The sequence below is a fragment of the Humulus lupulus genome, chromosome 4, assembly GCF_963169125.1.
Source record: "Humulus lupulus chromosome 4, drHumLupu1.1, whole genome shotgun sequence".
NCBI classification, from domain to species: Eukaryota; Viridiplantae; Streptophyta; class Magnoliopsida; order Rosales; family Cannabaceae; genus Humulus; species Humulus lupulus.
The window spans coordinates 245918796-245990884 of record NC_084796.1 but is presented as its reverse complement, the minus strand read 5'-3'; the positions used below and the strand labels follow the sequence as shown (position 1 = coordinate 245990884).

Genomic DNA, 72089 nt, shown 5'->3' with positions numbered 1-72089 from the left:
CGAGTTTAGAAACTTCAAAAACACTAAAAACTCGTCATAAACTTCATTTTCTCAAGTCATATCGTCTCTCGTTAACATCTAGCCACAAAATACACAACATTCATCAATAAACTCTCATAAAATATTTTATGGCCTAAAAATCAAAGACTCGTAAAACAAAGTCAGAAACACCTATAGATCAATATTATCTAAGTGAGAAAGGACAATAAATATATAACCTAAAATACCCTTATCAGTTCTATTTACTTCGTAAATTACTCAATTTATTATCATTAAATGTACAATGATTTTTTTTACCATAGCAATTTGAAAGTAATGTTAATAACATAAATTTTTGAGTTGTCTACAACACCCATAAGGACCATTCATGCATAATTAATGTTTCTTTCATATTCTTTTTAAGGCATATTTTTATTATAATGTTATTCAATGCCCAAAGTGGCATATGAAATAATCCAATAACAAATTAAAGGATTAGGAAGAAAATTTTCTATTGCACATTTTTTTATACTCTCTTTCATCAATATATAACATGATAACATTATTTTATATTATAAATCATTAATTTAAGAAAATACAAAAGAATTACATTTCACATTTCTCAACAAGCTTTTAATTTTTTTTAAAACAGATTATTGAGTTTAAAATTAATGTATGTCTGTCAAGCCACTAAATAGAAAAGTATTTATGTATATGGCTATTATTTAAAAGATGTCTTCATTCCAAACTACCAGCTAAAAAAAAAAAAAAAGGCCTTAACCATACAAACAACACAAACATTTTTTTATTATATCGAAAAATTAGGAGTTAATATTAACTTTTTCAAAAACTAATCTACCCAACCCCCGAAAATTAAAAAAGATGTATTCCCTATATATAGAAAAATATATTCTCTTGTGACCTTTTTATTATTATTCTTAAAATAATATATTTATCATAATATGACCAAATAATTAATACTCAATTTAATTAAAAAAAGAAGAAGATTAAAGGAAAACTGAAAAACGGAAGCCAATGCTTTAATAACAGCAATGGGATAATCTTTAGAAAATAAAAACTAATTGAAATTCCTCTAGATAAATTTTCTCTATAAATTACTAGATTGTAAGACTTCGTAGGCACACAAAACAATTAAGAATTATTACTATTGTCAAATTAACATTCTTTCGTTTTATCAATATGTCGTCCAAGCAAAACATTACTCTCGTCCTTCTCATGGTGTTTCTTATTTTCTCATTCGGTAACAACATTTTCTAATCATATATATACATAAATATTCATATCGACCTTCTTCAACAGAATTTCATTTTGTAATTTACTTTTAAGATTTTCATTTTATATTTCGTGGCATGTTTTCACTTAAGAAAAATATTCTCATGCAAATGACGAATCTACTTGTTATTTTATTTTCATATAATTAAGTAATTAACTATGTATATATGATTATAAAAAAGAATAATTAAGAAGAATACTGAATTAATGTATATTTATGTGTATATATATAATATTGGTATTGGTTTTTTAGGTGTTGAAAAAGCAAGAGGAACTGATTGCAAGTATATTAATCATCGATGCCAAGGGAAAAATCCCAAAAAAGAATGTGGTGCACTATGCAAGGCCCAAAATTACAGTGATTTCGCCGTTCTATGTGTCATTGACCCATCTAAAGCATCTTCTACTGATAAATATTGTTGCTGCCTTGTCGACAAACATTAATTCGTACAACATTTATTATTATTTTATATAAAATAAATGACAGTAATTTTTGTGAACCATCTAGGTCGAAAATGCTTGTCTCTTCCTTATTTTATTTGATATTATTTATAGAAAAATGAGTTTGTATATGTATCTCTTAAATGCATGCGCATGCATGCATAGAGAAAGAATTTATTATAAAGGTGATTTCAATATTGTTATTATTTTCTGTCAAGTTATATATTAATTATTCGATGTAATGAAATATTTTGAGATGTGCACTTTATTTTAATTATATTGTGTATTAATAAAGACTTTATAATCATTAATAGACCAACGTTAAATGTAATGATTTTTTTTGTTATAACTTTTATTTTGTAAACGTAGATATTTTAATATGACTGAGTGAATACGATTAATAAGAATATCTATTCTATATAATAAGTGTGTAGATAACGGAAATTCTTGGTTTTAACGTTTTTTTTATTTTTTTTAATGTTAACTTTAACAAAATATTCTTATATTTAACAGAATATTCTCATATTTAACAGTAGTTTGTAAACACTTAAACTTAATTAAAATAAAATAAATAATTAAAAAAATTAAAATATAATATTTTTGAGATATTTTACAATGATATTTATTTAAAAATAATAAATAATTAAACAAATTAAAATATGATATTTTTTTAGATATTTTACAATGATAATTATTTAAAAATAATAAAATCATACGTTTTATAACTTAAATAAAATTTAATTAAATTTAAACACACTTATTAGAATAATATCATATTAAACATATAATATAATCTACTGCGAATTAGCAACAAATTGTTTTTTTTTTAAAAAAATTAGCAAGAAACTTAAATTTAAAATCACGTATAATATTTAATATTACATTAAACATATAATATATAATCTCTTGTTGTCAGTCCCGAATTCAAAAACTAAAATAAATATAAACTTAAACAAAAATAAATAAATTATTTAATTAAAATATGATATTTATTTCAAAATTTATATAACATTAATATAAATTTAATAAAAATAATTAATAAATTCTATAAATAAAACTAAAGCAAACATGTATATTGCACGTTATTTGTATCTAGTATATATATATATATATATAATTGCTTAATAGTGTTATTCTCCGTAACGGTATATGAAAAGCAAGTTATCAAAAGGAAAAAGAACAACAATCAAGGAATAAGCCAATTCCCAATTAATCAAAGGAATGATATCCTTATCTCCTAATTATTTTTAGTGCACAAAATTTATGATAGTACAATTCATTTTGGCAAGTCTTATATTAGTTTTCAATTTATAATATCAAAATATAGTTTTGGTGAGGTCAACCTTCAAATAAAAACATCATCAAACTAATATAATATTTAAGAAAATGTATTTGAAGGATGCATTTTCAATAGTTTTTATTTTTCGAGGGGCATTTTTGCCAAGCAAAAGAATATTTGAGGGGGGGAGGGGGGGTTGGCAAGAGTCATGAGAATCATAGCATTTGTCCTAATAATATTGCAAAAATCAAAATTTAAAAGACAAAAAGAATAATTATATATTAATAATAATTAAACAATATTTTTAATGGGTTTTATATTTGTGCCATTTTAGAGTTATATATTTAAATTGACTATTGGGAAACATTAAACTTTGCATCCAATACTATCAAAGCTATGACTTTTTCCTCCTTTTAGTGTTAAAAAGCTCACCACATACGTTTATAGATTTGGGAAAAAAATAGTTTGTAGTGCTTAGGTATTTATGAAAAAGATCTGACGGTGAAACTTCTTGCTGTCATCAAAGATTTGGTGCAGTTGTAGGTTCTTGATTGTTAAGTATGACTAGGGACCTAAATGGCACTTTCTGATTAGTTTAAAAAAAATAAATGAAAAAAGTTGAATAAAATGTTTAAAAAATCTATTTTTTTAAATAAAACTTTAAAATTAAAATCAATTTATTTATTTAAATAATATATATTTTAATTTAATTAAAAAATCTTAAAATTAAACTAAAACCATAATAAATCAAATTAATTTATTAGTTTCCTTTCTAAGTACAAAACCTAATACTAAACAAACTCGCATCATAGCAATATCCTTTCTTTTCCATATAGGCACATTCTGAGGTAAATTGGGGTGATAAGAAGGCTATGGTTGATAGGTCTTGGTTGTGAACCTAACAATAAGAAGATGATGAGATGCCAACTTTTTCATATCTATAATGTGACACTGATTTAACAAATCTTTTAAACTCTCCCCAAACCTAATAGAAAGTTTAACGGTCTTTCTGGTTGAAGATAGACATTTGTCTTTTAAGACTACTATAGTGTTATGGTGTGTGAGGTATCTGTTGAAGAAAGTTGTTGTCATTTCTTCCCAAGTTGCAATAGAGCTAGGTCTTAGAAATACAACCTAATTTTAGCTGTCTTACACTACAAGAAAAAGATTCTACAGCAACGACTTTTGTCGTCGCTGTAGATCAAGAAGTCGTTGCCAAAACGACGTCGTTATAGATCCGTATGTGTAGCAACCTACAACGACGACAAAACGTAGTCATCGCACTATGAAATCCTTTTTTTCGGTTGGACTGGGATATTGCGACAACATGTTGTCACTGTAGATGGTTGCAAAATTTGAAATTTGAATTTAAAAAACTCCTGCAGCGACGACATGTGGTAGCTGTAGGTCCATTGACCGCCCCATCTACAGCGACGATATGTCGTTGCTGGAGAGTGTGTGAGTTTATATACCTTCAGCGACGCATGTCATCGTCGTACTATCACGAAATCTCAAATTTTCGTGTTCAACGAGCACCCTACGGCGACAACATGTCGTCGCTGTAGGTATATATATTTTTAAAATTAATTAATTATATTGATTAATATTTATTTAATAAAATATTAAATATTAATTAAATATATAAAACCAATTTATTTAATTAAATAATAAAACCAATTTATTAATTAAATAATAAAACCAATTTAACAATATCCAGAGTCTCCAAAATGTAAACAACAAAACATAAGTAGTATTGTCTCCAAAATAAAAAATAAACAACACAAAATATTAATAAGTTCAAAATAATAATATAATAAAACTAAATGCCATCAAAATCAATTCCAAAGTCATTATCGTCGGGCTGTTGTGGTTGCTATGGTGATGGCTATGATGGTTGCTATTGTGGTGGTTGTGGTGGTTGTGGCTGATGTGGTTGAAAGTTTTCCATCATGGACTATATCATATTAATGTCCAAGTTAACAGGCTGAAATTGTGGATCTTGGATGTTCGGATTTGTTGCTTGCAAAAGTTGTAGCATTTGCTGGAAGTTGTTATTTTGGGTCATAAAGGCTTGACTGAAGTGCTAAATCATAGATTGGAAAGCCTCAAGTGGTACCATTGGAGGGCCGACTATGGTGGACAAAAATGAAGATGCCTCTGATTGTGAAGAGGATCTGGTGGCGCTTGAGGCAAAGGTACTAGTGCCCTTCAACTTGCGTCCAATACCTCAGTTGTGGCCATGACGTTGGCCGAGTACCTTTGAGACAATTTGTGTCTCATTGACAGTGGCACTTCATGCTGAAGATTGAGATTGGGATTGGGATTGGGATTGTGTCTGGACTTCTTACTGTAAGGCATCCTGCAGTTTAGAAACAAGACAATTAATACATAAAATAATTGAATAATATACATATATACAAAACTTAGAAATTCACTTACATATGCATCCTTAGCATTCGTGTTCACCCATCCACGTGTCAGATGATTGTGCATGTCATGGAACGTATCGATAATGTTGGGCAGTTCCTTAGTCTGAAGATTCATCTTTAGAAAATAAAATATAACAAAATCTCAATTAAATATTGAAATTATTATTAAGATAACTTACAATATATCAAATCATCTATATATTTTTATTTACCTTCTTAAATAATTACATAACTTAAATAATTTTGGTAATTCATTTGAAACTATTGAAAAACAAACATTGTTAAGAAAAATCATATATTGATTAAAAAGTCTTGAAATTAAAACATACAAATATGAACATGCGTAAGAAAATATTATTCCTCATCAATGTCGATTCTTACATCATCATCTTAACTTTCTAAATCATCTTCACTAATTTTTTCATCATCATTGTCATTGATGAAATCATCATCCACATCCGGAACAGATCAAGACGTTTCCCCAATTATGCTGGTGTGACCAGGTCGATCCAAATGCATAATCTCCAACTCTCCTAATTCCACAATCAGTACAAAATTTGATGAAGTGCTATCATGCACGACATCAACCTTGTTATCATCATCGATACTTGGATGATCCCAGATCTTTCGATGATTGACTTCTTCTACTACCTTCAAATTTTTGTTTCTTGAAGGATCTTCCAAGTATAAAACTTATTTTTCTTGAGTGGCGAGAATAAATTGCTCGTTCTTGTACCATTCAGAATTAATCATGACACTAGTTATGTTATTCTCAGTCACATTTTGACTCTTGCTTGCATCAATGTTGAGCCATTTGCATCGACACAATACTACCGAGTAACCATGGGAATAGCATAACTCTACAATCTCCTCAAGTTGGCCATAGAAAGTGAAACCATCAGTTCCTGGCACCGAAACTCCACTATTTTGAGTATTACGTCTTTCATCATGACTATGTACTGAAAACTTCACATTGTTAACAATGCAAGCCGTGTAGGAGTATGCATTTTGATTGGACTCGTTTGCTAAAGCAAATAATTCATCAGTACACCATCTTCTTTCGACCGTCCCATACTATGTCAGGTCATATAATTTGTTGTATGCCTTGAACCATAAAGACGCTTCAGCCTAGGAGTCAAAGGGAAGTACCGCAACACTTTGTGGGCGACTTTTTCCCCTTTGTGTCTTTGTCAAACCATTGGCTCTCACCACATATAGAACAACTATGTTTTTGGGAATTCTCCTTCTAGAAAAAACAACAGTCGTACTTGCAAGCATGAATTGATTGATAACCTAACCCTAACTTCCTCGTTCTTTTCTTAGACTCATAGAATGAAGCTGAAATCTTATTCTCCTTTGAGAATTCAAATTTCATAAACTTCAAAATTTCATCAAAGGAACTATTTGTCCATTTATTCATAACCTTCATGTGCACCATATTCTCCAAGAAGTTCAAGGAAGATAACCAAGTACAACCAGGGTATAACTCAGCTTCGACCTCTTGAAACATGTCATGAAATTGATTCTCCGCACTATTGCCATCACCATTTGAAATTCCTTCATTTACACATTCTTCGTTAGTGTCTTGTTCACCAATAACATCATTGATGATGTTAATCCTCTCATCAGTCACTAGAGCCCCGTTGTCCACTACTGGAGGCATATCAACTTCACCGTGGTAGTTATTACTACGGCCAGTCAGGTAGTAATAACTAAACCTCTTGCCGCCTTACGGTCGAAGAACAAGCAGACAATTATCATATTCCACAGTCATACAAATATACAATTGGATACATGATTATAGCATTTAGCACGTAGCATGTATCACATAATAATCCACAATCAACAATACTAATAAGTATGTTCCAGCAATTTCAGTACTAATTAGCACACGGTTGCTGAGGATGTAATATTTCAGGGCACAGGTTTAACATGGTGTCTTATGCATACAGGTAAAGCATATATACTATATTTAAGCAGTTATACATATAACTACATAAATAGTTACCAAACCATGAGTCAAGCTTGACTTCAGTGATATGTGTACATGCCCAGCCAGTCTACAGGAACCCTAACCTTGGCATGCTCTGACACCAAGTTGTAACGCCCTGATTACCCCAGAATAGTTACGGTGAACGGTGAACCAGAAATTTAACTCGCTACCCGAGTTCTTTGGTTAAAAACGTGCTTCTAGGTATTATTAACAGGCTAAGGTGGAAAACCAATCAAAAAGGAAATGATATATTTTATTTAGAACATAAAATTGTTCCTGGGCCCATAAAAACATTTACAAGTTTTTTACAACTCAAAATGGTCATTACTGTTTCAAATTTACAAACCCACTGACCTAAGTGGAAAAATAGGGTAAACCCCCTAGTTCCTCTGAGAACTCCTTGGCCGTGGTGGTCAAGCGGCCGCATATGTACACAACACCACCTAAGCTCTCCACTCAAGGCTAGGTGAGCTTCTCTTTCCCTTTACCTGCACCACATAGCACCCATGAGCCAAAGCCCAGCAAGAAAACATAGTAAAGCATATAAATATTATCAAATGATTATTATTATAATCACACAGAGCTTATTGCTCTAAACAGATGAGTGATTCAACACTTGAGGTTCGGGTAAACCATACTGAGTGACTGACAAGCAAGTCACTAACTTAAACAGATGAGTGACTGCTGGGTAAGTCACTAGCTTAAACATATGAGTGATTGCTGGGTAAGTCACACAAGCGCTTTTGGTTTTCATCGAACTTGAGGTTGGTCTGGCATTAATGCTCTTGTTGATTAGATCTAATCTTTATTGGCTTGTGTTGAACACGTTAAGGCCATTCCTGACTCATGAGTCAGCGTTGTGTGGCCAGTGCCCAGTACCACTGCTGAACTTGACTAATAAGTCCTAGCTTCACAGTTGATACTGACACCTTTGCCAATTCTAACTAATTAGTCAGTACCATGCACAAGTGAGCAAGATTTGCTAAGCATTCAATAATCAATCCATGTCCACATTTACACATTCAACATGCCTCATGAACAACCATGCATGTCACATATGGGGTGCAGTTTTCTTACCTCTGATTCGAGTGAGAATGACTAAAAGAACGACCCTTGAGAACGATATGACTTTTAGCCCTTTAGCGGTCACCTAGTCATAACCAAATATGAGACACCATCAATAAAATGAACATCAAAGGTTCCCAAACAAAAATCTACCCTCTGAGACATCAATCCCCACTAATCCAGGTAGTAGGAACCATCCCGAGGCCTAAAACCAAGTTCCCGAGGCCAAAACACTCAAACGGGCTCAAAACCACCCGAGAGCTGTGGCCCTAGCACCTTGAGCCGCGGCCCCCAGCCACACCAGGAGCAAGGGCCGTGACACCCCATACCCAAGGTCACGGTGCCCAACAAGGCCAAAGTCTCCCCAACTGCTTCTTCGAGCTAGGGTTGCGGCCCCCAACCCAGAACCAGCCAAACCCTCCAAAAGCATACCTAAACACTTCCAAATCCAAAAATCAAAGTTCCCAAACTTCCCAATGGTCCAAAACCATCAATTCCCGAGGCTCAAACGAACCAAAAACTCAACGATTCACAAAATCCAATTCAAAACTTAGAAACTCTAAAAACTCAAAACTTAGATTACCTTTGATTGGGTTGTTTTTCATAAAATCCTTCGGTCAAGAAGCTTCTAATATTTCCTAGGAACGCTATGCATCAATTCTCGCTTGATTCCGACTCCTAGAACTCGAGATTTCTTCGAAAATGCCTTGATCGGTAAAACGAACTAACGGGAAGAGAGAAAGAGGTTTTCTAACGTACGGTACTATCTGACAAGATACTTCAAGCTTAAGTAACCTCAAATAAAACCTAAGGTTTGGGGTCCCAAAAACACCCCCGGGAACATTATAGTCAAAACTTCCAGAATTTCCTCCTGATCTCAATAACTCCCAATTTATCATCAAATAACATTCTCATTATCCAATATCCCAATAAATGACCCCATTATGACAAAACCGCTAATTTGAAATATAAGACCGTCTCATGCCGAATAGCTCGAATATATCTCCATAATAATGGGATCTCATCCATAAATTACAATATGCACCCAAAATACACAAATATGCCCTCAACGGGCCAAATTACCAAAATATCATAATAATCAAATGTGGACCCACATGCATGCATATAACATCATATTATAATATAATTCACATAAACATGCATATTATCATTTAATGGCATAATTACACAGTTATGGCCCTCCCGGCCTACTAATCCAGCCACTAAACTGCATTAGGGATTTCAGGGCATTACAACGCATGTCCTCCACTTGCCATTCAGCTTGGGAACCAGCACGGGGTTAGAGACCCAAGATGGATAAAACGCTACCCTAATGAATCTGTTCTCCTTTAGCTTCTCGACCTCTTCTTTTAACGCTTTTGATTTATCTTTGTTGAGTAGCCTCCTTTTTTGTTGTACTAGTGGAAAACTTTTATCTATGTTTAAGACATGGCTGATAACTGCTGGGTCAATCCCAACCATATCCTTATGCAACCAGAAAAACACCTCCTGGTTCTCCTTTAAAAATTCCACCAGTTTTTGCTTTGTTGTTGTCTCTAAGTTTTTACCGACTTTCACAACCCTGGTCGGATCTGCCTCATTAAGTTGGACCTCCTCCAGGTCCTCGACTGGTCCTACGTCTTCTTCAAAATCCCCAAAGCGAGGATCTAAATCTCTATCCTCACTTTAGGCAACACCCTATTTGGTGACCTGTTCACCTGATTGGGCTTGTACTTCATTGGCCAATAGCAACCCTTTCTCGGCTCTTTCTCTCGATCCACCCCTTTTCGCCTTGGTAATCGGGGAATTATAGCATTCCCGCGCTTCTCGTTGGTTTCCCAACACGCATTCTACCCCTGCGTCGGTTGGAAACTTGATAGCCACGTGCCAGACCGAGGTCACGGCTCGTAGGTCGACTAAAATAGGCCTTCCAATCACAACATTATATGCAGAAGGACAATCAACTACTATAAAAGTAGTGAGTAATGTCCTGTTCGCAGGTGCAGTTCGTGTTGTGACTAGAAACCTGATCGACCCCGTTGGCGCGAGCCCTTCGCCAAAAAAACCATAAATGGTTTGGTTACATGGCTCCAAATCCTTCACTGACAACTTCATCCTCTCCAGCAAAGACTTGTACAGAATGTTTACTAAGCTTCCTATATCCACTAACACCCGCTTAACCATCATATTGGCGATCTGGACATCCACAACTAGAGGATCTGAATGGGGAAATTGGACATGTTGGGCGTCAAGCTCAGAGAAAATTATCAGTTCTTCCTCTGTTCAAACTTTTTTGGGAGTTCTCTCCTCTACGTTCAACATTTCAATGTCCTGGTTGTCATGTAAGGTTCGGGCATGCCTTTCCTTTGCCTTCCCACTATCACCCGCCAGATGTGGGCCGCCGCAGATGGTCAGCAATGTACCAGCGACTGGAGCTGGTTGTAAAAGGGGCGAGCGTTGGCGTACAGGTTCCTGCTCGTTGCCTCCTTGAGCCTCTCATTGAGAACCTCTAGGGCCTCGTACATATCTTCTCAGGTGTCCTTGTCTGATAAGGAACTCAATCTCATCTTTAAGTTGGTTACACTCATTGGTATCATGACCATAGTCATTGTGAAAACGACAAAACTTGGTTGTATCTCTTTTGGAGATATATTTCCTGATCGATGCTGGTCGCTTGAAAGGAACAGTGGTGCTAGTATCCTGGTACACTTCTGCTCTACTTTCGACTAAGACCGTGTAATTGGTGAACCTTGGCTCATATCTATTACTTTTAGGGCGTTTGTTATCAGACGTTGACGGCTCATGTTTTTCCCTTTTCCCTCTATTTTTCTCGTTATTTTTGTTGTGGCCATTGGGCTTCCCAGACCCATTGGTGGCTTTGGTGGGATCTTCATTCGGACCCTGGTCGTCTGTGAGTGCCTTACCTTCGTTGGCAATTACCTCTTCGAGCTTGATGTACCGGTCTGCTTGGTCTAAGAATTCTTGGGTGCTCTTCACCCCATTTTTCCTTAAACTGCTCCAGATGGATGAATGGCGTCGTACAGTAAGTGACATCATCTTCCCCTCATCACCAACTGTCTTAGCCCCAGCAGTGGCTTGCATAAAACGCTGGACATACTCCTTCAAGGATTCGCCCTCCTTCTGGCGTATCTCGACCAGTTGGTTGGCTTCGGTTGGATGTACTCAACCAGTGTAAAACTGCCCGCAAAACTCTTTCACGAACATTTCCCAAGACATTATGCTAGCAAGAGGGAATTTGAAAAACGAAATATCCTGTTGAGCAGCAGGAGGTTGCTCTGGCCTCTGAGGGTTTGCTAGTGGAGGCAGAGTGTGGTGATGTTGTGGACAATTTGAATGTGGATCTTGTTGTGGTAGTACACTGGGTGGCTGATCTGGTTGAGAAGCTGGCGCGGGCTATCCTCGAGCCAACCGAATGGCTGCCTCCAGGGCGGTAGTGGCGTCCCTCTGTCGGCGATCCATGTCGGCCTGCCTCTCATTCAGTTCTTGGCGTTGCCTATCAATTTCTCTCTGCTGCAACGCCATCATTTCAGCCACATTTTCCTGATTAGCGCTCAGATTGGCTAACTTTTCCTGCAACACAATCAGTGTCGTCCTCAAGGTCTCAGAATCCATTTCCTCCTCTTCAAACTCCACTTGTTGCTCATCCTCAGCCACATTTTGTGGAGGAGGCTGAGATAGTGCAGCACCAGAGGTTTGTCTAGTCTTTCTAGCCGTTTTCGCCATTTGATCTTTTTGAAAGTCTTGAGTTCAGCTTTCAATGAAAGCACCAAAATGTTGACCCTCAAATTGGTCAACGACACGGAGTCAAGTAAAACGATAGAAAATGAGATGAAATCAAGATGAAAAGATAAATGACACAAAAGATTTATAGTTGTAACGCCCCACGTCACTATGGCTGCTTCCTGGAATGACGACTGGCCCTACAAACCAACACGAGTCTTTCCAGCGTGCTTTGTCCTCCCAGGAGGTCACCCATCTTGAGATTACTCCAGGTCAAGCACGCTTAACTTTAGAGTTCTTAAGTGATGAGCTACCGAAAAATAGATGCATCTTGTTGGCATAGGTAGTACCCATCAATTCATTTAAGCCCTCTTCAATTGTGTAGTTCCATACCTACACAGCCTTAGACTCATCACACTTGACCTTCCCCAGGTAGTGTGGGATTGCACAGCTTTACCCGGTCTTTCCCCTTACGGATCACGGGATTCTAACTGTCACAATAGTGGTTCGGCCCCAATAAAATGGTAATGACCTACGTCCACTTAGTGTTCTTATTGATATAAAATTCCAAGAATTGTGATCAATGAACCAGGGTTCACGAGTTTCAAAGCTCCTGGGTGAATACAATTATGGTGGATAAAAACACTCTATTTCTCTCTTAGAATTCTAAGTTCCAAAAAGTCCTTGTCCCTTCTCTTGAGCCATTTGATTCTTCTTTATAGGCTCAAGGAGTTTTACATGGGCCAATGAGCCTTAATTACATTTGATAAAGACGTATATAAATAATAATGGAAATTACAATCAATACGTAATTACAAAATTACATATCTGAAGAAAATAAATGAAAATATACGACCAGACTGGTCGCCCATAATTATGATGTCTGATGAGCCGATTCTCTTCTAGTCGATGATCAAACAGACCATACTTACTTAAACTGCCACGTGTAGGCAAATCATGCCACATCATCAGGTAGTCCGTTTTTGGGTAAACAAAAACTACATGTTGTTTGTGCAGATTTCCGAAGAGAGAATATAAAATGAGTTAAAAAGCCAAAGATAATAATAGGAACTAACTTGGGTCACGAACAGATGGTTTCACAGTGTAACCATGTTGTAATAACTATTAAGAGCTTCACTATCCATGAAGCTATGTAACCTGAATCTCCGGTCACACACACTACCTTTCCTTCCCTGCTCATTCTCTACATAATCACACAATCGAATCATTCTCAAACTGAATATATATACCTTTGATCAAAGTAAAAGTAACATTCATTCTGTATATATATATATATATCAAAATTATGCCTTAAATAACTCAAAAGCTTGTATAGACCGTGAGTGTGCTTTTGACATATATATGTTTGGTCAATTAAAGAAAATGGTCATATACATATACATAAAAGTTTGGTTTTACAACATATATATTATGCTGATTCATGGAGACTCTAAAGTTTGGTTCACTTTTAAGTGCTTGACAACTACAACTGTAACAATTAATACTAGTGTTAAATTATCTTATATACCTGCAGCAAAAGCAATGACAAATCCCACAGACCTGAGTGGTCGAAAGTGTTTGAGAATGAAAGCATTAACAAATAAAGGACAGTTCTTCCTAATCAAACCATTTATGAATTTTCAATATGAGAAACTCACTACCTACCCATCACGAGACATGAATTGTACTACATTAGATGATCCTTTTTTTTAGAGAGAAAAATAATATATAACAATTCACAAGACAACAATTTGTAAGATTCAAAACAAATCATTTTTCTATCTTTAGAAGAAAAAAAAGATCACATGGAGATCTCATCCCTTTCCCTTCAATTCTCGTTCACAATATGCAGAAAATAGATGATACAAAATAAAAGTTCCAAACTCTGCATAAATATATAAGCTAACACACACTTTTGTCCAATTTTTCTTTTGTTTTACATGTCAACTTGATTCAATATTTAGTCATTTGATCTTTTTTTTAACAAAAAAAAATAGTAAAATTGTAACAACCCGAATTTGCTAATAAGGCTTGGAGCTCTGATTAGTGTGCCTGGAGGGCAATAATTGTTAAACTATATTAATTTATGTGAACTTAATGAATATGTGGTTAGAATGCATGTTTAGGTAAAATAAATATGCTTGTGGGCCCATTTGGTTGGTAGGGGAAAATTGCTAATTTTAGCCCGTTGAGGGCATAAATGTAATATATGTGAAATATATGTGATGTTGTTGATAAAACATAGATATATTTGTGATGCCCGTTTCGAGATGGTCCTAGGGAGCTAAATAGTTTAAAAGTCACAACGGGGTCAAATACCCGGTTCGGGAGGAGCCTAGGGGTATTATGGGAATATTATAACTTGAGGTTGGGGATTTGTAAGTATTGGTTAATGGTATTTTAGTGGTTTGGGTAACCATTAGTAACCAGTGAGGATAACTACCCTAAGTGATAAAATGGTATATTTGTAAGGGATGTGAAATGTCTAGGATGGCCTTGAGGTTTAGTTAGAAAAGGAATTAGATGGAAGGGTAAGATGGTCTTTTGGCAAGGATTTAGATAACTTCAGCTGAGAAGAGAAGTCATTCACGTTTTAACACTTAGGTATATTATGTTTTGGCTGAAAGTTTGAGGAGAAAACTAGAAAGAAAGGAAAGGAAGAAGGGAGCTGAAATTTGAGAGACCTGGGAGGAGAATCAAGTGGTTGGAGGCAATTAAACTTGATCATAAACCAAGATCTTTCTGAGGTAAGGATCTATCTCTGTTTTGTTAAGTTTCTAAGCTTGATTTTCTTAAAGTGTTAGCATGAAAATTGAAAGTTGATGTGTGGCTGTTTGGTGGATTCTTGGGGATGAAGCTTGCTTAGATTCAGTTTGGGAATAAGAGGGATTTGCTTGGAGTTGGACTTGGAGAAGGCTCAGGGGCGAATTTATACTTGAGGTAAGGGTTTTATGCATCTCTGTTATGTATTAGCTGCTGTGAATCAAGTTTCTGGTTTGTTAGTTTAAGTTTCAAGCCAATTTGTGAATTGGGGATTTGATTGTGTGTTTGGGCTTATTGTTGATGTTTCTGAGTTGTTAGATGGTCTATGTGGGTTTTTGAATTGAATTTGGGACTTAGGTATGCTTTGGGGTGGATTTGGGAGTTTTTTGGCTTGGGGAAAATGCAAGAGAAAACCCATAATTCTGGGTTCGCGAAGGAGCGCCGCGGCGCGAGGCTGTTCTGGGAAGGGGGAGTGTCCTTTGACTTTCTAGGCACCGCGACCTTCTAGGGCAGCGCCGCGGCGCTAGGCTATTTTCAGAACATGGAATTTTGCAATTTTGAACTTTTGCTCCGGGGGTTCGGGGGATGTTTCTGATGAATTGTTTTAGGAATTTGGGGATTGCGAGAGTGCGGGATTGGTCCCGGGAGATGGTTTTGGATTGGTTAATATTAAAGAGTGTTTTATATATGTTGTGACTAGGTTTTGTTGGAGAGGCTCAGGATAGAGGACCGTGCTCGTGACTTTGGTGCTTAAGGAGCTCGGGACACAGGTAAGAAAACCATTGTTCCCACAGAGCTTGTATGCAGGGCTGAGCCCAATATGTTTGAATTGCAGGGCGTAGCCCTTTGATTGAATTTGTTAGTATTCAGTATATGCTTGTTATGTTATGAATACAATTATGTGAATGTTCGGCGAGAGTCGGGAACGGCGCAGGCCGAGGTCAGCAGGGTCCGGGAACGGCAAAGGGCCAGGAACGGCGTTCGGCACGTTGAGTGCAAGGCCGAGTATGGCAAGGGCCCAGGAACAGCGTTGAGCATGTGGAGTGCGAGTTGCCAGGGTGAGACCCTAAAGGATACCTGGGATATCTTCACGGTGTGGACCGTGAACCCAGGGCCTGGTAAAGCACTTGGGACGGCATGGTCGTATGTGTTTAGCCTATTGGTGGCCTGATTATATGATAAGTGTTTGTTATGCATGTGTTATCTGCTTGTGAGGGTTTTCTTGCTGGGCTTCGGCTCACTGGTGCTCTGTGGTGCAGGTAAGGGCAAGAGGAAAGTCAACCTACCATAAGTATGGAGAGCGTGAAGCGGCGTGTACATGTTTGGCCTGCCTGGCTGCCACGGCAAGTGGTTTTGGGAGATGGTTGTATTAAAACTTAGATTTTGTCGTCTAGTCGACTCAAACTTGTAAGTTATATGTTGTAAATATTTCTAAATAGTATCTTGGGATCCCAAGTGTCAAACACTCAACGATTTGTAGTAATTGGAATTATTTTCAAAGTTTATTTCACTGTTTATGATTTGATTACACTTTTGACCTAAAAACCTCGATTAGCGAGTTAAATGCACGTTTAAAACTCACTTAGTAATGGCTCTAAGGTAGTAGGGCGTTACAAAAACAACAAACTAAATTTTGGTAAAATTGATTAAAAAAAATCAGCTTCAAGTGAATTCGTCCTAAAAGACCACCATATGAATTGCCTCAACTGAGATTTGACCCTATTTACCTTTCAATCTAAACTACTGAAATAAACATCAAACTAACTAGGCTTGTCAATTTGTTCACTATACAATGGTAATGCTAAAACCATCTTTTGCAAGTATTGAGTATAAAATTAACCTCTACACACTAGATGACCTAATATGAAATATATATTAAGCAAAAAAAAAAGGCCCATAAATTGTCTGTTGTCAAATTTAACTAGACAATAAACAATACACTTTCTTAGTACAAGCAATCCCGGACATCTCAATGAGTGTAGAAACATAAAGTTTATGAGACTTAGTATAATCATTCTGAAGCTACACAAGCACTCTTGAAATAAAATAGTTTCAGAAAAAAAAATCATTACATTCACACTACGTACTTTGAACCATTAAATGAATTTAACTTGACCTTACTTAAATAAGATTTGTTGACCTAAAAAGATAAAAGCATTATGTGCACTATGTTGACAAGTAACGTGCAATTCCTTTTCGACATTTAGTTCTCCAAGTTGTTCACCAAATAATATATAGTGTTGACATTCAACAAAAGCATATTTTTTTGGCATTTTATCAAACAACTTGAATGCATAATAAAAAATAGCAGCACCTTTGAATTTCAAAATCAAACCATTTGGATAGAGATTAATATACATAAAATAAAGTATGAGTTGTGTATTCATATACTGTTGACGCGGTTCTTCGCCAACAGATAATTAACAGAATAAAGAGTGGGATTAGTGCTAAGAAATGAACCGTAATAGACGAATGATCTAAAAATAAAATGATGACACAAATACTTTTTTTAGGTGGTTCAAAGGTTAAAATCCTTCTAGTCCACCAGCCAATATTATTGGTATTTTTCTGATATGCTTTACAGGGTATTTTTTTACAAAAAATAAAATCCAACCCTTTGCAACTCCCAGGGTCTCCATATTTATAGGGAGAGGGCACCTGGGGTTGGAAAAGGGGGGTCATCCCGTGACCTTCTTACTCATCATGTCACTTCTGTGACATTCATGATTAATTCCTAAAACCTGACAATGAAGTGTGGTCTAATCGATAAGTAAGAGGGATAATGGGCCGCATGGCCCAACCCAGTCGTGGGTGCCTGAACACGCACGTTTATGCTGCGTGTTCGAGAATTCAGGGATATATCAGACATGTGATGTCTAATATATGCACGTTTACATTGCGTGGTTGACTTTACAAGAGGTCAGAGATGCCAACCCAAGCTCGTACCTCGAGCTTGTTGTATTCTTAGCCCGTGGTGTCCATACTTCTGACCCGACTCCTTAGTAATCTTATAAAGCCTTTGGTTACCTTGAGCTAAAGAGGTAAGACCTGGTAACAGCAGCTCCGGATACGTGGCATCCACGTGGCTGATATAATTATGCCATTTCTCAGCTCGCTAATAGCCCGTGGATAATTAGGGCATACATTTGCCCCCAAGCCCCTGCTCGTGGCACATGACATCACCTGGGGCCACAGTGGGGGCTTTTAGGCTTTTTTGTGGACTCTTCACATTCTTCCCATTACGCTGGTATCGAATACGTGGAGCATCGTGGTTGGTGACGATACGTCTTCCGAGAACCGCATTAAATGGCCTAGCCTATACTCGGCCGTCGTTCCGCCTTTCGAGTAGTGATCCTCGTATCCTACATCAAGGCGATCCAACGACCCTCCTCATTTGGCCTTTTACGTATATAAAAGGGGTGGCCACCTTTCGCATGGTCTACCCGTTCATTTGAAAATTTTCCCATTTTCTTCATCTTCTTCTTTCTTCTCAGTCTCAAAAAGCCCACTCTTTCTTCCGGTCATTGTTCCCAGCGTTCCAGAAATTCAGGCACGAGAACTCCTTCAAGACTCCGGTACCAGCAACCCCAGCAGGATTCCAACCAAGACGACCCTTTCAGCCTCACCACAGCAAAACATTATGTAAGTCCTCCGTTTGTGCATGCTTTTAAATTTTTTTCCTTCACTGTTGCTTAGGTAAATTGTTTTTGTAGTCGCATGCAATATTTTGCTGGTTTTTTGTTGGTACGAAATGCGTAGGTTTTTATCCTAGGGCATCGACCGTAGAAAAAACCATTTAGGAGCATGACTCATAGGGTACACTTTCTGGGGGAATTTTCTGGGTAGAATTCTTGTATGCCTATTTGAAATAACCAGGTTTTAGGGTGCAAAATCGGGTAGCTTAGGGGACACGCTTCACAAGCGGTTTTACACTGTTTGCCTACTGAAACTTTCCTTCCAAGGCAAACTTTTACTCTGACCCTCTTGACACATGGATTCCGAGTAATCGGGGACCCGTTGGGAGCACATGTGCGTGTTCATAAAACCGCGTGGTCTCACTCTCCACGGGCTGAGATTACCTCAGCCTGTGTAAAGGAAACACTTCGCGTTAGATTCTTTCTTATGCTTAGGTTGCCCTTTCTAAATTTTCTTCTTTTGTTCGTTAGACGCCAGATGGGACCAAAGAAAACCGCATCCAAGAAGAGTGCTGGCAGCTCGTCTTCCCAGCAAGCCAACAAAGGGAAGAAGGTGGTCATAGACTCCCCAATCCCCACCTTCAGTCCAGCCGTGGAGCAGGAGCTCGAGGTGGGGCCCGATGCGTTCTTCAAGGCCAAGAGGATCGTCTCGAAGGTCACCAGCCAGGGGAAAGTGAATAAAATATTCATTTCCCACAACATTGAGATTGGGAGGGGTGTCCTAGACACCTGACCTCCCCTTGAAGGTGAGCGAAGTTGCGCACTGCTCGATGAGGAGTACGCCGCATGGAGCGACGAGCACTTCAAGGCTGGGGCCTTCCGGACCAAGCTACAGGAGGCCGAGGCCACCAAGGCTACCCTAGCCACTGAGAAGACTGAGTTCAAAGAGGTCAGGGCTGCCCGGGCCGTACTGGATGCTGCGAAAGTTGAGGCCGAGGAGGCCAAGGCCGCCCTGGCGGCGGAGAAGGCAGCTTCCAGCTCCTCCATGGAGGCTATGCTGTACCATTGCTGGGTCTTCAACCCAGATGGTGACTTCTCCTTTCTGGGGTCGGACGCGTGGGAGTCCTTCCTGGAGAAGTTCAAAGCTCGCCTTCAGCAAGAGGTGCCCTCCGAGACCGGGGAAACTCCAGCCGTGACCGAGCAGAATAGCGAGGTGGTGTCTTCAACAGAGTGACCTAGCGGGGCCTAGGAACTTTCTCCTCTTTTTTATCCTTAGCATTTTTTTTGTAACTTTATATTATGAGGTTTTCTAACCTCGAGACAATTGATTTTATCAACTTTATTTTTAATTGATTTACATCTTTTTGCCTCTAAGAGCTTAGTTCGCGTCAATTTTTCATTAATATCTCGTGCTTTTTAAGAAAAACAACGATCAATCAATTTTAATTAACTTCTAAGTTTCAGGACCTAGTTACATCCAGGACGTTAATTTGGAAACTTATTTCACGTTAATTCTTTATTAATATCTCATGCTTTTTAAGAAAAACAACGATCAATTAATTTGAATTAATTTCTAAGTTTTAGGACCTGGTTACATCTAGGACGTTAATTTGAAAACTTAGTTCGTGTTAATTCTTTATTAATATCTCGTGCTTTTTAAGAAAAACAACGATCAATCAATTTGAATTAACTTCTAAGTTTTAGGACCTAGTTACATCCAGGACGTTAATTTGAAAACTTAGTTCGCGTTAATTCTTTATTAATATCTCGTGCTTTTTAAGAAAAACAACGATCAATCAATTTGAATTAACTTCTAAGTTTTAGGACCTGGTTATATCTAGGATACGACTTAGTTCACGTTAATCCTTTATCAATATCTCATGCTTTTTAAGAAAAACACCGATCAATCGATTTGAATTAACTTCTAAGTCTTTAAAATGACCTGGTTATATCCAGGCACCATATGCCCCCCAAGTAATTAGGAAAGGGTCTTTCGTGGTTACTTGAGATTACATCCACAAATATACACAATAATGGAAAAAGATTTCATTCTCATTACTTAATAAACAAAAGATGGCCTTTCTGATTAAGCCTTACAAAGGTATCACTGATAATATTTCTTCAAATGGATAGTGTTCCAAGTTCGCGTTTCTGCTTCTCCATTAAGCCGAGCTAACTTGTAGGTTCCTTCCTTTATGACCTCGATTATTTGATATGGCCCTTCCCAGTTCGGTCCCAATACTCTGTCTTTGGGATCTTTACTAGCTAAGAAGACTCTTCTGAGGACCAGGTCACCGATGCTAAAGGCAAACTTTCTAACCTTTGAGTTGAAATAACGAGTGATCTTTTGCTGATAATGCGCGAGCTGGAACTGTGAATCTTCTCATCTTTCATCAATCAGGTCGAGGGACGTGCAGAGCAATTCGTGATTGCGGTCCTGGTCATAGGCCTGGACTCTATGCGAGGCTACCTTTACTTCGACAAGAAGGACCGCCTCACTCCCGAAAGCTAGGGAGAAAGGAGTATGACCTGTCGGCGTTCGATGCGAGGTCCGGTATGCCCACAATACCTGGGGGAGCTATTCTGGTCAGACCCCCTTGGCTTTGTCCAGTCTTTTCTTAAGGCTCGCCTTTAGCGTCTTATTGACAGCCTTGACCTGCCCATTTGTCTAGGGATAGGCCACGGAGGAGAAGCTTTTTACAATGTCGTGCCTCTCACAGAATTCGGTGAAGAGGTCACTGTCGAACTGCGTTCCGTTATCGGATAGGATCTTCTTTGGCAGCCTGAACCGGCAGATAAAGCTTTTGACCACGAAGTCGAGGACTCTCTTTGAAGTGATTGTTGCCAAGGGTTCTGCCTCTACCCACTTGGTGAAGTAGTCGATAGCCACCACCGCGTAACAGACTCCTCCCTTTCCAGTAGGGAGGGCGCCTACCAAGTCGATTCCCCAGACCGCGAATGGCCACGGGGACGAGATCATCTTCAGCTCGACTGGGGGAGCTCGGACAACTGTGGTGAATCGCTGGCAATTGTCACATTTTTTAACGTAAGAGATCGAGTCCTTTGACAGAGTGGGCCAATAATATCCTTGCCTTAAGACCTTCAGGGCCAAACTTTGCCCCCCAGTGTGATCTCCGCAAAAACCCTCATGCATTTCTTGCAAAATGGTCATCACTTCGCCTGGCAGAACACATCGTAGGAGGGGTAGAGAGTGCCCACGCCGGTATAATATCCCATCCACCACTGTATACCTTGGAGCCTGGTAAAGTACCCACCTTGCGTCATTACGATCTTTAGGTAACTTTCCTGCTGTGAGATATTCGAGGATGGGGGTCATCCAGGTCGGTCTGGCGTCGATCATCTCGACCTCTGCCCCGACCTCTTCTATGCTTGGTTTCTCCAAGAACTCTACCAGTACTAACCCCAAAGTCTCCGTCTCCCCGGAGGTAGCGAGCTTTGTGAGGGCGTCTGTGTTGGCATTCTGCTCCCGAGGTATCTTTTAACGACCCAAATTTCATAATAAGGTTTAGGACCTTGATTAGGAGGCCGGGAGGGCCATAATTGATTATATGATTATATGCATGAGTATGTGGGTCATATTATTATATGATGATAAATGCATGCATGGGGCTATAAACTCTGCTGTGAGGGTATTTTTGGTAATTTGGCTCATTGAGAGTGTAATTGTGTACTTGTGTGTATGTTGGTAGGCTAATGTTGAGACCACATTATTATGTGGATATATCTGTGATCTGTGACTCGAGACGATCCTAGTGAGCAGATTAGCGAAAAAGTCATGGCGGGGATTTATACCCGGCTCGGGGTGAGGCTTGGGGTATAAATGGGAATTTAGTGAGTATATTGGAGTCTATTTTTAACATCGAGGAATATAATTGGAGATTAGTTAGGTATCGGGGATTAAGCGGGAAATGTTAGAGACACTTGAGGAGTTAGTGGGAATTGGGTAAAATGACTAAAATGCCCCTAAGTGGATTAAAGGGTTTAGACTTAATAGGGAGGGCATTAAGGTCATTTGGCTTGCAAGGGATAGATATGCTGAGGCTTTATGTTAGTGGGAATTGTAGAAAGTAATAGAAGGCTGAAAGAAAGGAAAGAAGGAAAAGAAAGAAAAGAGAAAAGGAAGGGAAAACAGAGTTGTATTCTCTTGGGTCGGTTTGTGGTTCTTTCATCACTTTTCTGGGGTTTTCTTGGAGCAAAGCTCAGAGGAGAGCTGGGTTAGGCTAAGCATCAAGAATCCTAAGCTAGGATTAAAGAATTGGCAGAGGTTTAGCAGGAACACCCTAACACTTGAGGTAAAGTTCTATAGTTTCTTCAGTTTCTGGTTTTGGTTTTGAACTATGGTGCATAAGCTGAGTTTGATGGGAACTTTAGGGAATTCAGGCCAAAGGGTGAGGAAGAGCAAGCTAAGGAGGTGTAGAGGCTGTCTTGAAATCGAAACTCCATTAAAGGTATGAATTCTAAGCCTCTAACTCTGATGTTTTGACTGGTTTTGCTGAGTTTCTGAGCTTAGGGACAGCTATGGTGAATTTTGGGATTAGAGATGCATGTGATTGGGTTTTGAGTTTTTGGGGTGCTTGGGATGAGTGGAGTATGTTTATAAGGTTGTTTTTGAGGTTGGCAAAGGTTTGGAGAAGTTTTGGTTGAGTTTGGTTTGAGGAAATCGCAGGAAGAGAAATTTGGAGTTGGCCTGTCTGTGACTAGCGCTACAGCGCTAGCCTTTGGGCGCCGTAGCGCTAGGCCATGCATGCTGAGGGGATTTTGTTTCTGTTTGTAGCGCCCTCCTAAGAGCGCTGTAGCGCTGCCTTGTTTTCAGAAAGGGATTTTAGGGTTATTTGCAAGGGTTTTTGACCAAGGGTTTGGGTTTGGTTCCACCACCTTGTTTGGTGGAACTAAAACTTCCCGGGGGCTCGGGATTGGTCCCGAGGCTATGTTTTGGACTTGAGGTTTGGTGATGACTTTGACCTATGATTGTGTTTAGGTGAGCGCTAGGGCTCGAGAGGGATCGTGCTCAAGGAGTCAAGTGATCAAAGCTAGCGAATCGAAAGGTAAGAAAGCTGCACCTGATTATGTGGCTAGGTTGGGACTAAGTGTTCCCTATGTTTGTATGCATTGTTATGTGAATGTGATTAACCATGTGAACACGATGGGACTAAGAGCTCCCTATACTTGTATATCATGTCATGAGATGGTATTATTATGCCATGGGACATGCGATAACCGGCCTAAGAGTGTCGGAATCAATATTTGCGCACAGGGCGCGGCTCGGCCACTGGTAGCTGAGGCAGCTTATTTATCACTGAGCTCGGTTAAGCTGGTCGGGGTCAGTGAGTATTACACTGGGGGCGGCCCAAGTAAGCCGAAGACAGTGTGTTTAATAGAGGGTGCGACTAAGGGCGCTGATCCTGAATATTATTTGATGGATGTGATAATTTTTTTATTATGAACGTGAATATTGTGTTATGGATAAGATTGGTTGACCGTCTGGGTGATAAACTATTAATCTACTGAGTGTTATCACTGATTGGATAAATGTTTTGAATTGTTGAATTCTTGGTTGTGCATTATGGAATATTTTATTAATTATGTTGGTTTTGCTATGATATCATGCTTTCTTGCTGGGCCTCGGCTCACGGGTGCTACGTGGTGCAGGTAAAGGCAACGGTAGGCTGAGTCAACCATGAGTTGGAGAGCTCTGGGGGCGAGGTGTACATTGTCAGCTGCTTGGCCGCCACGGTCGAGGAATTGTACAGGGACGGAAACCTAAAATGTATATTTTTCCATTAGAGTGGTTTGAATTATTTGTAACTCTTGGAATTTGTTGTAACTAAGACGTCTAAACCCTGTTTTGAGTTTCCATGTATTAAACTGTCATTTTTAATAAAAATAGCCTGTTTGTGACCAAAATCTTTTATTCCTAATCCGTTGATGACATTGAATTCACACTTTGTTAAAATGACTTGATTAGCAAGTCTTGCACTATTTTAAACGCACAGTGTAACGGTCTTGGTTATCCAGGGTGTTACAACTTGGTATCAGAGCCGTCTGGGTTTATGGGTTCCTGAAGATTAGCTGGACATGTACACTCACCGCTAAAGACAATCTCGACTCAAGGGTTTGTAGTGGAATACATGAAATTTTATGCTTAAGTGCTTGAATAAAATATGAGTGTATTAATTGGTATGTTTAATAGGGAGCATGTGATACTGATAGGGCCTGGCCCTTGACTGCTGTGTGATGATAGTGAGGCATGCTGATTAGCATTGCTCCTGCATGTGGATGAATACGTGGATAATGATGATATATGGATTGCGGGTTATTATATGTTTAAATTGAACTTATATGCTATAGCTGTTTATTGGCATGGAGGGCATAATAGGTATGAATGCATCTGGTGATAAAGAAATTTCATAATTTATGTATAATATTGGTGTTTGATATGCTTTATGTGTGTTTGATTGTTATGGTTATTTGGATTTGCCCTTGGAATGGCTTTGGGTATAAACATCAGGGCTAAGAAGTTTAGTCGGTGAAAACAGATTAATTCAGGGTGTATGTGCTGAGAATGGTTAATTGGACTCAGTTTTGGTTTTGATAAGGATAGAAGATGACAGTTGGGGGTTAGAATCCTTCACCTGCCCTGAGATTCGCAGCAGATGTTTGCTGATATATGAGTCAGGCTGTGGGGTCTGATAGAAGGGATTGGATAGATGAAAAAGGCAGGTTACTGAGGAGGAACAGACAAGAGTTATTGTATGGAAGTATTATCCTCTAGTTTCGAGGAAGGTTTGGGTTTATTCAGGAATCGATTAATGAATGGGTGTGGCTAATCCTGTTCTTAGTGATATGAGAAGGATAAATTGGGACAGAGTAGCCGTACTAGGCATTTGTGGCAAAATGATGTCGAAAGTGGCAAGATAGCGGTAGCATATATTGTCGAGTTTGGTGGGTTGGTCGATCCACTTTGGGTTATGGTACAAATGGATGTAGCCGGAGATGATAGGTCATTTGTGAGTTGAACTCTGAGATGGTTGTCTGTGCTTGGGCAGTAGAGAGAGGGCCTCATTATCTAAGATGAAAGGAATACAGGTGATGATATTTTTCGTTCGTGGAAATTTAGTAAGTGTGGCTACTCAGTGATCGGAAGAATGAGAACCTTTGGTGGTTTTATGGCTCCTGGTTTGGACAGGAAGGGGGTTCAGTTTATAGGTTGGCCATAAAGATGGGGAAGACTGGGATATTTTACTCATTTAGAGCCCAAGGTTAGTTTCTCAGAAGTGACCAGTGGATTGGATAGCCTTTGCTTTGGTTAGGAAAAAGAGCTGAAAGGATTTGGTGCTGTGCGTCTATTAGGAAGGATTCATATGAGTATTTGTTGAGGAAAGTTAATATGTTATATAAAGGACAACCCTGGACAGTCATGAGTATCTCTTGAAGTATATTGATTTGACTGAATGGAAATTAAATTAGTCAGTAAGGATGTAGATGAGAATGCAGCTTTCGGGCACAGTTTGGAACTTGGGTATGGAAGGATTTGGTATCAGGGACGCTATGAGGAATGATATTAGGTTGGCTTAAGGAATTATTGAGTCACCTGAAAAAGGATGCGACCTATAAGTGAATTGGGCGGAATATTGTGTCGCGGGACTAGTGGAAATTGCCTGCTAGGGATGAAGAGTTTAAATGCCTCGTTACAAGACAGGATGATGTCTTCAGGAGTTGGTCATCGATTGTGTTATTACTAGATAAGGATCAAGGAAAAAGACATCTTAGGAATTATTACTTGTACTGGGAGGGGTGTGATGTATTAACAGTAAGGATTCCTAATCGCTTGGTACTTCAATGACATGGGCAAGTCTGACAGGCAGAGAATAGAGAAATGACATAGATGGGTTGTATTCAGATTCACTGGTGATAAGGTAAACTACTCCCCAGCTAGAGGTAGAACGTGAACGACTACTATACTGATGACATCACGACTGAAGCAGCAGGATCAGAGGTAAGGTTTTAGAGGGTATCAACTTCATTCTTCAAAGGTATTCAAGGTTAAGCTACAGGAAGGGAAGAGATCAGGTACGAAGAGATTTGATCAGAAGCACATTAAGACCGATGAATATAGCAGCTACTACTTGATGTATCCTTGAAGACAGTTACAACGTAAGGACTTTGAATATGAAGAGTTGGTCAAGTGTGGGAAACAGTGATGGGTTGTAAGAAAGGAGCAGTAAATACTGAGTTTAAAAGGGGAAAATCCTTGCAGTGGTTAGCATTTATACCTAGAGTGGGAAATCTATTGCAGGGGAATGATTAGAACCTTAGCTAGTATGATGAACACTACTTGAGTTGTATCAGTGGGACAAGACAGACTGGATTAGTTTGTGGGATTCCCGATAAGTATCCAAGAAATTTGTCAAGGAGTACGTCTGCGTAAAAGATGGAATGGTGATAAGATTGGTGTCAGTGATGGAATCAGATCTAAGACACTGTTTTGAACGGTTTTAGCAAAGCTGTGAGAATTAAAGTCTCGATTGTTGAATAGGATGATATTCTTCAGGAAGGATCTTTGATCTAATTATTACCAGCTAGAGATCAGGAATAGTTAAGGGTCTTTGATCTGGTTATTACCAGATAGAGATCAGGGACAGTTAGGGATCTTTGATCTGGTTATTACCAGCTGGAGATCAGAGAAGAGGATAGGCAGGAGATTGCTATTATATTAGATAAAGGCACTGAAGATGCTGGGTCATGTGCTGAGGGTTTGGTCAATGCCAAATTGTTTTTTGTGAAATAGGTAAAAAGGGTATTCAAAGATTATCTGAATTAGATTTGTGATTATCTTGATTGACGGCATAGTGATGTATTTTGGTTGGAACTTTGTCAAGGTTAAAGAATGCCTTGGAGGTAGGAGGTTCCTTGGGCAAGCGTGGTGGTGCATATATCTGAGCCAAGTTCTGCGTCTTTTTACAAACTAGAATCAATTGCTGAGTTGTTATGACACTCCAAGACAGGAGGGAAGGGATGGTCTATGCATGATGTTGGTTAAAGGATCCGACTGAAACTAGAGTGGAGTTTCTAGTGGGCTTGATAGCCAGTTGATACTTGGAATTATTATCCCATGAAGGATCAAGAAAGACAGTTAAGGAAATCCCTGATGAAAGGAATTAAAGGCAAGTCTTAATTGAGTTAGCTAAGGATTTTACAGCGTTATGTATAAGTTTATCATGATATAAGGATCAAACCTGGACTCTGATGGGCACCGAAATTACATGGAAATTTTGGATGAATCTCGTACTACTCTCTTGGTCGTTTCATCGAGACATTAGGAAAAAGGTACCATAATTTGAAGGTTTTGTATTGGAGGCCTAGGTGGAGAGGAATATAATGAATGAGGAACAAAATTCTTAACCTGATAGCAGATCGTGATAGGCATCACAACCTTTGAGTATGTTATAATGGGAATAAGGAAATATAGTGATAGGTATCGCAAAGAGGCTGCCAAGACGGTTGGGTCATTATGGACCAGCATCTGGGGAGAACTTGCTTTTATCAGTAAGGATAATTTATACAGCTGACCAGTATTCAGAACTCTAAGCGAGATGGATAGTTAGCCTCCATGGAATTCAAGGATTAATTTCATTGAGTGAGGACTTTATTTTACTCTCAGGTCTTGGGAGGATTAAGGAAGGCGATGAGTAGATAATCGGAATCTGATGAATTTTATTATTTTCAGACTGATGGTAAATCAGAGAGAAAGAGAGTTACCCAGTTATTAGAAGAACACTTGATAAAATGGAGAATAATAAGGATTGTATATCATCCATTTGTTGGAATGAGATAAGTGAGATGTTGTATTTGGATCCAGAGGTAGTTCAGGGGATCATTGAGATTATTAAAAGGTTAGAGCATGGAAACTCACTTTTCAAAGTAAATGGAAAAGCTTTACTGAATTGGGAAACAGGAGTATGGAGTTCCAAGTGGAAGATGGTATCTTCCTTAGGATATCACCAGAGATAAAGGGGTGAAGAGCTAGTTGAACCCCAGAGTATTAAAACTGTTTGGATCCAAGAAAGGATCAGTGAGATTGTTTTTAAGTTGATCATAGTTTTGGGCACTGTTGGCCGTACGCGGTGTATTCTGTACTCTATGTTGAGGACATGGGTTGGAGAAACTCATGTGTTGATTGATAGGAATCTGCAGTTAAAGATGGAGTTATTCCATGTGGAGTGATCAGCTCAGTTATGAGATAGAAAGAATAAGGTTTTGAGGAACATGATTATACCTTGGGGTAAGGTAACGCTCCAGAAATGGTAGGGTCGAGGAATGACCGGGGTAACTGGAATCAGTTATGCGGAATTCATATTCCGGGCACTTTAGATAAAATTTCGAGGACGAAATTTCTGTAAGGAGGGGATAGTTGTAACGACCCAAATTTCCTAATAAGGTTTAGGACCTTGATTAGGAGGTCGATAGGGCCATAATTGATTATATGATTATATGCATGAGTATGTGGGTCATATTATTATATGATGACAAAGGCATGCATGGGGCTATAAACTCTGCTGTGAGGGTATTTTTGGTAATTTGTCTCATTGAGAGCGTAATTGTGTACTTGTGTGTATGTTGGTAGGCTAATGTTGAGACCACATTATTATGTGGATATATCTGTGATCTGTGACTCGAGACGATCCTAGTGAGCAGATTAGCGAAAAAGTCATGGCGGGGATTTATACCCGGCTCGGGGTGAGGCTTGGGATATAAATGGGAATTTAGTGAGTATATTGGAGTCTATTTTTAACATCGAGGAATATAATTGGATATTAGTTAGGTATCGAGAATTAAGCGGGAAATGTTAGAGACACTTGAGGAGTTAGTGGGAATTGGGTAAAATGACTAAAATGCCCCTAAGTGGATTAAAGGGTTTAGACTTAATAGGAAGGGAATTAAGGTCATTTGGCTTGCAAGGGATAGATATGCTGAGGCTTTATGTTAGTGGGAATTGTAGAAAGTAATAGAAGGCTGAAAGAAAGGAAAGAAGGAAAAGAAAGAAAAGAGAAAAGGAATGGAAAACAGAGTTGTATTCTCTTGGGTCGGTTTGTGGTTCTTTCACCACTTTTCTGGGGTTTTCTTGGAGCAAAGCTCAGAGGAGAGCTGGGTTAGGCTAAGCATCAAGAATCCTAAGCTAGGATTAAAGAATTGGCAGAGGTTTAGCAGGAACACCCTAACACTTGAGGTAAAGTTCTATAGTTTCTTCAGTTTCTGGTTTTGGTTTTGAACTATGATGCATAAGCTGAGTTTGATGGGAACTTCAGGGAATTTAGGCCAAAGGGTGAGGAAGAACAAGCTAAGGAGGTGTAGAGGCTATCTTGAAATCGAAACTCCATTAAAGGTATGAATTCTAAGCCTCTAACTCTGATGTTTTGACTGGTTTTGCTAAGTTTCTGAGCTTAGGGACAGCTATGGTGAATTTTGGGATTAGAGATGCATGTGATTGGGTTTTGAGTTTTTGGGGTGCTTGGGATGAGTGGAGTATGTTTATAAGGTTGTTTTTGAGTTTGGCAAAGGTTTGGAGAAGTTTTGGTTGAGTTTGGTTCGAGGAAATCGCAGGAAGAGAAATTTGGAGTTGGCCTGTCTGTGACTAGCGCTACAGCGCTAGCCTTTGGGCGCCGTAGCGCTAGGCCATGCATGCTGAGGGGATTTTGTTTCTGTTTGTAGCGTTGTAGCGCCCTCCTAAGAGTGCTGTAGCGCTGCCCTATTTTCAGAAAGAGATTTTAGGGTTATTTGCAAGGGTTTTTTACCAAGGGTTTGGGGTTTAGTTCCACCACCTTGTTTGGTGGAACTAGAACTTCCCAGGGGCTCGGAATTGGTCCCGAGGCTAGGTTTTGGACTTGAGGTTTGGTGATGACTTTGACCTATGATTGTGTTTAGGTGAGTGCTAGGGATCGAGAGGGATCGTGCTCAAGGAGTCAAGTGATCAAAGCTAGCGAATCGAAAGGTAAGAAAGCTGCACCTGATTATGTGGCTAGGTTGGGACTAAGTGTTCCCTATGTTTGTATGCATTGTTAAGTGAATGTGATTAACCATGTGAACACGATGGGACTAAGAGCTCCCTATACTTGTATATCATGTCATGAGATGGTATTATTATGCCATGGGACATGCGATAACCGGCCTAAGAGTGTCGGAATCAATATTTGCGCACAGGGCGCGGCTCGGCCACTGGTAGCTGAGGCAGCTTATTTATCACTGAGCTCGGTTAAGCTGGCCGGGGTCAGTGAGTATTACACTGGGGGCGGCCCAAGTGAGCCGAAGACAGTGTGTTTAATAAAGGGTGCGACTAAGGGCGCCGACCCTGAATATTATTTGATGGATGCGATAATTTTTTGATTATGAACGTGAATATTGTGTTATGGGTAAGATTGGTTGACCGTCTGGGTGATAAACTGTTAATCTACTGAGTGTTATCACTGATTGGATAAATTTTTTGAATTGTTGAATTCCTGGTTGTGCATTATGGAATATTTGATTAATTATGTTGGTTTTGCTATGATATCATGCTTTCTTGCTGGGCCTCGGCTCACGGGTACTACGTGGTGCAGGTAAAGGAAAGTGTAGGCTGAGTCAACCATGAGTTGGAGAGCTCTGGGGGCGAGGTGTACATTGTCAGCGGCTCGGCCGCCACGGTCGAGGAATTGTACAGGGACGGAAACCTAAAATGTATATTTTGCCATTAAAGTGGTTTGAATTTTTTGTAACTCTTGGAATTTGTTGTAACTAAGACGTCTAAACCTTGTTTTGAGTTTCCATGTATTAAACTGTCATTTTTAATGAAAATAGCCTGTTTGTGACCAAAATCTTTTATTCCTAATTCGTTGATGACATTGAATTCACACTTTGTTAAAATGACTTGATTAGCAAGTCTTGCACTATTTTAAACACACAGTGTAACGGTCTTGGTTATCCAGGGTGTTACATATCTGCTCGATTGAGCCCCGTTCAAATGCAGACAGCGCGACTTTTACCTTGGCCAGGTAAGCAGTCGTCTTGGTTCCCCGTGCTTGGTATTCACCGAGCACCTGGTTTACCACGAGCTGGGAATCGTTGTAACACTGAACAGAGCTGGCCTTTAGCTCCTGGGCCACCCTTAGCCCGCCAGTAAAGCTTCGTATTCCGCCTCGTTGTTAGATGCCTTGAATCTGAATCTCAACGTTGAGTGGAATCTATGTCCTTCTGGGGATATCAAAATGATTCCAGCCCCGGAGCCGTTCTTGTTAGAAGAGCCATCTACGAAGACCTTCCATGAGGCCTGGACCGAGGTAGCCTGGGGTGAATTTTCCACAGAATCTTCTCAGAATCCTGTACATTCTGTCACAAAATCATCCAGAGCCTGGCTTTTTATTGCAGTTCGCGGAGTGTACAAAGTCTCGAACTGGCTGAGCTCAATAGCCCATTTCAACAGACGTCCCGATGCTTCAGGTTTTTGCAGAACCTGCCTTAAAGGCTGATCGGTTATGACATGTATTGAGTGGGACTGGAAATACGGCTTGAGCTTTCAGGAGGCCATAATGAGACAAAAAGCCATCTTCTCCATCAACAGATATCGGGACTCAGCTCCGAGAAGCCTCTTGCTGATGTAATAGACTGGCTTCTGAACCCGGTCTTCTTCTCGGACTAACACAGCACTAGCTGCGTCCTCCGTTACGGCCAGGTAAAGGAAAAGAGGCTCTCCTGCCGTTGGTTTGGACAATACGGGCAGCTCGGCTAGATGTGCTTTCAGGTCGAGGAAGGCACGTTCGCACTCCTCGGTCCACTCGAACTTCTTATTCCCCCGGAGCAGGTTGTAGAATGGCAGGCACTTGTCGGTAGATTTAGAGATAAACCGATTAAGGGCTGCCACCCTTCTTGTCAGGCCTTGAACGTCCTTCCGCGACCGAGGTGAGGGCAGCTCGAGCAACGACCTGATCTTATCGGGGTTTGCCTCGATTCCTCTGGTATTGACAATGAAACCTAGGAATTTTCCAGATGCGACCCTGAAAGTGCACTTCTGCGGGTTAAGCCTTATGTCGTATTCTCTCAGTATCTTAAAGCATTCTCTCAGGTCGGAAACATGGTTATCGACAATTTTTGACTTGACCAGCATGTTGTCTACATACACTTCCATGTTCTTTCCGATCTGGTTGGCAAACATCCTGTTTACCAATCTCTGGTATGTAGCTTCGGCATTCTTCAGCCCGAATGGCATGACCTTGTAACAATAAACGTTAGTTGGAGTCATGAAGCTAGTGTGCTCCTGGTCCATTGGATTCATGGCGATCTAATTATAGCTTGAGTACGCATCCATAAAGGACATGAGCTCGTGCCCGGCCGTGGCGTCTACCAATTGGTCGATCCTCGGCAAGGGGAAACAGTCTTTGGGGCAAGCTTTGTTCAGATCGGAGAAGTCGATGCAAGTTCGCCATTTCCCGTTGGGCTTCGGGACCAACACGAGATTGGCGACCCAGACTAGGAACTTAGCTTCACGGATAAAGCCGCACTTTTTGAGCCGGGCTACTTCCTCTTCTAGGGCTTCAGCTCGGGTTTTTCCTAGGCACCTCTGTTTCTGGGACTTCGCAGGCACGCTCTTATCCAAATGGAGGGTGTGCATGATGACGCTCGGAATGATTCCCACCATGTCCTCATGAGACCATGCGAACACGTCCAGGCTCTCCTGCATGAACTTAATCAGCTCCGCCTTCCTCTCGCCACATAGGTTTTTCCCGAGCTTTACCATCCGTGACGGATTCTGTGGATCGATGTTTATCTCCTCAAGCTCTTCGATAGCTTGGAGCTCGGATTTATCCTCGCCTATCCTGGGGTCAATATCATCACTTAGAACGATATTTTCCCCTTTGGCACTTTGAGGTTTTTCAATCTCAGGATTAGGCAAAGGTTCCTGAGATTCCTCATTTCCATCTTGGACGGTCATCGTTAACTGCCCGGGTTTTAACTTTCCCTTCATGGAAATGCTGTAGCATTCCCTGGCAGCAAGTTGATCACCACGGACCATGCATATCCCCGTGGAAGAGGGGAATTTTAGCGCGAGGTGGCGGATGGAGGTAACGGCTTCAAACGCTATAAGTGTAGGTCAACCCAAAATGGCATTGTACGCGGTGGGACAATCGATGACCAAAAACTCGAGGAGTTTTGAGACTGCCCTAGGTCCCTCTCCCAAGGTGATCACTAGCTCGATCATTCCTATTGCCGCCGATCCTTCTCCAGAGAATCCGTAAAGCATCATGGAGGTTGCTTTCAGCTCGGTGACAGACAAACCCATCTTCTCCAGCGTGGACCAAAACAGTAGGTTTACCGAGCTCCCATTATCGACCAACACTCTCCTAACCCTCCGATTAGCGAGCTGCACTGCTACGACCAGAGGGTCGTTATGAGGGAACTGGACGTGGCTGGCATCTCCTTCAGTAAATATGATTGGTTGCCTCTCCAATCGCTGCTGCTTTGGGAGATGCTGCTCAGGTACGAACTCCACTCCGTTATGAGCCTTAAGTTCGTTGACGTACCTCTTTTGGGCACCTCTGCTCGTGCCAGCCAAATGGGGACCTCCAGAGATCGTGGAGATCTCTCCTCCTATCATGGGAGGAGGGACGTCCTGGTCTACCTGAGGTTCGGGCTGACTGACCGGGACTTCCGGAGCTGGGTGTCCTGCGGGAACTTTATTCTGCGCATACTGAGCCAAGGGTCCGACTCTAATGACAGTTTTGATATCATCCTTCAGGTGTCTACAGTCATCGGTATTGTGGCCAATCTCGTTGTGGAACCGACAAAACTTGGAAGGGTCTCGCTTACCCTTCAGGTGCTTTAGCGGCTCCGGCTTCTTCCAGGGAAGGCGAGCAGAATTTGCTAGGAAGATGTTCTCCCTAGAGTGGGTGAGCTCGGTATAAGTCGCGTATACCGGCTTAATTTTTTCTGCAGTCTTATTCTTCTTTGGGCTGTGCTGGTTGCCATCGTCGTTCCCCTTTCTCTTGCCTCCACCAAACTGGTTATTCTGTGTAATGGTCTAGGTCGCTGTCACGACCTCCGTTCCCACTCCAGCAAGTTGTTGAGGGACCTGGCTGGTTCCTTCGGCTGAGGCTTGCGCCTCCTCCAGGCTAATCCATCCCTGGGCCCTGTTTAGGAATTCGTTTACGGTGTTGACTCCCTTCCTTTGTATCTCCTTCCAGAGTCCCCCTCTGACGAGGATCCCAGTTCTCAAAGCCATGAGCTTGGAGCTGTCATCTGCGTCCCTGGCCCGAGCAGCGACATTCGCGAATCTTCTCAGGTAGGCTTTCAAAGGTTCGTCGGGTTGCTACCTTAAGTTTTCCAGGGTGTCGGCCTTGACGCGGGCAGCCTGGGAAGCTCGGAATGCTCTCTTGAAGTCAGTGGAGAAAGTTTTCCATGAGCTGATTGACTATTTCTTACTCTGTTTGAACCATTGTCTGCCCCACCCAGTCAAGGTGGATGGAAATATTAAACACCTCAGCTCGGGGCCAATGTTGTGGGCCATCATCAGGGTATTAAACATACCCAAATGATCTGACGGATCCCCGTCTCCGTTGAATTTGGACAAGTGCGGCATACGGAAACCAGGCAGATATGCCGTTGCTGCTATGCTGGGGGCGAAGAGCTCGAGTTCATCCCCTGAATCATATTCATCTTTTTCTTTTTCCGATAGGAGCTTCCTCATCAGATCCTCCATTTGAGCTAGACACTCAAGGGTTTTGTCCTGATTTCCTTGGTTATTCCGGGGCTGTTCAACAGCTCCGGATCCATTGTATGCGTTTGGCGGGTTATTGTCCCTCCTATCTTGAGATAGGTTATATGGGACGTTCCCGCTGTCGCGTACCTCGGACAGGTCTTCCCTTTGGCGAGCACGGCTGCCGCTTCCCACCGAGTTTCCCCTTTAAGAGTTTAGACGATCTCGAAGGTCGTCCCTCGGGGTGGCTTGAGGACTTTACGCCGAGCTCAAGTGTTGGTGCAGGTCTCCGCTAGAAAGGTCACTTCGACGGCTTCCGGTCCAATTGCTCCCATTTGAGAAGCTTGGAGCTCGCCTCTGGGGATGAGGATCTGGGACTTCTCTGGGCACCCTGCTACGATGGGAAGGTCCTGCGAAAGGTGGATTTCTCCTGCTGGTCCCATGAGCTGGAATATCTCGGACTGGCCGAGGAAGAGACGGGTATCTTATCGGTGAAGGAGGATGCCTGACCGGGGATTCAATTCTGGTCCCGTCAGGGCGGATCAAATTAGGTCGGGGCCGCTCGGCTCTACCAACCTCCGGGTCCTGTGCTCGGCGGTCTGAGCGGGGTGCAGGACGACTGGCCGGGGCGGGCTATCGCTGTGAGCCCTCCCCGGATCTCCTTCGCGAGCTCCCTCGAGCCCTCCTGGGCGTGCTCGAGGGCGGAAGTGAACTGGGAGTTGAGGTCCGGACTAATCGACTGTACTGTTGCTCGGCCCTAGGTGGCTCCTCAAAAGTGGTCTCCCGGTGGTGCGATGTGGGAGTTGAGTTTGACGTCGGGGGTCTGACCGACCGGCTAGGCCTGGACCGATTACCCCGGTGGGACTTATGAGCCTCGCCTTGCCTCTTTCCGACGTTAGCGTCGGTTGTAAGAGGGGGTAGTCGAGCCAACACCTCTTGAATCTGCTGGTTAGCTTTCGCCAACTGACTCCTCAGCTGTGCATTCTCCATTTCCACCGCCGTGTAGAAATCTGGGTTCGAATTGGTTGGCCGGGGAGCCGAACTTCCAGTGTCATCTTGGCCTATTGGCTGCTTGCCCGGCCGCTGCTGAACCTCAGGGTTATGATCATCGGAAATGGCGGCATGATGGGCCTCCTGCCCATCACGTGGGTCCGTCTCGTTACCGTGTCTTGAGCAAGTGATTACCATGGTTGGGTATTTGTGATAGCACCAATCTAACAGCCTCTCAATGAAAGCACCAAACTGTTGATGCAGTTCTTCGCCAACAGATAATTAAAAAAATAAAGAGTGGGATTAGTGCTAAGTAATGAACCGTAATAGACGAATGATCTTAAAATAAAATGATGACACGAATACTTTTTTTAGGTGGTTCAAAGGTTAAAATCCTTCTAGTCCACCAGCCAATATTATTGGTGTTTTTCTGATATGCTTTACAGGGTATTTTTTTACAAAAAATAGAATCCAACCCTTTGCAACTCCCAGGGTCTCCATATTTATAGGGAGAGGGCACCCGGGGGTTGGCAAGGGGGGTCATCCCGTGACCTTCTTACCCATCGTGTCACTTCTGTGACATTCATGATTAATTCCTAAAACCTAACAATGAAGTGTGGTCTAATCAATAGGTAAGGGGGATAATGGGCCGCATGGCCCAACCCAGTCGTGGGTGCCTGAACACGCACGTTTATGCTGCGTGTCCGAGAATTCAGGGATATATCAGACACGTGATGTCTGATATATGCACGTTTACATTGCGTGGTTGACTTTACAAGGGGTCAGAGATGCCAACCCAAGCTCGTACCTCGAGCTTGTTGTATTCTTAGCCCGTGGTGTCCATACTTTTGATCCGACTCCTTAGTAATCTTATAAAGCCTTTGGTTACCTCGAGCTAAAGAAGGTAGGACCTGGTAACAGCAGCTCTGGATACGTGGCATCCACGTGGCTGATATAATTATGTAATTTCTCAGCTCGCTAATAGCTCATGGATAATTAGGGCGTACATATACAAATAAATATAGTACAATGTTTCACAAGAGTTTGGAGAAACAACAACAAAAGGATTGTTTGAGTACAAAAAAAATGAGAAGAAATCTGATTTTTATGCTATCAACCATATCATTTTCAGAAGCAAAACATATATATATATATCATATTTACATACAACAACAGATAGAGATACCATGGGAGAGAGGTGAGTTATCGTGAGTGTAAGAGGGAGACAGAGAGAGATCAAACTCAGCTGTTCCCAAAGCCCTCACAACGTACGTCGATTCCCATCCCAGCCAATGAGCCTGCATCTGACACAAGGAAGACCACGAGCCCAGACCGATAATTCTTCCCCATCACCGTTGTAGCCTTGCCGTAAATTGATCGAGACTAATAGCATAGGATCCTTTCTCTCTGTGAGAGAAAACAAAGTGAGAAAGAGAAACATTTAAGATAAAACATTACAAACCCATATGCCAAAATAACATTAGAAAACATGTATCACTACCTAACTAATCACAGATTGCCCCTGAAGCTCCTTGAATCCACGGAAAACCCTTGAAAAATCCAAAGGAAAAGAATCTCGTGCCCTTCGTCGAACAAGAGGCTCGGGGTAGTCAGAATCTCGCCAGAAAGTGCAAAAGGCAAACGACTTCGGACCGTTGGTTGACAACCCTGGGCGACGCGTACAATGGTGAGCTCGCGGGGGTCGACGTTTCGAGGGCCGACAGTTTGATTGGGCTGGCACGTGTATACGGCTCCGGCGATGGGACGACGACCGTTCGGGCTTGGCAGAGGCAACATAATAGTGAGAGAGAGAGAGAGTGTGTGCTTTGGAGAAGAGAGCTTCGGGGAAGATAGAGAGAAAGAGAAAAGCTTTAGGTTTCATATTTTTCTTTTTATTTTAAACTGTTCTTATTTATTTAATTACAAAAAAAATATGATATTTAATACATAAATTCTTTTTTAGTTAACACAATTTCTTTTTTATTTAAATTAAAAACATCTTGATAATAATATACCAATGGGGTGATCAAAATTTCTTTTATTTTGAATCTCATAATTTAAAACATAAATCTTTAATTCTTGATAAATCTCATTTATCAAATTTAAAAATTTCTTATTATTTATTTCTCAATAAATAATAATACAATTTAACAAAAGTAAAACTCTTTAAATTCAATTTATTCTCCATTTCTAAATTTTAATGCCACTTATTAATTATTCCAAGGAATAATACATAATTTGGGACACAAATCCATATATTATCCCACTATATAATTAAATCAACACCAATTTAATTTTCATAATTTTCCAATTAAATCGCCTTTTTAAATAAATATTATTTTTCCTTTAAAATTCTCATGGTAGAATTTGCGGGATGTTACAGTTAGGAGAAAAAAAAAAGTCAAGTATAGGCTTGGATTGGCGGGATGGAGCTGAGCCTTTTAGCCTTCCGCGTCTTTCTTCTCTTTATTTTTTATTTCATATTGAATTTTAATTTAAGGCTATATTAAATTTTTTTTAAATAGCAATGCCGACAGCTTATAGCCATTTTAAAATGATTTGCCATATAATACAAGTCTACGGCTGCCACGTAGGTATCTAGCACTTAACGACAATGTATTTACGACTACTAAGAAATTGTAACGGAATGTATTTTATCTATAAAAAAAGTATTAAAGTGCTACAAAGTAATAAACTGAAGTATTTTCTTTGTAAATTACTAAATTTATTATCATTAAATATATAATGAATTTTTTTACCAGAACAATTTGAAATCAATGTTAATAACATATATTTTTGAATTGACTACATACATCCATAAGAACCATTCATGCATAATTAATGTTTCTTTATATTTTTTAAGGCATATTTACTTTATAATGCTATTTAATGTCCAAAATGACATGAAATAATCGAATAACAAATTAAAGGATTAGAATGAAAATTTTCTATTTTAACTTCTTTTACACTCTTTTTCATCAATATATAACATGATAACATTACTTAACTATTTTATATTATAAATTATATTAATTTCAGAAAGTACAAAGGGCTACATTTCACATTTCTCAACAAGCTTTTGATTTTTTTTTAAACAAATTATTGAGTTTAAAATTAATGGAAGTTCCAAAAATATATCAAGCCACTAAATAGAAAAGTATTTATGTATGGCTATTATTTAAAAAATAACTTCATTCCAAACTGCTAGCTAAAAATCAAGAAAAACCTTAACCATACAAACAGCACAAACATTTTTTTTTTATTTTATCGAAAAATTAGGGGTTAATTTTAACTTTTCAAAAACTAATTTACTTAACCCCGAAAACTAAAATGGATGTATTCCCTATATATAGAAACAAGAGGGAATAAAAAATAATCTCTTGTTAAAATATCACAAGACTCCAATTTTTTTTATTATTCTTAAAAGAGTATATAAAAATTATATGACCTAATAATTAATACTCTATTTAATTTAAAATTTAAAAATAGAAAATTAAAAGAAAACTGAAAAACAGAAGCCAATGCATAATAACAGCAATGGGATAATGTGTTGAAAATAAAAAATAATCGAAATTCCTCTAGATAAATTTTCTCTATAAATCAGTAGATTGTAAGACTTCATAGGCACACATAACAATTAAGAATTATTACTATTGTCAAATTAACATTCTTTCATTTTATCAACATGTCGTCCAAAAAAAACATTACTCTCGTCCTTCTCATGGTGTTTCTTATTTTCTCCTATGGTAACTACATTTTCTATTCATATATATATATAGGTGATATAAAATTATATAAAAAAAAAGAATAATTATGAACAATATTGAATTAATACATATACATGTATATATATAATATTGGTGTTGGTTTTGTAGGAGTTGAAGAAGCAAGAGGAACTGATTGCAAGTATATTGATCATCGATGCAAAGGGCTCAATCCCAAAAAAGAATGTGGTGCACTATGCAAGGCCCGAAGTTACAGTGATATCTCTGTTTTATGTGTCATTGATCCATCTAAAGCACCTTCTACGGATAAATATTGTTGTTGCCTAGTCGACAAAGCTTAATTTATACAATATTTATTTACTCATTTATTATTATTATTATTATTTTATATAAAATAAATGGCAGTGATTTTATTGAACCATATATGTCAAAAATGTTTGTATCTTCCTTATTTTATTTGATATTATTTATAGAATAATGAGTGTGTATATGTATCTCTTAAACGTATGTGCATGCATGCCCACAAAATACTTTAAAAATATATAATTAAGAGAATTTATTATGAAGTTGATCTCAATTTTTTTATATTTTCTGTCAAGTTATATATTACTTATTTGATGTTATGAAATTTCACTACAAAAAAGGGGACTTTTGCTGGCGCAAATTTGCGCCGGCAAAACCCAGTAAGTTTTTGCCAACGCAATTTTGCGCCGGCAAAGAATTGCGTCGTATCTCTGTCGCTAATTTCACTTTTTCCGACGCAAATGTAATGCGCTGACAATGGTATTTTTTGGCGACGAAAAAATACGCCGGTAAAAATAAAGATGCGCCGGTCAAAAATTTTGTCACGATGTTGTGGAAAACACTTTTAGCGGCGCAATAATGCGCCGGCAAAAGTTGACTTTTTTAGTGGCGCATTTTTGCGCCGGAAAAATGTGTATATGTGAAATTAAGATAGAAACTTTTTGCCGACGTAATTTTGCGCCGGTAAAAGTATTTTTAAAATAATAATTTTTATTAAATTACTAATATTATTTTCAATATATTAATATTAATTAATAATTTTCAATTTTAATATATTAATAATTATTTAATTTTTTAGTAATATTATTTAATTAGAAATAAAATTAAAATTTTATAAATAAATAAAAAATTACAACTATTAATATTTATTGTCTCCACCAAACATGAAAATATAAAAGTAATTTAGTAAAATAAATGTCTCATAAATTAAACTTTAAATAAATAGAAAAAAAGTTCTACAAATGAGTACTGCCCGCCTCATCATTCCCGCCCCCGTCAGCATCATCGTCCTCGTCCGAATCCTGGTCTGGTAAGTCAACAGTAAAACCAGGAGCCAATTCACCAACCTGCTTCAACAAAGCACTGAGCGGGAGATCTTGACGCCGCTGACGACTCTCAAGTTTAGTATTATGCTTTTTTAGGTTCTGATTTTCTAGCATAATGTCCTCAGTTCGCTTGAAAAGGCTATCCATTTTAGGTGGCAATTGCCCGGACATTTGAGAAGTTGACGAAGATGCTGCCCTCTTTGCGCCAATTGCCTTCAACCTAGGCAACCCCCCAAACCCTTTCTTATAACGCGAGCGGGGTCCAAGGACATCCGTGACAATATCCATATCAGGCGGGAAATGACCATTGACATTATCGCCGACACAAGAAGCAGCAGATGATACATGGGCCATACTCTGCGCCGCTCGACGCTCGGTCATCTCATTCTGCACAATAAAAAGCACGTATTTCGAATTCCAATATAACATTATTTGAAAACCTAACTTATAAATTTTTAATATAACAACATATAAAATATAACTTTATTATCTATCTGCCAACATCCTATCAATAATGACTGCAGACCAGTAATTGAAAAAGAATGCAAATAATTTTGTTCCCGTATCAGGGAGCAAGTGGGCTAAAGTAAATTTGGTCATAAAAATCCATATCTGAATCAAAATCATGAAGATGTTGTTGATATATACGGTAAGTGCAGTTAATTCCATTAATGGGGAATTTACATCTCCAAACATATACATCAACAATATTTGCATGTTTTTTATTCAGATATGGATTTTCATGACCAAATTTACTTTAGCCCGCAAGCTCCCTGATACGGGGACAACATTAGTTACCTTCTTTTTTTAACTTAGTCCACAATCATTAATCATAAAAATATTGGCACATAGATTATAAAGATTTCATTGTTAAGAATTTAATTAATAATTAATAAATAATTACTAATTGACAACAACCAATTAATAATTAATATTTATTAATTATTTACTAAACTTTTTTAAAGTTAAATGATCATAAATTAGTTAAGGTTATGCAACTTACATGTTTTGTCGCCGCTGCATCACTAATCCACTTATCCTTCTTCTTGTGGAGGTGCTCGAATGTGTCGATCATGCTCGGGAGCTGGCCAGCAGATGGATCCATCTAAAAAAGAAAATTATTTAAACATTGTGAAATTTATAATATTTTTGTAAATGTAAGGATATAGGTTATTATAATTTACGTGATCATAAGCATGGGCAACGATAGATTTGGAACCGTGTCCTCCTGGTATGGTCATTTTAGCTCAAGCTTCTTTATTTTTCTTCGATATACGCTTCAAAATGAAAACAGTACTCCTTAATCTAAATTGTAATTTTATAATTAAAAATTAATGTAAAATCTACGGCATACCTGGTGAGAATCAGAAGCCCAAAAATCACACAGAATTGCCCAATCAGAAGAAGTAATCAACACAAAAGGTTTTGACTTCGCTCTCTCATTGTCCACCTCTCCTCCAACATCTACCCAGTGTTTCTTCATCGTGTGGCGCCAATCAGTCAGATGTTTTTGTATTTGTCTTACCATGGCATCGTTGATTACTGGATTGTCTTCTGGATAAATGAATTTTTCCTAAAATCACAATTAAAATTGGAATTTGTTAAAATATTATGAAGATAGACAAAATATTTAATAATGAGTTATTAAAGGTTTAAAAAATGCTTACAGATAGTCTCTTTCGAATAACTTCGATATCAGCTGGTTTTACTTGTTCCCAAGCTAGTGTAGTTGGGGGTACGGTGCTACGCAAATAACGAGCCATGGAATTGTCGAACCATTTGTCGTACTTTTGAATAGCTTTTCCAGTTTCTTCAACAAACTCTACTTTCAAATGACTAACTTTTTTGATGGTCAGCTCCTTCTCGATATTGGCACCGTAATAAGCTCCCCTGCCTCTCTTGGAGCCACCACCTGTGTCATTACTTGTTTCGGCCATTCTACATTAAAATATTCATCAATTAAATAATTCAAATTATGTATGTCTGTTGTTTTTTGTTATAAAATTAACATTTATTCATTATGGTATTTCCAAACCTACCTTATTCCGACCTAGTGGATCCTTTGGAGATAGTAAGGAGTCATGTACTTCTCCTCATTTTTTAAAAATGTTTCTCAAACATTTTTAAAAAATGAGGAGCAGTACGTGAATACATTGGCTATCCCCAAGGCATCCACTAGGTGCATCACTATTATTTTTTGTTATAAAATTAATATTTTATTACTTATTGTCTTTCCCAGCTTACCCTATTCCGACCTAGTGGATCCCTTGGAGATAGTAAGCAGTCATGTAGTCATTCTCATTTCTTCAAGATGTTTCTCAAACATCTTGAAAAAATGAGAACCACTACATGAATACATTAATTATCCCCAAGGCATCCACTAGGTGCATCACTATTGTTTTTTGTTATTAAATTAATATTTTATTACTTATTGTCTTTCCCAACCTACCCTATTCCGACCTAGTGGATCCCTTGGAGATAGTAAGCAGACATGTGCTAATACTCATTTTTTCAAGATATTTCATCAAATATCTTGAAAAATGAGTACCAGGACATGAATACATTGACTATCCCCAAGGCATCCACTAGGTGCATCACTATTGTTTTTTGTTATTGAATTAACATTTTATTACTAATTGTCTTTCCCAACCTACCCTATTCCGACCTAGTAGATCCCTTGGAGATAGTAAGCAGACATGTGCGACTACCCATTTTTTCAATATATTTCATCAAATATATTGAAAAAATGAGTACCAGTACATAAATACATTGACTATCCCCAAAGCATCCAATAGGTGCGTGTGTACCTATATCTGATACTATCATAAATTAATGATAATAAATAAAGTTTTCATTGAATTAAATAAAAAGTTACATACACTTGTTTAAATTACATATCACTGTCCTCATCATCACTAACTACAACATCATTACGAACATCACTATCACTATCACTATCAACTAGAACATTATCGTCATCCTCATCGTCTTCATACTCGGCCAACGTGTCGTCTTCAAATTCAACTTCATCATCGACAACAAATTCATCTGAACCTTCGCCAACCAAATCATCGTCGTTGTACACTTCAGTGGCATTGACATCAACCCGATCATACTGAAGATTATCAAAAATTGGAAGTTCTACCCACAACTGAAATGAAGAAGAATTAATTTCTTGCAATATTGGTATATCATTTGTGGTCTCAGTATCATCAACATCGGAATTTAAGAAATCCCATACATTCCTTGGAATGTATTCATTAACGAGCCTCCAATCATCCTCATTTTTCACATCTCGAAGATAATACACCAACTTCGCTTGAGATGCGAGAACGAAAGGATCATCTTTATAACATTCTTCTTTCACATATACGCTCGTAAAATTGGATTCCACTTTAATTCTACTTGTATTGAACCATCTACACTTGAATAGGACAACACTGTAACCCATCAAGTAGGACAATTCAATTACTTCTTCCAAAACTCCATAGTAGTTCACTCCTTCCTCACTTGGCACCATTACACCGCAATTTTGTGTTTTAAGCTTCATATCACGACCACGAGTCACAAATTTCACACCATTCACTATCATCCCTGGATATGAATACACGGTGCCGCTTGATTTATTTGTGAGAGCATACAATTCATTATTCACTTCAGTAGGTGTTGACTCATGCAAACTGTTCACCTATCAACATTAACATTGAAAGTTAGTTTTGGATTGATTAAGTGGGGTTTCAGAAAAGAATTGACTAATATACATACTCTTTCTTTGAACCACTGAGGAAAATCAGTTTCTTGTTGAACTTCAAGATTCGAGCCCCCCCGTCTTCTTAATTCATCCATATGCTCACTACAAATGAACAACAATATTATGATTTCGGCATTTACTCGGTATATAAACCAAACATCATTATTGAAAAAATACTAGAAAACACACCTAAGGTACTCCTTAATTTCAGCACAATTGTTCAAGATATACCACTCAGCCTTTTGCTTTAACTGCGGATTGAGGAGCATACTTGATTTCTTACCAAATGGACGACCAACAGCCTTATAAATAGAATATTCCCGATTTGGTTGGGATTCAACGCGATCGTCATTCCTCTCAGGTCGATTGAATCGAGTCTCAAACCCCCGCAGGTACATTGAGCAAAAGGTTAAAGCCTCGTTTACCACGTAAGCTTCTGCGATTGAACCTTCCGGACGTGCACGATTTCTTACATACTGTTTATAAATTGCCATCGAACGTTCAATGGGATACATCCACCTAAAGTGCACGGGACCGCCAAGAATTGCCTCTTTCGGAAGATGCAAAACCAAATGCACCATAATGTCGAAAAATGCTGGAGGAAATATCATTTCCAACTTGCATAAAATGGTGATAATGTCTGTCTCCATCTTCTCAAGGTCTTTCACATTTAAAGTCTGTGCACAAAGTTTTTTGAAAAAACCGCACAACTCAATAATTGGCTTCCGAACTTCAGGAACCAAAAATGACCTAATTGCGGCAGGCAACAACTGCTGAAACAACACGTGGCAATCGTGTGATTTCAGCCCAGTTATCTTGCCATCATTGACATTGACATTCTTCGAAAGGTTTGCAGCAAAACCGTCCGGGAATTCAACTGACTTCACAAATTCACAGAAAACTCGACGCTCTAGGACATTGAGGGTGTAACTGGCGTGTGGTTTCTTCCACTTGTTTCCCTCTTTGCGGAGGTTGAGTTTTTCCCTAATTTTCATGTCTGCTAGATCAAGTCTTGCCTTGTCAGTGTCTTTAGATTTTCCCTCTAAGTTCAACAAAGTTCCCAAGACACTGTCGCAAACATTCTTCTCAATGTGCATTACGTCCAAATTATGCCTCAACAATAACTCCTTCCAATACTCAAGCTCGAAAAATATGCTCTTCTTCGACCAATTGAGTTCAATCGGAGCCCTTTTGCGTTTCACACCACCAAATTCTTTGTGTTTCCTAGGATGTCTAATCAACAAATTCTCTAATTGCTTCAACACATCATCACCAGAGTAATCTTTCGATGGCGGCCTGAGTTCCTTGTTACCGTCGAATAGTGCTCGTTTGCTCCTCCATTCATGATCCATATCAAGAAACCTCCTATGGCCAATGTATGCAATTTTACTTCTAATCCCTATAGAGGGAGTTTCTTCATTGCATGTGGGACACGCCTTGTATCCTTTTGTGCTCCACCCAAACATCATAGCATAAGTTGGGTAGTCGTTAATGGTCCACAAGATTGTTGCACGCATATTGAACAAGGTACTATTGTATGCATCTCGTGTCTCGACACCATTCACCCATAACTCCTTCAACTCGTCAACCAAAGGTCTCATATAGACATCGATATCTTTTCCAGGTGAAGAAGGACCTGAAATTAGAATAGACAACATTAATGACTGTGGTTTCATGCACTTCCACGGCGGCAAGTTGTATGGGACAAGTATCACAGGCCACATGCAGTAAGAGTTGCTCATGTTCCCAAAAGGATTGAAACCATCTGTAGCCAACCCAAGCCTAACATTTCGAGGTTCGGCTGCGAAAGATGGGTACAGCTCATCAAGGTGCTTCCACGCCTTACTGTCAGCGGGGTGCCTCATCACACCATCTTCCCTTGACCTTTTAGAATAGTGCCATCTCATATCCTCTGCAGTATATCTGGAACTGTACAGCCTTTTCAATCTCGGCGTCAACGGAAAGTACTGCATGACCTTATGGGCCACTTTCTTCCCGTTCCCACGATTATCTTGCCAGCGACACTCACCACAAACCGGACAGAATTCCAAATTCGCATTCTCCTTCCAAAACAGTGCACAGTCATGCTTGCAAGCATCGATGGACTCATACCCCAATCCAATACTCCGCAACTTTGCCTTCGCCTCATAGTTAGACTTAGGTAAAACTGTTCCGTCAGGCATAGCGTCGACTAACAATTCCAGCAAACCATCAAAGTAATGATTGCTGCACTTGTTAATAACTTTGAGATGCATCAGCTTCACCAAGAAGTTCAACGCGGAATACTTTCGGCAACCCGGGTACAGTTCACTTGACATCTCCTTAAATAAATTGTCATACTTGTCGCGATGTTGAGGATCATCTTGGGGAGGATCATTATAGTTTCCAGCGGGAACGTCATCTTCAGCGTAAACATCCTCCAGGATATCCGCTATCTCATCTCTATCATGATCTCGTACCACAGCTGGTGGCGACGGCAGCGCCTCTCCATGGTAATGTCACACTTTGTACGATTGTACGATGCCATTGTTGAATAAATGCATCGAAATTGCTTTTATAGGCTGGAACTTAACATTCCCACATTTCTTGCACGGACAGCGAACCAAACCCCGATCGTTCAACTGATTTTTGGCGATATCGAAGAACTCCTTAACACCATTTCTATACTCCAGAGACCAACGATTCCTCGCACTCATCCAACTCCTATCGCTCGCCATCTTTAAGCGAAATAATTAAGAAAATATTAATAATTGTCTTAAAATGAGGGAAATGATAGTCAAAGTATTTCATGACTGTTTGTCTCCCTAATTATCACTAACTGATAATAATATCCTATCCCTGGCAAAAATAATTATTTATAGAGATATTTGCGGCTAAATTACTCAAACTTACAACTTACTAACACTTAAATGACACGTGGCACCACATGATTGGTACACATTATTATTATTTCAAATAATTTTTCATAAAAAAATCATTTTATATTTTATATTTTTAAAAAAAAATCCAATTTATTGTTTTCCAATTTAAAGGTAACAAAAAATAATTTTTTTTTCATTTTTTACAAAAAAAAAAATCAAATTTGTTGCTTTTAATCAATTATTTAGGATTAAGTAAAAAAAATATTTAATCTTAAATTATTGCTTAGATTTTAAACAAAATTACTTAATCTTTAATTGAAAAAAAGTAGACAAAATGATAAATAGGAAGATTTTAATAATAATAATAATAATAATAATAATAATAATAATAATAAATTAACAAATTTGAGGATATTAACAATATAAAATTAAAATTAAAAAAAAATGTATTTTTCATACTTAATCTTAAGTTGAATTTTTTTTTGAATTTTTTTTAAAAAAATGTAAATTTTATTTTTTGTTAAATTAAAAATTATTTTAAGAATAATAACAATGTAGACCAATCATGTAGTGCCACGTGTCCGTTGACTAGTCTACTTTAACATTTACTTATTTATTATTTTTAATTTAAATTAATTTAATTATACATTAATTTCATTTTGTAATTTTATATTAAATTCTTCAATTTGTATTGGATTATTTACTTAATCAATAACAATTTTATTATATTTATATTTTATTAAATCATTTATATTTTTAACTTTTTCAATTACAAAACATCTAATATTAATGTTAAAATTAATTATTAATTATTATGATTGGTAATTTTATTTTATTTAAATTATAGTTAAAAATTATTTTTTTGATGAATTTTTAATTATACTTAAATTTTTATTTAATTAATTATTAAACTTTTATTAATTTTACTAACTCCAACAAAATTTGGGCAGCATAACGACTATATTTCAAACTATCCCAAAAATTGAAAAACCTACAAATTAAACACATATATAACTAGAATATTCCCAGAGCAATATACAGAACATTCTCATAACACAACATAAACTAAGATTAATAACATATATCAAATCTTTTTATATCAGTAACATCAAAACAATTTATTTAGTAAATATTTATAAACAAATAATATTTAATATAAAAAATATAATATATATTTTTTTAATATACATAATCTAATCTATTTTTAATATACATATTAAGCATTAAAATTAAAAAATATACATACTCAAATCAATTTTTTTTTAATAAATACTAAAATCATATTTTCTTTTTCATTATTAATCTCATTTTTATAAAACTACACATATTTATTTATTTTTTTAACAGAAAAATATAATTATAATACCAAATATCACACACATACATTTATATTAATCAATTTTCTAAAAAAATTTAACATTAAATAAACATATATATACACACATTTACACATATACATAAACATATATCCATACATATATTGATATGCATATATATACATATACTTGTATATATAAATATATACATATATATAAACTGATAAATATAAATTAATATATATAATCAGATATATATAAATATACATATAAAACAAAATAAATATATATATAAACCGAAATATATATATAAACATATATAAATATATATAACTAACAGTTTTGGATTTGTTTCACCGAGAGGAGCTACAACACACCTGTTTATAGGGAGAGAATAACAAAAAAAATACAATTACAAAACAAAATATAGAGAAAAAATCCAAAAATGTTAAAAAATTTCTCATTTGATTTACTAACCTTGAGAGAGAAGCTTCACTAAATGAGTTGAGCCATGGTGGTATTATGGCTCACGGTGGTCGGAGAGATTATCACAGAGGAGAGAGAGAGAAGCTTTATTTTTTCAGAAAAATAGAACTGAAATGGGGAAGAAGGCTCGCGGCTGGGTATTATCGTTATGACTTTTGCCGGCGCGTTTCGTTGCACCGACAAAAGTCTAAAAATGCACCGGCAAAAGTATTTAGTAAACCCTACTACAAAACGGTGTCGTTTTACTTTTTACGACTTTTGCCGGCATATTTTTTCACTTTTGCCGGTGCAACGAAACGTGCCGGCAAAAGTATACCCACCTACCTTCTTTGAAACGTGTGAAAATTTAAAAAACACGTTTGACTTTTGCCGGCGCGTTAGGTGAAATGAACCGGCAAAAGTTTGTGGGTTTATTTTGAAAATCTAATGGCACTTTTGCCGGAGCAATTCGGGGTTGCGCCAGAAAAAGTGCTGCCATTTTTTAAACCCAATACCTTTGCCGGCGCAACCCCGAATTGCGCTGGCAAAAGTCACCTTTGCTGGCGCAAATTTGCGCCGGTAAAGGGGTTGATTTTTGCCGGCGCAATTCCGAATTGCGCCAGAAAAGAGCTTATTTCTTGTAGTGTTTTTAGACATGACTTTATTTTGATTATATTCTGTATTAATAAAAACTTTATTATCATTAATAGACCAACATTAAATGTAATGATTTTTTTGTTATAATTTTTTATTTATTTTGTAAACGTAGATATTTTGATAAACACTTAGTAAAAATACATTAATAAGAATATTTATGATTAATAAGAATATTTATGCGTAAGAGTAATGATATGGGCACAAAAAATATGCACCCAAATATTACACACAGTAACGTGTCACTGCTTTTTAAAACAGTAGGTCTCAATTTTAATAAATGTGATTGACTAGGCCAAACTGGCACATCACTGTGTGTAATATTTGGGTGTATATTTTGGATGCACATATCATTACTCTTATGCGTAATCATCTAACTGTTGTAATAAAAGGATGGGGGGCGTGGCAAGAGCTTGCAAATGCTATAATTTCGGGGGAACCTATTTGTCCTAATAGCATTATGAAATATAAATAATTAATTAAGGAAAGAAAATAATAAATTTTAGCACATAACTATTTTTCGGTTATAGTTTTGAAAATATGTGATAAAGTAATTTAAATAATTTAATATAAAAAGTTAAAATATGTGATGAGAAATTATTATGTCTAATTTATTATTTTTTATTTTGTTTTAAATTTATTTACCTTATTTAGATGATTTTATTATTTTTTTTAAAATTTATTTACTTTATTTAGAAGAATTTAAAACTAACAGTGTTAGAAAACAATAACAAAATTGTTAAATCTAATGAAAAATAACTTTCTCTCTTAAATTTATATTTATGAATAGGGATATTTGTGGCATAAATACCTAATGTTTTACAATTGTTACAGTTAAATACCTAATTTTTTATTTTTACGACAAATATACTTAATGCTCAATATATGTTAAAGATAATTACCTAATCATTTTTTCTTTGCGACAAAAATACCTAAAATTTTTAAAACATTATTTTTTTCAATACCTCATCTGTTGGAGCTGTTAATTAATGAATTAATTAAATAACTAAAAATTAAAATTAAATAAAAATATGTATAAATTAATTTTAAAATAAAAATAATTAAAAAACATAAAAAACAACTAAAATGTATTTTTAATTTTTGATAATTTAATTATTCATTAATAAATAAAATTCAGGGGTATTTTGGTCATATTGAAAAATATTTTGACCAAAATTGAGTCTAGGGTACTCTTTTGTTCCATTTTGCAAAATACAAGGTCTAAATTATCATTTAACAAAATACAGGGTCTGATCGGTATAAATTACAAAACACATGGTCCAAAATGATATTTACCCTATTTAGAATATTTTGTTAAAATTAACAAAACAAACTGTTAAAATTAATAATTTCTGTTATCTATACACTTTTTATATATAAGAGATATAAGAATTTAGGGATATTGCAGTGATAACACCCAAATCATTTTAAAAGTTATACTTTAATATCTAAATTCACGAGTATAAAAATGTGTCACGTGAATACTTAATAGGCAATTCACGGTGAATATTAATGGCTGCACCAAAATTGTAGAATTATGTATTATTACCGCAAAAAAAAAGGTATTAAAGTGTAACTTTTGAAAATGTTTAGATATTATCGCCGCTAATATCTTAAAAATAACATTGAAAGCCACAAATTTGGTTGCATATTAAACTCCCAAAAAAACCAAATAAGATTTATAAGTTAACATGCATACTATATTTTATATACTATACTATGTAAAAATAACGTGCAATGCACATTTGCTTAGTTTTAAAGATATACAGATGCTTATTCAAACATGTATTTATTTTTATTATTTTTTAATTATCATATAAATTTTAAATAAATAAACAATATATCATAAAAATAAATAAAATATGTTTAATATAATGTATGATATAGATGCATTAAAAAATAATGGCAAAACATTGACAATAATTCTAATAAAAAGCGGTTCACTTTTTTTTTTCCAGTATATAATAGAATGAATTATAGTTCTATAGTATATATAAATATTTATATCAATAATCTTTACATATATTATATCTAAACACAACATTGACATAGATATATATTTACATGTCTACATGACATATATATATATAAATTACAATAATATTTAAAAAGAAATTAATAATAGAATAAAATAAGAATAAAAAAATTCATAATGTAGAGTAGTATACATGCATTAACTATTTTTAGTTTCTAATTGTTGATGTCGTTTTTCGTCAACTTAAGAAAGAATAGCAATTAAATAATAATATACCAGAAGAAGTAAATTAAAAAGAATGAAAAACAAGATCTTCTAAAAATATTTTATTTTAATTAATTAATTTATTTTTGTTTAAGTTTATATTTATTCGAGTTTTTGAATTGGACAAAAGATTATATATTATATATTTAATATAATATTAAGTTTAATTAAATTTTATTTAAGTTATAAAATGCATAGTTTTATTATTTTTAAATAATTATCATTATAAAATATCTCAAAAATATTATATTTTAATTTATTTATTTAATTATATTTAAGTTTAAGTCATATTTACGCTTTAATGTTAAATATAAAAATATTCTATTAAATTAATAGAATAAAAATAAAAAATCTTTAAAATAAAAATTTTCTTTATCATCGCACATTTTATAAAGAAGAGATATACATTGCACGCGTTACCGACTAATCAAAGTGATGAAAATATATATTGAACTATCTTTTACATCGCTTTTCATATTGATACACGAGATTATTAAATTATTTAATATTTTAATGGAACACATCTCATTTACCATTTCTCAACAAATTATTATTATTGAGTTGATTTTTTTAAAAAAGAAAAATTATGATCTCAAGGACTTGCCACCACACGCCATTAATTATCGTAAATACAACCAGGGATAAATTGGTCATTTTATTCCCTTTCCCACCAAAAGGCTGAACAACTTTGTAACTATCAAAGCCAAAAACAGTCCCAATAACACTAATAAAGGCTGTGTTGTTTCTCTGGTCTCTCACACGAAGAGAAAGATGACCAAGTTAAGAACTCTTTCGATCATCATATTCTCATACACATGTCTCTCCCTATACTTCCAGTTAATCTCCACCGTCCGATTCAACGACGGAGCGAGCAGGCATGATCATCACCGTCCACAGACCGTCGTGAGTAGTAGTAGTCTCCGGACCAAACCGGAGAAGACTGTGGTGTTAGAGGCCGGTGGAGCGTTCAAGATAGCTCTCTTTGCAGACCTTCATTTCGGAGAGAACTCGTGGAGCGATTGGGCTCCACTTCAAGATGTGGCCTCAATCGAAGTCATGTCCAATATACTTGGTTATGAAAATCCAGGTGAATATATATAATATATATTATTATCAACTTTAATTAATTTGCATGTACTACTTTCTCAGTTTAATTATTTATTTTAGTGCACAGTACATGGTTGATCGTGTAAATTAAAGTGTGTTAGAATAGCTCATGCTCTTGTATATGGATTATTGAATATACTCACACTTCATGATGACTATTTTTGCTCACTAATTTTGGACGTCTCAATTACAAGTGACTCTTGACTATTTTTGGCTCATTATCCCTAAATGACAATTGACTTTTTTGGTTATCTTTTTGGATCAGTTTTGGATTTAGATTTGATACATATTCGTTAGAGTTTTCTTTAGTACCATGTTAGAATGTGGTGTAGAGTGGTTTAGAATGTAAAAAATAGTGCATGGTAAGAAGTATGAAATTTTATCTAAAAACTAATTATTGATAAGTAGAGTAATTTATGCTCTCATGTATTGTTGAATGTAGGATAATTTTATCTAACAAAGTGATTATGTTTTTGGGTGGGTGGTGATTATGGTTCATTAGGAGTCGACGAATTAATTGTTGGATTGATGGGCTGATATTAATTATTGGAAATCTAAATATATCAAATGAATTGCCAAAGTACATTAAGTTTTGATTTAAAACACGTTAAAAGACTTACATTATTGTTTATAACCAGGAAAAAATCCAAAGCCTTGTACATATTAGTAAATATATTTGCAAGTGATTTATTTTATTTTTTCATAAAAGATTTGAAAATAATTTATATAATGATGTAATTTAATAAGAAGAGTTAGGTGAAGAAAAAATGATTAGGACTTAGGGTTGATCTTCTGTAATGATTTAATGATTGTAAAGTGTCCAAGTTGGTTGGGTGTTTGGTACAAGGTAAAGTAAATGTAGGAATGAGAATCTAAAACTTTTTTTATATTTGGTTCAAATTTTAAGGGATTAAAGTTAGTAATTTGTATGAGTCCCACATGTATTTTAAGAGTAAAGTGACAAAATTTTAATATTATATCCATCCTAAATCTTTCTACACTTTCCAATACAACTCAACTACTCAAAACAAAATGTATTTGTTTTGAGTAGTTGAGTTGTATTGGAAAGTGTAGGGGTTTAAGATGGATGTAATATTAAACTCTTGTGTACAAAAAGTTTCATTTTACCTTTAAAAAAGACGTGAGACCTACACAAATTAATCACTTTACCTTCTTAAAATTTGAACTAAACATATGAATGGTTTTATATTCTCATTTCCACATTTACTTTACCACATACCAAACACCACCTAAGTGTCAAATGTTTTTAAGTAAATATTGACATATGAGAATTGCTAAGGGGCACCACACCACAAGGATGTGACATATCGCTATTGGTAAAATTCAATATCGAGTCCCACATAATTCAATTTAATTCTTATTATAGAGTATAGCTAACCAATTAAAAAGTAACACATCTTGCGATGTTGGGCACCTTAAGTGCCAAATAACAACACTCGTTGTCATATTAGTAGATTACTTGAATTCTACAGTTGATGAGTTTTTTTTTTTTAATTGAAAATCTTATGGTGAATCTACGGTTGGAAACTACTTAGTTAGTGGTGGTGACTTAGATTTTGTAGTGTACTTGGGAGATGTGATAACAGCAAACAACATAGGAATAGAAAATGCAAGCTTGTATTGGGACCAGGCAATTTCCCCAACAAGAGCCAAGGGAGTTCCATGGGCTACTGTGTTTGGGAACCATGATGATGCTCCTTTTGAATGGCCTATTGAGTGGTTTTCACCCCCTGGTGTTCCCCAACTTCTCTGCCCTCCTACCAATTCCACTACTTCATGTCCAGGTGACCAAGTATATATATATATATATATAACAATACACGTTTGAATAGATAGAGCTCACTATATTTGTTTTAACAACACATCAGAATGACCCATAAGGACTTCTTAAAAATAATGTCAGGAAGAGAAGAGTGTAGCTTTAAGGGCACCTCTCGGGTGGAGTTGATGAGAAAAGAGGTTGAGAAGAATAATAATGTGTTGTCACATTCCAAAAGTGGGCCTAAAGAGCTTTGGCCAAGTGTATCCAACTATGTCATTCAACTCTCATCATCCGAGGATCCACAATCACCTCTGGCATTTTTCTATGTCTTGGACTCTGGGGGTGGTTCTTATCCACAAATTATATCAAGTGCTCAAATAGAATGGTTCAAATCTACCACTCAAAACATTAACCCTAGTTCAAGGTACATATGTATAGATACATGAAAACATCACCAACTTTTCACTATAATAATGTTATGTTTCGTTCACAATATCACATCATGGCCAATTTGAAAATGTGTTTTTCTAATTAACCAAAATTTTGACTTGTATGACAGGGTGCCAGAGATTATTTTCTGGCATATACCAAGTGAAGCATATGAAAAAGTGGCTCCAAATTCTACCATACAAAAACCTTGTGTGGGTTCAATTAATTATGAGAGAGTGGCTTCGCAACAAGTTGAAACGGGTATGATGAAACTTCTTGTTGAAAGGCCCTCTGTCAAGGTGAGATTAAAGTTGCTGAATTGTGTAAATCAATAATATTATAGAATTTTATTAGTTTTGAGATTTTTTCAAAAAGGACTATTTTGTATGTTCTTATAACTTTTATGTTTTTTTTTTCAAAATATACCTCACACATATATAGTATATGAAAAATACTATGATTTTTGGGCAATTTTTTTTTAAGCTCGTGTATATTTTAATTATTTAAAACATTTGCAAATTTTGAGAAATTTTGAATAATTTATAGTGCTGAAAATAACTGTGTTTTCAGCACTATAAATTATTTTTAATTTCCCAAAAATTTGTAGAGTGTTTTAAAAAACTACAATTATTACACCGTCATAAAAAATTGCGCTAAAAATTATATAGATACAGAAAATACAAAGAGGTGCATTGTGTACTAAAAAAATTAAGAGCAATGATACATGCACACACAAACTATACATACTTATGTGACAAATCACTTTTACTTAGTGGGTCCATCTTAAATAAATATAATTGGTTAAAATGAGTTGATACAAAAAATAAATAGTATAAAATATATAGCTGTCATCTATTACATACATACCTTACATATAAAAATTATATACAAAAAAAAATTAATTTATTTTCGTAAAATCTCATAATGAATGTAATTTTTTTTAAGAATAATTTTTATGGGAGTGTAAAACTGAAAATGAAGGCAAAGGTTCCAAACACCAACCGAACTAGTTATTGAATTAATTAGGGGCTGGAACACCCCTAAATTTATGCTCTCTTCTATATTTCATATATAAACTAAACTAAACTAAATATTATTATTATTATAGTCTAAAATTTTTGAATTTTTTTTATAAAAAAAATGGTATTAGCCTCTCTAAAAATGAATTTGTGGTTCAATTATTTAAATTTTGTTGTGTTTTATATATGATGGCAGGCAGTATTTTCAGGACACAACCATGGGTTGGATTGGTGCTGCCCGTACAGCCAACTTTGGCTTTGCTTTGCTCGGCATAGTGGGTATGGTGGGTATGGAGGTGAGTGGGCTAAAGGATCAAGAATACTGCAAATCACTCCCCATCCTTTCTCTATAAAATCTTGGATAAGAATGGAAGATGGTCATGTCCATAGCCAAGTTGTCCTCTTTAATAGGTCTTCTACCTGATTTTTTTTAATATTGTTTTAACAAATTAATTAGAATGATTAATAATTTAATAAGAAGATGTAATTTTGAAGAATGTTATCATGTGTAAAATAATTTTTTTTTTTTTTAAATGTTAAATTTCTTTACGTGATTTGCTAAATTGAATTGACACAATTAGTGCGTGTTTTGAAACGATTCCATCTATTGGTTTTGAATTTTACTTGAAGTGTAGTAAGTTGCCTATTGCCTTATTTTTGTATAATATAAATAAGGATTTTCTTTGAATTATATGTAAACTAACTAGTTTTGAAATATAAAATATAGTAATTAAGTTTCTGTAATTAAATCTTTTTTTATCTAGTTGTTGATGAAATAGGTGAGGTGAGATTGCCAAAGTCGCACATGAAAATGTAAAAATATATTTTGTAATTAATTAACATCCTAATATCTCTCTTCCTTTTTCCTTTCTCAATCAAAAAAAAAAAAAATTGGAGCATTTTAAAATAATTTGTTATGTAATTTTTTATTTTTATAATCATATCCAAAATCCAAATCCTTTCTATGAAGAGTTGGATTCATCATGTCATAGTATTTTATATATCTTTTTCACCCTTTCATATTACGACCTTGCAATACTACGTAAGATTTTCCATCAACCTTCACAAGGAAGGAGAATCACGTGTAGGGGCTTAATTGTTACTATTTAATGAAACTAGGGACTTAATTGTTATATTTTGAAGTTTATGAACCAATTTGCTAAATCTTACGTTGTTGAAGAGCATATACTCGGTAACTGCAATTGCTACTGCTGCAGATGCTGTCAGATATTTCCAACAAGGCGACAATTTCAAGGACGAAACGAAACACCTTTGTTTCTTCAATAATTGCAACTTTAAGTTTAACATATTTCACTCGTGTCTAAAAAGTTGGACCATTTTGCAAATACCGATTCTAGTGAACGACAGAGTTCTCCCATCTTCTTGTTCTTTTCCACCATGAACAAGTTCAGAAATCTTTCACTAACACTGCTATTATATCACACGTGTGTCTGCCTATGCACTCAGTCAATCTCCACCGTTGAAGTCGACGATGGGACTAATAACCAGCATCATCACCGGTCCCGATCGACCGTCACTCTCCGGACCAGACCGGAGAAATCTCTGCAGTTCCGGCAAGGTGCACCGTTCAAGATAGCTCTGTTTGCCGATCTTCATTTTGGAGAGAGCGCCTGGAGCGATTGGGGGCCTCGCCAAGACGCGAACTCGGTAAGAGTCATGTCCAATGTACTTGACTGTGAAACCCCAGGTGAGAGGTGATATTATCAATTTTATTTTGTAGTTATATTTTTAGTTTTAAGTTTTGGACATGTTATATGGGTTTTTGTGTAGATTTGTATTGGTGAAAATTTTCCAAATGTACCTAGGTGTTGTTTGTTAATACTCAAATAAATAGTTTTTTATTTAATTAATTAAAAGATTTGACAATTAAATATAAAATGTGTGTGGTAATTTAATTTTTATTTATTATTTTTTAAAATTTTAATTAAAATTTATTAAATTTTGAAAATATAATTTTTTCACTTTGAAATTTTTTTTAAACCATTTTTTAATTTTTTTTATTCAAATCAACACTTCATATTATTAGAAAAAAATTTATCAAACGCGTTTATTATTTTTTATTTTTAAAAACAAAAAACAAAAATAATTACTAAATATATTTTTATTTTTTAAAAATAATAAAATAAAAATAAAATAACATTTTTATTTTTGTGTTTAAAAAATTCAAAAACAAAAATTTTACCAAACACAACCTTAATTTTTTACTAAGATCATTACAAGTAAGGGTGTCCAAGAGGTGTCACGCTGGCACCTTATGGTTGATTATCGATAACTTGTAATACTTGTTAAAATCAAATATGTGGGTCCCTGCATTAGATTACACCAATAACAACAGTATGACACCTTGTTGTGGGGTTGGACAGCAATAGGATCCATTAGCATTTCTCTACATGTAATTACGTGTCAATTAATCTGTTTTTAAGTAGCTAAAATGAAGACTGGCCTTTTTTTTTTCATCTGATGATTATGCCTCACTTTGACTAAGATCATTTTAAGTAAATATAAGGAAAAAGTGGTCTTTTTTCTTATTTAAACCAGTTATTCTTCCTGACTCTGTTTCTTCTAAAGCATTAGTTTCTTATTTTATTGTTAATGATGAGTGGAATTTGACTTTCCTAAACCAAATTTTCTTCCATTTCAAAAAAAAAAAAAAGAAAAAAAAAAACCAAATTTTCTTGCCAATGGTTGTGGAGATTATAAGATGTATTCTTCTTAAAACTAATCAGAGAGCTGAGATTGATCTGCCTCTACGACCCTTGTGGTACTATGTATCTTGTTAGGCTCTGTTTGGTTGAGGGAAAGAAATGAAAATGAATCCATTTTCATTCAATTCCTTTGTTTGGTTACAAATTATAACATTAGGTAGTTATACCAAGACCAATTAAAAACAGTACTGCCTACTACTGATTTGAACAAAACCAGTCGATTCGTAGCAAGTCTGAATTTTTGAGCCACTTTTGTTCAAGATTTTCTTGCCTATTCTAAAGTTGTGACCAATATTTATCTTGAGACTGTGTTGTTGCTGAGGATATTACAGAGTTTTATAGGATTTGCAGGATATTAAAATGGAGAGAACCTACTAGAAATTGTCACATTACCTTATATCCTTCATATAGAATTGACATTTACATGTTTGATTGAATTATCTGATGATATGTATATAACACTACTAATTCAAATTCAATGTGAGAGTGATGAGTGGAATTAAAACATTTTTGTTTATTTTTGTATTATGTATATGCAGATTTTGTAATTTATCTGGGAGATGTGATAACAGCAAACAATATGGGAGTAGCAAATGCAAGCTTGTATTGGGATCAAGCAATTTCTCCAACGAAAGCCAGGGGAATACCATGGGCAACTGTGTTTGGGAACCATGATGATGCACCATTTGAATGGCCTATTGAGTGGTTTTCAACCCCTGGGATTCCCCAAATTCGTTGCCCTCTTGCCAATTCTTCTTGTCCAGGTGACCATATTTGTAGAACCTAACCTGTTTGATTGTTTCAGAAAAATATCCCACATAGAAAGTGTATGGATACATTCAACGATAACATAAGAGGGTTACTCCACTCATCACCATTTGGTTTTGAGAAGGAACCTCATGCTTCTTCCTATGCACCCTATTCTACTTCTAGAGCATTTCCAAATTGTAACTTGTTATCAAGAGCCAAAGAAAACTCTAACAAGTATGTATCCGATCTAAATCCAAAACTGATCCAAACATAAAGCCAAAAGAGCCCCTTGTGATTCGAGGATAGTGAGCCAAAAAAAAAAAAATCAAAAGAGCCATTTGATCGAGCCGTCCAAGATTAGTGAGCAAAAATAACCACCATCTCGAGGGGATGTTAGAGAAAAATATTATGTGGGTAAATTCAACAATACATAAGATCATGATTACTCCACTCATCGTCAATTGGTTTTGAGATGGAACATTATGCTTCTTACTATGCACCCCATTCTACTTCTAGACCACTTTCCACATTATAATATTGACCCTCTTAATATTTCAGTTAGTGAACCTATGCTATTTTTTTTAGTAAGTTAGAATTTTGTTAGTCTATATGTACCTCTCAGCTTTGTCTCATCGTACATTACAAGAAAAGTTTTGTAAAGGGTGTTGAGAGAGATTAGTGCCTAGAGAGTTTATGAGTTTTGGTGTCCAAGATCATTGCTCTTGGTGCGCTCGGTTAGAGTGTTTGAGAGTCATTTCTCTCTAATGTTTCTGGGTGTACTCAACTGAGAATTGGTGCTTGTAGTCTCATGATATAGTGAAGAAATCCTCGAGGGGAGAACTGGATGTAGGCCTTGTGTTTTGGCCGAACCACAGGATGAGTTTTTGGTGTCATTCTTATTTCTGTTTCTGCATTTTGTCTCTATACTTTCTGCACTAACCATTTTGGTGTTATCCTTGAGTGTGTGTGAGTCTCTGAAGATAGTGATGAGAAGTCATGAATTTAAAATCTATGTATATTTGAAATGTCAGGGGAGGAAGAGTGTAGCTTCAGGGGTACATCTCGTTTGGAGTTGATGAAAAATGAGAACAAGCATAATGTATTATCACATTCTAGAAGTGGCCCCAAAGAGCTTTGGCCAAGCGTGTCCAACTATGTACTCCAACTCTCATCATCAGACGATCCAGAGTCACCTGTGGCATTCTTCTATGTATTGGACTCTGGTGGTGGCTCCTATCCCCAAGTTATATCAAGTGCTCAAGTAGAATGGCTCAACTCTACAACTCGAAACATCAACCCTGACTCAAGGTAGCAATAGTAAAGTTGAATATATTAGTTTTGCACATATTGTCACATTCTTTTGATTGAAGACACCAAGTTGTTTTTCTTTGTGAAATCTTCTCTATAACTGGTCAACCAAACAAAGCCTTTGTTTGACAGGGTGCCTGAGGTAGTTTTCTGGCATATACCAAGCAAAGCATACAAGAAAGTGGCTCCAATATTTGGTATACACAAACCATGTGTGGGTTCAATCAATAAAGAGAGAGTTGCTACTCAAGAAGCTGAAACGGGCATGATGAAACTTCTTGTTGAAAGGCCTTCTGTCAAGGTGAGATTGGAATTATTCAATTGTCTCAATCAGTAGCATAGTGTAGTGTAGTTTATGCATGGTTTCAACAAAATGGTATAATGGAAATATAAACAAAACTTTCTTATACACAAATCATTTACTATTGGCATATATTTTGACAAAGCGTGTAACTTGAATGATTTTGGAATATTTCATTAATAGTATGTAAAAACATATTCTGTTGTCAAATAAGCAATCTTTGATCCTTGTCTTTTTTGTTTTAAGTCTCCCCACTTTGATTTTTTCTCTCTTGCTCTATCCTTTTTCTCAGTTGTCATTCCTAGATGACTTGAAATTTTAAATCCAACACAAGGGTAAAATTTACCATGGAAATTGTTAGCTTTGTTAAGAGAGTTATAACTATTGTCTCATTCTCCGAGGCATCTTTATCTCATGTTGGTCACAATTTTAACATGGCGGCCATGGATTAGTCAAGTATGTTCTTTGGCTAGACAATGAGTTTTGCTGGTTAAAGGAAATAGGAAATCCCTCCCCCAATTTGCACTCTGTTTCCATTGCAATCAGAATAGAAATGAAATCGATTCTCGACAAAAGAAAATGAAGCATAAGCAACCTATGCCCATTGCTTACAATCACATGGGAGATCTTATTGGGCTGCTTTCTTTTCTGTTGTTACAGGCAGTGTTTGTTGGTCACAACCATGGTCTGGATTGGTGCTGTCCATACAACCAGCTCTGGCTTTGCTTTGCTCGGCACACCGGATATGGTGGCTATGGAAGCTGGGCTAGAGGATCTAGACTTGTGGAAATCAGTCAACATCCTTTCTCTATCAGATCTTGGATAAGAATGGAGGATGGACATGTACACAGTGAAGTTGTCCTCACTCCCTGAAGTGATTCCACTTTATTATTTTGTAACAAAAACAAGTAGACATGCAAATAAAGTATAATTAGGTACCAATTTTTGGTACTATCCAAGTAATTATCAATATATATAAATGTTTTTGAAATAAAATTGAAATGAAGAAATACACAAATAAAATAAAATGAAAGAATAATTTCCATCTAAAAAAAATTATTATCTAGCCAAAGGGTATTCGAAAAATTAGACAATAAAACTTTAACATAAAACATCCGAAACGAATAGACGAATACTCGAGCCTCGAAAAGTCATACCAATACAACATGAGCTTTGGTTTGAAAGGCCATTCAACCACTACTGAAAATCGGAAGTAATTATGAATATTAGATGAATTATGTTGGGTTAACAAAAGGGAGAGCTTATATTGTTATTCAATATTTGATGTCTGTGTAGTAAAAAATGGGAGGCATAAAGTATATTGCTCGTTTTTAAAGCAAGTATATTGACAACAAGAAAGATTAGCAAATGTTATTATTTTTAGTTTCTTTAAAACTCAATAATTAAATCAAGTGATTCAATGCATCAATGTTAGTGAAGTGCAAGGTTTTCTATGATTATAAGCTTATGGAACTTTGTCCCAATTTAGAAAGGAAATAGGCTCATTCCCATTGGCTGTATATAATCAAATCAGTCACATGCGTTTCATTATAAAATTATCATGCTTAGCCAGTCAACTTCCTTTCATTCAAGAATGATTATCTTTTGACCCATATTCTCATAATCCCCCGGAAATTTTTTTTTAAAAAAAAACACTAGAAAAATCTATGCAAAGATTACTTTCATTGTTCCTAAACTTATAATTTTGAACAAGATAGATGCAATTTCTTTAGATTATTTAAGTGAAAATTATGTCACAAAATTGTATGTTCATTGCATCTAATATTAGGTACGCTTATTTCTCATGATTCACAAATTTTTGTTAATAAATCATATCAGTGAATTAAAATAGAATATTAGTATTTTTTTATTTAAAATTAGATTCCCCCTAATCTTATAATATTTGAGGACCAAGAAGCCATAACAATCACAATGTAAGTACTCAGAAAATACTTGAACCTCAGACCTTGTAGGAGCAAACCAATTGCTTGACCATTTAAGTTACTCTTATTGGGTAAAATATAGTATTAGTATTGGTTTTCTCTAAGTCAAGCAATAATCAATTATACTACAATCTTTAAACTTGATAAGAAACTTTTAAATTGATTCATGAAAATTGAGAATTGTATCTTCATTGTCCATTGAAGTGAGTCTAATCCTATATGATTCCATGGGTTTTCTACTTGTTAATTGAATTCATGGGATGCTTATCTCATCAAGGTAAGATTTATAAGAAAATTTAAATTATATTTTAAGTGGTTAGTAAAAGAAAGAACATCAATCAACAGCTCAAAAGCCACTTTATCCATTTCTTATTAGGACAACTCATGCAGCCCAAGTTTTTTTTGGACTAAAGTTTCACTGAATTTTTTGCATTTTGGAGCTTTTATCCCATGGATATTAAACAGCTCAAAAGCTACTTTGGTCTCACTTTATGCTGGGCCAGATTACCAGGCTAAAGCTCTCATTTAAGGCCTCAAAACTTGTAACATGCATGGTTGGGGACCAATACTGTTATGGCTTGGCTTAATCTACAAATTATATATATATATATATATGAACCCTTTAGATTATATTCAAGTTTTTATTATTTTAACTTTAAAAATCCATACAATAAAAAAGAATGATTTAATCATCTTTCACACTTAAAAGTCCAAAATAGTTTTTTAATCTTGCTTTTTAGAAAAACTAGTAATTTCTTGACTGATTCTAATCAGCTTTTTGGTAGGCCTTCTAAAATGGACCAAAGAGCTATTCTTTCAAATTTTCATGCATGCTTCTGCATTAACTACTCCCTCTATATTTTCATATTATTTTCATTAAAGTAGCACACCTTTAAAAGTCTTCTCAAAGTTACAAATTTAGATTTGAAAAAGTTTAGGCAATGATTTCAATTAAGTATGTTTAACATCTACAAATTCTTAATTTAATGGTTTCCTTAGTACTAACATAGGAATTTTAAGTGCTAATTACTGTAACATCATGTCTTCATGTTCATAATCATAAATAAAAGTTGATTCTGTACCGACACTAAGAAAAGTCCAAAGTAGAAAGAAAAATTAAACAAAAAATGAGAATAAAAAAGTCAAAGAAGAAGAATTGCTGGTCTTAGCAGTCAACAAAAAATGAAAGGTACATTCCAACCACTCTAAGCAAATTCTCATTTCAAATGGGCTTCTCACTAATAAGTCATTTATCTAATAAGATGATGAAACTCAATATTTTTTTTTATTGGACATTCCATTATATATTGTATAGTATACTATATACAATATCCCTTGAAAATGAAAAGCAATTACATGATTAAAGGTGTATATATATATATACATACATAGATATATGTGCAAGTATTCCTCATAATTATGGGAATTGATTAAAGTCTTGGCTTATGGTGGGAACCAAAATGGACCCTTAGCAGCTTCTATAAAATTTATATAAATATATTGATTGAAATATTGCCACATGGAGCCAAGTGTAAGCAAAATCATCCTAATTCTTCTCCTTTGTGCACATGTCACACTTTCTCAAGATGATAAAACAGTGTAGCAGAGAAGGTCATATCAGTAAATTATCTGAAAATCAGACATTTTTGAACTGGTCTGTGGCAGTTATGATTTTGACAGTTGGAAGAGAGATTAAAAGGGTATAGAGAGACAGACAGACAGAGAGACACTTCCTCTGAAGTCATCTTTGTCAAGGTACCATTTGGCTGCTGCCATTATCAAAAGAGTAATAATAAGTTTTATCAAAATTTTTCTTGTACTGGCCTTGCTTCAGTTTGGTTGTGTAACAGAGTATCTTTTTGAACTAATTTATGATGTTGTTATTCAAGATCATAAATAGACTATTCACTGGTTGGATTGATGGTTTTTTGTTTTTTCTCAATTATTGGTGGCTATTAAAAGTTCAGATTCTCTGAAGTGCTGCTGTAAGTTTTGGATTTTATATCTGTGTGTTTGTACTTAGATTGAAAACTTCATTAACTTTATGAAATGGGTAATTGAATGTTTATGATAATTCCACTCGTACTAATCATGATGACTAGAAATTTTTAATTATGCTAATGAGTTTAACAATTTCTGCTGTTTGAGCATTAATTCTGATGTGGGTTTCTTTAATAAGGAGAGAATAGTGACATATAAAACTGCTTAATTTGTTCCTCTATCAATTTGTTTAACTCTCTTTCTCTTCTTTGTTATACAAATTGAATTAAAGCTAGATGATGGTGTTTGAAGTGTGGAACTAATATGGTCATAATTATTCTTCAATGGCAAAGAAGAGGAGCTGGTTTGGTTGGATAAAAAAGCTGTTTACTTGTACTGAACAGACAAAGGTACAAAGGATTTTGTACTTGCATATTGTTTTACTATCATTTACAAGCATTTTATCAAGTAATATTTCCATCATTTGGGGAAAAAAAATCAGATAGCTAAGGAGTGGAGATGGGATTTGGGAAGGCTTGAACTTAAGCAATATCCTGCGCTTATGGCATCACAGTCACAGAGGACTCTTAGTGAGGCAACAGAAGAGATTAAGAATCGTGCTCTGAATGTTGCCATGGCAACAGCAGCCGCAGCTGAGGCTGCGGTTGCAGCTGCACAGGCTGCAGCTGAGGTTGTGAGGCTCACTGGTGCTTCAGAATGTTGCCATCTTTACAGGAAGTTGGACCCCAACTTGGCTGCCATAAAGATACAAAGTGCTTACCGAGCACATCTAGTGAGCAATGCTTCCCTCATTGTTTTTAGCTTTTGATGACCAAACTACTTTGATGACATGATTCTCATGAAACTGATTTCTAGCCATTCATTTGGCTGATCAGTACATGTCCCAAAACATTCATTACAAACCTTCAAACACTTTACATAATTTCTTTGTTTTTGTCATCTTGTTTACTTTGAAAAATAAGCATCCATTGGCCTTTATTCTAAACTCTACATTAAATAGGCGAGAAAAGCATTGCGAGCATTGAAAGGATTGGTGAGACTTCAAGCCATTGTTCGCGGCCGAGCTGTGAGACGCCAAGCAGTTTCAGCTTTGAAGCATCTACACGCCAATAGAAAGAGGCGACCAGAGGTCCATGAAAGGATCCTTCTTGCTGGAGACAAATTTTCCAATGATGATCAGAGTAGAACATCTGTCAGGGCAAAGAACTTAGAAGAAAAGGAACTAAAGGTAAAAGATGTGTACCATCAAAGAAGATTTTAACTTCAAAAACTATCCATTTTGTCTGATCACTTATGATTTTAACTTCACAGCATCATGCGCAGCTTGAAGACAGCATTCAGGGAGGGTGGAATTACAGCATACTTTCGAAGGAAGACATGGAAACCATATTGTTAAAAAGGCAAGAGGCACAAATGAAGAGAGAGCGCATAAAGAAATACTCGTACTCACACAGGGTACTTTGAATTTCATAACCAAAATTCAGTCTTTCTAGCTATTTTTTCAAGTGATTGCCAAGCACTAATGTTTGCTTATATCATTTTCACATTTTGAAACATTGTTCATTTTTTTTTAGGAGAGAAGGAATACTTTCATGCTGCAAGATTCATTAACCAATGAAGAGTCTAGTACACAAAGATGCAGGTTAGAACCTTGGGAAAAACAGGATCTATCAAAGCCGATTTTTCGCCCAACAGATAATGATGTGCATGGAATGGTGCATGTTAAACTGAAAAATTCAAGACACAAAGAGTTTGGATTGAGTACAGAGTTTCCCCTTTTGAGGAATTCATTTTTCCAAGACAGAAGGAATTCATTTGGAGATGATGGTATGATGCCAAGTTCTCCAGTTTTTCCAACTTATATGGCTGCAACTGAATCTGCAAAGGCAAAGACAAGGTCAATGAGCATACCGAAGCAACGAGTTGGATTCTGGGATGGTTGCTTGGATGGAAACCATCCACACAAGAATAAGCTCTCCCTTTGTTCATCTTATGATGGTGAATCCATTTGGCGCAATTGAACAAACGCTGTTTGTCAAAAGACAGCCTTAAGATTACAAAGTTGGTTTGTGTTTTTCAAACTCTTGAGGCTAAATTTCAATCATCCTAGTGATTCCATAAGTTCTACTGATCATTCCATGTTCTGAAAGTCATTTTCCTGAATTATTTTGATGGAGGAAGAGAGCTATATAAAACCTCTCAAGGGATTATTAATAGTCTCTTGTTGCTGCTAGTCAATCATAATCATATCCAATGAACTCTGGTTTTTCTTTTTTATAATATTTTTTTCCAAAGGAGTTTGTGAGTGTTCTTGTTTGAGTCAATAATTTCTACAAAAACAAGTTATGTAAATAGATGGTTTGCTTTTAGATTTTGGTTTTCTTAAGACTATTCATAATATGCTTCAAAAAATCTACCCATATAAATGAGCAAAAAGGTGTATAATTTCTCCCACCAGAAAATACCAACCGCCGTCTTTTTTCATCCCTGTAATTATTTGTATCATGAAACAACACAATTATATATAAGCTGTAGTGCTTTTAACTTTCCTATTCACTTGCTCTGCTCTCTCCAGCTTGGCCTTTCCCTGTGGAACAATGCAGATTTTTAGTTGAAATAAAAGAACACAAATATGGAATTTAATAGAAACTACATTTCAGCACACTTAATTATACAAATAAGAGCCTTTTGTGGCATGAAGATTCAACTAATTAAAGGCACTTGCATAAACCCTCTTTTGGAATGTTGTTCACCAAACACGTGAAAAATGTAATTACTTTATTATTATAAAAATAATTATACCAAAATTTAGATACAAACATACACTAAATACTTACGCACATTATTTTAAAACATTCACTAATAATTTTTTTTAGTCTTCACATACACTCTTTTAGACACACTTATATATTACTTAGACTCGCACTCTCTAAAATACTTTGTGTACTCACTTTGGACACACGTCACCAAGGGACCCAAGATCCCTATTTATACCACTCAATGTCGGTTGCTTTAACCAACTTTAAGATGCTAGAAAATTCTAGCTTTGTGTATGATTTTTAGCCTAAGTCCAATTGCTAGAAAATGCTTCATACATCTACATATATCTAGATAATATTTTATTGTGTACAATTCTAGAGATTTCTAGACTAATAGTGGGTGGTGACTTTAACATGGAAGAAGGTGATAAAAAGAAGGCAACACAAAGTCTTATCACATCAGCATATACCTTTAGTTGGAAGCTAACCCTGCAAAATTCCCCAACACAAGTAGAGTAAAGTATAAATTTCAGTCAACTCTTCTTCTCAGAGCCTACGAATGCTTTTCTGGAGAAAATGTTCATAACCATCCCTGCAATACAGATCACCATTAGGGAGTGAAAAAAAAAACTAGAAGAGGAGAGTGGAGACCTATATAAAATATGTTATTTTAAAAAAAATTATATATTAAGTGACAATTTTAATAATTGAGTCATTTTTATATATAAAAAATGGTATTTTTAAAAATTGTAGGTCTCATTGTGTGGGGACTCCAAACACAGGCCTGGCCCGCGTGTACCCAGGATCGGCCTGTAGAAAACAAATTAGTTTGTTATAGGTAAGTGTATATTATAAGCATAACTTTTAAGTATTTTTATTAATTTTTGTTACAAAGAGATGAAAATCACATGTCCATGAGTGACCTTATTCGAATTCTATTAATAAACATCACTTATAGTGGAGGAATACCGTGGTAACAAACAAGACAAGAGCATAATAAAAAAAAACAAATTCCAAACAACAAAAACATAGGAAAACCGCATAAAAATGAAAAATAGAAACCAATAAACACTAGAAACACATGAATAACAACCAAGCATTAAAAAAAAGGTCATAAACCCAACTAAAAGTTGGCATGATATAGGTCAAATTTGCCCACAATAAATATCACATTTTTTAATTACTTATTTGCCACTTATTAATACAAATTATCAATTTTTAATTTATCTTTTAATAAAAAAATTAATTGATTTTGTATATTTTCAATGAACACTAATGGGAAATTCACAAAAATACTTAAGGTTTTAAAAAAATTACTAAAAGTATATAATATGTAAAAAAATTACAAAAATATGAAGTGGCACAATCGTAAATACAGAGTTTTTTTTTTTGTAAACAAAGTTTACAAATTTGTAACTATACAGTTTTTTTATAACCAAAATTTACAAATTTGTAATTAAATTTACAAGTTTGTAATCATATGTTACAATTTTGTAAACAACATTTACATACTAAATAGAAAAGTACAACAGGCAATTAAATAACCGTAAGAAACTGTTATTTTTGTAATTTTTGTAAAATTCTGTAATTTTCATTTTTTTTTAATTTACGGTGCAATTTTTCCAATATTAATAGTTATATTAATTTTTTTTTAGCTATTTTACCACACACATGTATCGGAGTGAACCAAATATTTTGAGATAAATTTGGCACAAGTTATTCACCGAAGATGGTCTTAGATTTAGAAGTAGTTAAACAAAAACTTCAATTAACACTTTATTGCAAATAATACAAAGAAACTAATAATAATTTATTAGGTTCACCTTTATTGCCATAAACTGAAATTATAAATATTTTTATATATGAAAAAGGATATTAATAACTTCTCAACTAATTGAAATTCATTTCATACTTTCGCTCCTTGTTTGGAGAGAAAAGACCCCAAAACCTCTCAACCTCTGCTCCGTCCTTGTTGCCCTCATCAAACATAGCAAATATATAAGTCTCAATAGGCCTTCCTTGCTTCTTCGGAGTCCCATTCTTCACATGCTGAACCAAGTTGTTGTTATAAGTCTTCGCATTCTCCACCGTCGTCTCCGTCCCCCCACTCGTCGGCCAACCGCTCTCCGACACCACAACCTCCAGAGACCCTCCGCCGACCTTCTCCAATGCCGAGTAAACAGTGTCCAACATCGCATCGAAGAGATTCTGATACCCGAGTCCAGAAACATCGTCATGGACCACCTCCGACGGAGCCGAGAAAAGAGCATAGTCCAGAGGAATATCTTTCGTGTTATCTTTGTAACTGAGGTAAGGGTACACGTTCACGAGCAATGGAGCTCTGTTGTTGTTCAAAAACCCGATAATGGGGTCGAAAAGCGGCCTGTAGTCCGGCTTGACCGATCCTTCCGACGGCGGAAAGCCTTCTACAAAACCGAACACGACGGAGGTGGAGACTTTGATCCGGTTGGCGAGACCGGCCTGGTTGATCGCGTTCTGGATGTTCTGCATGGCAGGGACGAGGAGCGGAGCGTTTTGGTGATCGGGTTTGACTTCATTCCCTACGGCGATGTATTTGATTTTGACGTTGTCGTAGCTCTGGACGTATTTTTGGACCCACGCGTCAGCTTCGGATTGGCTGGTCATTTGGTCGTAGTTGGGGAGGCCGAGAATGAGCTCAATGTTGGAGCCTCTCAGGGCTTCGAGGGCTTCTTGGTTTGGGTCGTAAATTCTCATTCTTTGGATGTTGTTTTGCTTGAAGAGATCTATCACTTCTGCCTTAGATGGCAAGTCACTGCCGAACATTCCGTAGCAAACACCAATTTGGGCTCCTAGAACAAAATACACAATATATAAAGTATTAGGTATATGTGTATTAATATTTGGTGTAGTTAATTAATACAATATTTTTATTATTAGAGAAATATGTGAAAATTGTATATTTTTTTAAATCATTTTGTACTTTAGCTTAGTTTTAATAAATTTTTGCAAATTGACATTTGTCTACAATTTCGACCAGCTGTCTAGGGTGTCTGAATCTATTTTACAAAATATTATCAAAAATAGATCAAAATACAAAATAGCTTAAAAAAAAAAATAGACATTTTGACTAGAGACCGTTATTATTAATAAAATGTGTAAAATAAATTGAAAATATGTTTTCCATCATTTATATCATGTTTTAAAACAAATTAATAATAATAACAAATATAATGGGAAAATAAGATTAATAATAATAACATTTAGTTCAGTGA

General features: G+C 36.4%; 4 protein-coding genes and 1 non-coding gene across 9 annotated transcripts; 4 read left to right on the top strand and 1 right to left on the bottom strand.

Annotated features, from left to right (window-relative positions):
• The first annotated feature begins 3927 nt into the window (after positions 1 to 3927).
• On the top strand, positions 3928 to 4034 carry LOC133833190 (small nucleolar RNA R71). The gene has a single exon (XR_009892585.1). It is a non-coding gene; the product is annotated as a small nucleolar RNA R71 (small nucleolar RNA).
• A 49419-nt stretch (positions 4035 to 53453) lies between these two features.
• On the top strand, positions 53454 to 57670 carry LOC133829504 (probable inactive purple acid phosphatase 16). The gene is made up of 5 exons (XM_062259216.1): positions 53454 to 53796; positions 55391 to 55621; positions 55741 to 56023; positions 56159 to 56327; positions 57244 to 57670. Exons 1-5 carry the CDS (start codon positions 53481 to 53483, stop codon positions 57469 to 57471), a joined length of 1227 nt encoding a protein of 408 aa, XP_062115200.1. The 5' UTR covers positions 53454 to 53480; the 3' UTR covers positions 57472 to 57670.
• A 593-nt stretch (positions 57671 to 58263) lies between these two features.
• On the top strand, positions 58264 to 63095 carry LOC133831552 (probable inactive purple acid phosphatase 16). Its single transcript, XM_062261910.1, has 5 exons — positions 58264 to 58755; positions 60313 to 60537; positions 61555 to 61831; positions 61964 to 62132; positions 62793 to 63095. The coding sequence occupies exons 1-5, from the start codon at positions 58446 to 58448 to the stop codon at positions 63003 to 63005; spliced, it is 1194 nt and encodes a 397-aa protein (XP_062117894.1). The 5' UTR covers positions 58264 to 58445; the 3' UTR covers positions 63006 to 63095.
• Positions 63096 to 65524: 2429 nt separating this feature from the next.
• Positions 65525 to 68358, top strand: LOC133831551 (protein IQ-DOMAIN 12). Of its 5 annotated transcripts, none has more exons than XM_062261909.1 (6): positions 65525 to 65830; positions 66348 to 66465; positions 66558 to 66848; positions 67077 to 67304; positions 67400 to 67531; positions 67651 to 68358. In XM_062261909.1, the coding sequence occupies exons 2-6, from the start codon at positions 66400 to 66402 to the stop codon at positions 68095 to 68097; spliced, it is 1164 nt and encodes a 387-aa protein (XP_062117893.1). In that variant the 5' UTR covers positions 65525 to 65830; positions 66348 to 66399; the 3' UTR covers positions 68098 to 68358. The 5 variants fall into 5 exon arrangements, with proteins under 5 accessions (XP_062117893.1, XP_062117890.1, XP_062117889.1 ...); XM_062261906.1 differs by having other exon boundaries at positions 65531 to 65830; positions 66352 to 66465; positions 67388 to 67531; XM_062261905.1 differs by having other exon boundaries at positions 65531 to 65830; positions 67388 to 67531.
• A 2217-nt stretch (positions 68359 to 70575) lies between these two features.
• LOC133831550 (glucan endo-1,3-beta-glucosidase, basic isoform-like) lies at positions 70576 to 71676 on the bottom strand. Its single transcript, XM_062261904.1, has one exon. The coding sequence runs from the start codon at positions 71638 to 71640 to the stop codon at positions 70726 to 70728; it is 915 nt and encodes a 304-aa protein (XP_062117888.1). The 5' UTR covers positions 71641 to 71676; the 3' UTR covers positions 70576 to 70725.
• Between the last annotated feature and the right edge of the window lie 413 nt (positions 71677 to 72089).

Coding starts and splice junctions, on each gene's coding strand:
- LOC133829504 (XM_062259216.1), top strand. CDS start 53,481: ATGACCAAGTTAAGAACTCTTTCGATCATCATATTCTCATACACATGT. Junction 53,797..55,390: donor ACTTGGTTATGAAAATCCAG/GTGAATATATAT, acceptor GTGGTGACTTAG/ATTTTGTAGTGTACTTGGGA. Junction 56,024..56,158: donor AACATTAACCCTAGTTCAAG/GTACATATGTAT, acceptor CTTGTATGACAG/GGTGCCAGAGATTATTTTCT.
- LOC133831551 (XM_062261906.1), top strand. CDS start 66,400: ATGGCAAAGAAGAGGAGCTGGTTTGGTTGGATAAAAAAGCTGTTTACT. Junction 66,466..66,557: donor CTTGTACTGAACAGACAAAG/GTACAAAGGATT, acceptor AAAAAAAATCAG/ATAGCTAAGGAGTGGAGATG. Junction 67,305..67,387: donor TAGAAGAAAAGGAACTAAAG/GTAAAAGATGTG, acceptor TTAACTTCACAG/CATCATGCGCAGCTTGAAGA.
- LOC133831552 (XM_062261910.1), top strand. CDS start 58,446: ATGAACAAGTTCAGAAATCTTTCACTAACACTGCTATTATATCACACG. Junction 58,756..60,312: donor ACTTGACTGTGAAACCCCAG/GTGAGAGGTGAT, acceptor ATGTATATGCAG/ATTTTGTAATTTATCTGGGA. Junction 61,832..61,963: donor AACATCAACCCTGACTCAAG/GTAGCAATAGTA, acceptor TTTGTTTGACAG/GGTGCCTGAGGTAGTTTTCT.
- LOC133831550 (XM_062261904.1), bottom strand. CDS start 71,640: ATGTTCGGCAGTGACTTGCCATCTAAGGCAGAAGTGATAGATCTCTTC.